At 43.1% G+C, this 72,089-nt stretch overlaps 2 protein-coding genes and 2 pseudogenes across 2 annotated transcripts; 2 read left to right on the forward strand and 2 right to left on the reverse strand.

Moving 5' to 3' along the window:
* Positions 1-6,060: 6,060 nt before the first annotated feature.
* NUP160 (nucleoporin 160) lies at positions 6,061-49,135 on the reverse strand. Its single transcript, XM_061153675.1, has 36 exons — positions 49,011-49,135; positions 48,624-48,735; positions 44,690-44,900; positions 43,929-44,151; positions 41,745-41,823; positions 41,323-41,437; positions 40,495-40,653; positions 32,847-32,924; positions 32,469-32,566; positions 29,981-30,065; positions 28,383-28,451; positions 26,668-26,751; positions 26,309-26,479; positions 25,280-25,379; positions 24,847-25,012; positions 24,260-24,387; positions 24,007-24,167; positions 22,309-22,442; positions 21,372-21,442; positions 20,334-20,493; positions 19,689-19,758; positions 19,001-19,099; positions 18,137-18,256; positions 17,573-17,668; positions 17,384-17,478; positions 17,190-17,286; positions 16,991-17,096; positions 13,973-14,133; positions 12,700-12,760; positions 11,773-11,883; positions 11,476-11,599; positions 10,465-10,566; positions 9,709-9,850; positions 8,434-8,559; positions 7,740-7,844; positions 6,061-7,060 (listed from the first exon to the last, which is right to left on the reverse strand). Exons 1-36 carry the CDS (start codon positions 49,108-49,110, stop codon positions 6,971-6,973), a joined length of 4,209 nt encoding a protein of 1,402 aa, XP_061009658.1. The 5' UTR covers positions 49,111-49,135; the 3' UTR covers positions 6,061-6,970.
* On the forward strand, positions 30,597-32,457 carry LOC133063826 (large ribosomal subunit protein eL30-like; annotated as a pseudogene).
* Positions 49,136-60,626: 11,491 nt separating the features above from the next.
* Positions 60,627-68,483, reverse strand: LOC133062121 (WW domain-binding protein 11-like). Its single transcript, XM_061150739.1, has 2 exons — positions 68,476-68,483; positions 60,627-61,579 (listed from the first exon to the last, which is right to left on the reverse strand). The coding sequence occupies exon 2, from the start codon at positions 61,545-61,547 to the stop codon at positions 60,627-60,629; it is 921 nt and encodes a 306-aa protein (XP_061006722.1). The 5' UTR covers positions 61,548-61,579; positions 68,476-68,483.
* LOC133064547 (protein enabled homolog) lies at positions 61,679-64,018 on the forward strand (annotated as a pseudogene).
* Positions 68,484-72,089: the final 3,606 nt, after the last annotated feature.

Consider the following 72,089-nt stretch of genomic DNA (forward strand, 5'->3'; position numbering starts at 1 on the left):
TTTTTCACTCTCCTCTTTCACCTTTTTTTTCCCCCTTTCCCTTTCATCAAGAGGCTCTTTAGCTCTTCACTTTCTGTCATAAGGGTGGTGTCATCTGCATATCTGAGGTTATTGATATTTCTCCCAGCAGTTTTGATTCCAGCTTGTGCTTCAGCCAGCCCAGCTTCAGAAGCATAGAATAAAGTTTTAGGGTTGTGTGTGTTTATTCATCTAAGTTTTATTATATAAAAAAATTTATAGGGACTTCCTTGGTGGCCCAGTGGTTAAGAATCTGCCTGCCAAGGCAGGGGACACAGGTTCGATCCCTGGTCCTGGAAGATCCCACATGCTGTGGAGCAACTAAGCCTGTTCGCCGCAGCTACTGAGCCCGAGTGCCCCAGAACCCGTGCTCCACAGCCAGAGAAGTCACCACACCCTGAGACTGCAGAGTGGCCCCCGCTTGCCTAACTCGAGAAGGCCCGTGCATAGCGAGCAAGACCCAGTGCAGTCGGAAGTAAATAAACAAACAAACAAACAAAAAATTTATAAACAGAAATGTCAATTAAGTAGAGACCAGGACAAGAAGCTATCACACCCTGTGATGATATCCCAGTAGGAAGAAGATTCCTCTTCTCTCCTGGTAAGGACTCAGCTAACGAAAAGCCCTGTGCTCTTTATTTACTATAGTTCTCCCAACTTCTTTAGAAAAGCAGCTACAGGGTCTTCCTGGTGGTCCAGTGATTGAAACTCTGCTCTCCCAATGCAGTGGGCATGGGTTCCATCCCTGGTCAGGGAACTAGATCCTACGTGGGACAACCTAAGATCCCCTGTGTTGCAACTAAGACCCAGCATAGCCCCACTCCCTCAAAAAAAGCAGCTACTTCCCTTGCCCTGAGGGAACTTGCATGTGGCTTGCCAAAGTTGCAAGATCCTGTATTGCCAATTCTCTGATGCTTCAGAATAAACTCATCTTTGATGGAAAAATAACGGGGCAGAATATTAGTTTTAGGTCAACAATCCATTCCAACTGAGCATGTCTTGAGCAATTCAATTCTGAGGATAACCCCTAGGACCTGGCATCAGACACCACAGGTTTAAGGGCTCAGTCTCCCAGAAAGCAGTGTTAGTCACTCAGTTGTGTCCGACTCTTTGCAACCCCATGGACTGTAGCCCACCAGGTTCCTCTGTCCATGGGATTCTCCAGGCAAGAATATTGGAGTGGGTTGCCTTGCCCTCCTCTAGGGGATCTTCCCGACCCAGGGAGCGAACCCAGGTCTCTTGCATTGCAGGCAGATTCTTTACCATCTGAGCCACCAGGGAAGCCTTGGTGTCCCCAGAGCTGCCCTTACATTAGAGGTCAGCTTCAAGGGAGACCCCCATGCCACCCACACTTCTGGTTGGTTACCTAATGAGGTTTCCACAACCCCCTCAAATTTTATAATTCTCTAGGACCATTCATGGAACTCAGGAAAGCACTCCACTTAGGATTTCCGTTTTGCTACAAAGGATACCAGGTGAGGTCTGAGAGGGAGCAGAGAGTTCCCATATTGCTGCTCTGTGAAGTCAGCACGTCTCCCTCCGAGCACATTTTGTTCTCAGCCCAGGACGTTCTGTTCAGTCCTGCTGTCTGGTTTTTACTTGATTACACAGTTGTGGTTGATTGGCTTACTGGCCACTGTGACTCAACTTAATCTCCAGTCCCCCTGGTCCAGTCTTTCCAGGAGGTTGTGAAAGTGACGTCACTCAGTCATGTCTGACTCTTTGTGACCCCATGGACTATACAGTCCATGGAATTCTCCAAGCCAGAATACTGGAGTGGGTAGCCATTCCCTTCTTTAGGGGATCTTCCCAACCCAGGTAACCCATATTGGAGGCAGAGTCTTTACCAGCTGAGCCACCAGGGAAGCCCTCATTTTATTTATAAGTGAGCAGTTAAGTGAAGAAAACCAAAGAGCCTCTTGATGAAGGTGAAAGAGGAGAGTGAAAAAGTTGGCTTAAAACTCAACATTCAGAAAATTAAGATCATGGCATCTGGTCCCATCACTTCATGGCAAATAGATGGGGAAACAATGGAAACAGTGAGAGACTTTTAATTTTGGGGCTCCAAAATCACTGCAGATGGTGACTGCAGCCATGAAATTAAAAGACGCTTGCTCCTTGAAAGAAAAGCTATGACCAACCTAGACAGTATGTTAAAAGGCATGGACATTACTTTGCTGACAAAGGTCCGTCTAGTCAAAGCTGTGACTACTATTTCTAGTAGTTGTGTATGGATGTGAGAGTTGGACTATAAAGAGAGCTGATCATCAAAGAATTGATGCTTTTGAACTGTGGTGCTGGAGAAGACTCTTGAGAGTCCCTTGGACAGCAAGGAGACCCAACAAGTCCATCCTAAAGGAAATGAGTCCTGAATATTCATTGAAAGGACTGATGTGGAAGCTGAAACTCCAATACTTTGGCCACCTGATGGGAAGAACTGACGCATTTGAAAAGAGCCGGATGCTGGGAAAGATTGAAGATGGGAGAAGGGGATGACAGAGGATGAGATGGTTGGATGGCATCACTGACTCAAAGGACAAGAGTTTGAGTAAGCTCCGGGGAGTTGGTGATGGATGGGGAAGCCTGGCGTGCTGTAGTCCATGGGGTTGCGAAGAGTCAGACACGATTGAGCGACTGAACTGAACTGAACTGAGCAGTTATGGATGATCAAGGGCTCAGACTCTCCTCTAGCAGCTTCCTTTGTTTAAGCAAAAGGGAAAAAGGGAAAGGAACACTCTCATACAGAGGTGGATGTCACCAGAGTGAACCCCGCCATTCTGGACTTGAGGCCACTGGGAAATATAAGCAAGCCCGAGGGGCTCAGAGACCTGTGTTGGTTGGGACAGGACACAGGCAGTCAACATCTAGGAGCAGTCAGGAAACCTGCGTTCAAGTCCTGTCTACACTGTGCACCGGCAGCAGAAGCCAGGGCAAGAGGCTTTACGCTGCTGACCTTTGCTTTGTTGATAAACATGGGATTGTGTCTCTCTCAAAGGATGCTGGCAAGATTAAGAGATATGTTTGCAAACGTCCTAAAACTGTACACACAGCACTCAGCAGGCTTTCAATAAATGGTACCTATCATATGCTTGCTTTAGAGTATATGAAACACAGCAGTGTTTTCAAGTTCGAAATAAACACGAAGCTAGTGGGGATAAGACAAAGCAAAATGAATGCAGAGCTGGCTAGAATCAGAGAAGGAGGGGATATGTAGGAATTTTAGAAACCACCCAAGCTACTCTTTGTGCCTAGCTTTGATGGAACCTCGTGTGTGGTAGTAGAAGGAAAACTAAAGAGATCCCTTTAATTTTATCTTGGTCAAAATATTTTCAAGAAAATTTTATTTTTTGTGCAAAATCATTGAAGGAAAAACTAGACTTTGTTGAAGGAAACGAGAAACAGATTGTTTTTAGGCTACCGAACATCATCAAACAAGCATCATCTTTCAAAAGCCCGTGGGAAGTGTTTGGCTTTCATTATGGCCTCACCTAGCAAAGGTGACTGCCCTCTACGGCAGGGCAACCTCAGAAATAGCGCACACTATTGAGATGCATTGAGCAACTCTGACGCTGGCTTTAAGTGTCTGTTTTGCTGGAAGGGAGGAGGTAGGGAAGGATGAAGAAACAGTATGGAGTCAGGGGTCACCTGGGCCATTTCCCATGCCTCTTCCCCAAACTCCAAAGCCCGTGATTACCTTGGAGCATCTGCTAAACATCAAAAGTGAGGAAAAGAGTTTTGAAGATTTTTCTGCTTCCAAAAAATACATTTTCCTCTCCTGAATGATCCCTATAATAACCTTAACTTTCTACTTTTCCTACTCTGTGGAAATTGTCTCCATGGCAAAACTAAATTGTGCAATTCCACTCATATATAAGACTTGTTTTTCTCTCTGCCTGGTTCCCCTGGAAACCTGAGTTGTATCTGCATGTCTGAATTTCACCCTACCCCCATCAACTAGCATTCAAATATGACTCCTCTCAAAAGTCACTAGCATGCACTGATGTTTCACGTATCTGAACTGGGCATTTTAACTGCATACACCTAGAAAGTAAATTATCTTACTGTCACTTGGATTCAGAGGATGAGGAGGAAACTGGTCTGTGTTTCCATTCAGGTAGCCAAAGAACATTCACATGAAGAGACAAAGCGAGGGGGACTGGCCAGAGTGAGGGCAGTATTTGTAGAGAAGATGCGTGGCTACCACACAGAATCCATGGGTCCGTAAATGACTGGGGACTCACTGTGACAGCTTCAGAAAATAATGTGTTCCATCACCACCTATGCTGAAAGGCTGGCTGTTGGGCAGAAAGGGGAAGGTTGGGCTGGCCCAAAGTTTTAACCCTCTGTTCACCATCACAGGATGGATCTCCCTAGGGACTATCCCCATCCTGAAGCTATCTAAGGCCCCATTCAGAGTCACCTTATTAGCATAACAAAGATTTCTTTCACTCAGGGTTTCACAAGGATTTATAAGCTATTTGCCAGGAATGGGGACAAAGACCAAATATATTTTTTGTTATATCACATTATTTGACCTTATGTGTTCCATGGAAGTTCATTTAAATCACGAAGACTCATTTACTGGAAGAAATACCTTTTAGTCTATAGAAACCGGCATAGGTCATGTGAGCAATAAATTGATCTTTTGATGATGGCGTTCTAAGCAGACACGTATATTCTTGTGGCTTAGGGTTAATGATGAGCTACTGATTATATTAAAAGTAATACAGGACTACCTTTGTTTTCAGGTACAAAGAGCTCTAAAGAGTAAAAGAAATTTTAGACCTTTCTATAATATATACTGTGTTCTAGCAGAAAAAAAGTATTAATCAGGTTGACGTAAATTAGGTTAATTGTTACCTAGAATGTGTTCACTGATGGACAGTTTTGTAGAACAAATCAGCTTTGTTAGATCACAAAAAGAACGGTTAGTATGAAACTGTGTGTTATATGTATTTTCTATTATTAATAGAAATGATGCTTGCTTTTATTGTCACAGGCTGGAAAAGTGTAACCTTATTTGTCACATTTTGTTAAATTTTTTAAGAACTAGGAAGTTTTCTTTCAAGAGTCGCATGTTTAATGGTGCATGCTATGCCAAGTGGCGTCAGTCCTGTCCGACTCTTTGAGACCCCGTGGACTGCAGCCCGCCAGGCTCCTCTGTCCATGGGATTCTCCAGGCAAGAACACTGGAGTGGGTTGCCTTGCCCTCCTCCACGGGCTCTTTCTGACTGAGGGATTGAACCCACGTCTCTTATGTCTCCTGCGTTGAAAGGTGGGTTCTTTACCCCTGGTATTTAATGGTGGTTAAGTACTAAAAGGGAAGGGAGTCCTTTTAATAAAAATTTATAATCAGAAACTTGTCAGAGCTGGAAGAAACAAGGAAAGATAATGCTATTAATACATCACATGGTCCAGAAAACAAAACTGCAGACTCAAAGTGATGTGAAAAGTGAAGTGAAAGACTGTGCGCACCTTCTTTCTGCTCTGCTTAGAAATCAAAGTGAGGAAGGTAGAAGAAAACGGACAGAAGAGGTGGTCAGTGTCTTATGAACTGATACCATGGAAACCACTGCTTTGACCCACTACACAGATGAGCAGCTTTCTGGAGCAGGGCCAGCCTTGAGCTACTCCTCCTCCAGAAATGGCTACAACAGGGTTTGATAGTTTTCAGACTGCAGCTTATCATCCACTAGTCACTCATGAAAATATAGTAAGTGAGAAAGCTTTCTCTCGGTTATATATGTATATACAGGTCAAAATGTATTTTGTGCTACAACCGCAAGTCACACATTTATGGAGTTGGGAGGGCAAGGCCACCTGCAGCCCGTAACTGCATCAAACACTTCACATTAATCATGGTAGAGATGAAGGGAAAAAAGAACCATATACCGCAATATCTACAATAACAGTACCACAGGGAAACTCACATTGTTATTTAAAATATATAATATAAATATGATATTGACAGTATAAAAATTAAATGCTTATGAGAAACTCAAGAAAGGTCAAAGGGCATACAAGCAAGTACTATACAGATAGTTTCCTTAAAAGATAAATTTTAATATACAGAATAAAATTCAACAGTTTATTTTTTCATGTTTCCCCAAATTTGTGGCCATGAATGCCTCTAAATCTGACCAGGAGAGTTTATATTTTGGTCCAATACATTATTAGACTACCTGTATGATCAAGTCCGGCTTGATTATCATAAATCATAGCAGTTAATGGAATTTACCTGGAAAATATTATTTTTATTGATGACAAATTTTCAATTTTTTCTTAGCTAAGAGTTTATTCCACTTTAGCCTCAGAACCAGATTCAAGATATCTTCCTTAACAGCTGGTCATCATGTTGGGGTTAATCTAGGAAAATTATTTACTACTTTATTGAAGGTCATAAAAAAAAAAAAAACTCCACAATAAATAATGAAAAGAGAAAAAAAAAAAAATAATGAAAAGAGTACGCAAAATCATTAGCCTCTGTCTGCAATACAGAAAATACATGTCAGTTCTGGACCAAAATAATTCCACTGATATACAAAAAGCAATCGGGAAGAATGGAAGGATTTGCACTGACTGCTTTTGGTGGTCAGCTACAACAAATCAACAGCCCTCAGCTATTTTGGAAAGTGAAGGTGGGGTTTAATTTGCAGATAAAGAATGTCTTCGGTAGTTTAAAAAAATATAACTCTAAAAAAGCTTGTGAATCATATAAAAAAGCAGCTGTCTGAGACCAAGGTTGAAACCCAGAAACTTGTGTGTTAGCACCACCAGCAAGCACAGGTCCTGTGACTCATCTGCCCTTCTCCCCTGTGCAGAATGCAGACTGGACGGTTGTACACATCATTTATAGGTATGAAAACCGGCCCGGAGTACAGGTTTCCCGTAGGGTAAAGTCTCAAGCCCGAAGAGGCACCAAGCGGTTACAAAGCCTGGGCAACTGTTTAGGTCACAAGTTCCGACGATACAGCAAATCCCGTGTTGCCTTATCAACTTTTTGCTGGTAGTCCTCCAATTTGTCAAGTATCTTCTGGGACAGCTGCAGGGGAAAAGGAGGGAACTGTTAGAGAATAGGTCAAGGACTGAAAAAGACTACAGTTATCACTTTGATGTCACCAACCAGATGTCCCCTGATAAAGCTGTTAGCCACTGTGTTTCATTTAATCACCGTTCAGTATAGGAGTCTGCTGTGTGGCTCCATTGCTAAAACTGGACTTTTCTATTATATACAATACTCCAAACTTGTTTTCTTCATGAATTTCTAAATATGCAAATCATACCAGTATTTTTAATAAAAGCTTCATTAGCTCTCGTCCCAGGACCAGAAAGCTTATATGTGATTTAACCATTTCATAAAGGGGTGGAATTCCCTGGTGGCTCAGACGGTGGAGAGTCTGCCTGCAATCTGGGAGACCCAGGTTCAATCCCTCGGTTGGGAAGATCCCCTGGAGAAGGAAATGGCAACCCACTCCAGTATTCTTGCCTGGGAAATCTCATGGATGGAGGAGCCTGGAAGGCTACGATCCATGGGGTCACAGAGTCAGGACATGACTGAGTGACTTCACTTTCACTTTTTCATAAAGGGACTGGGCAGCATGTGACGGTCCATGAATGGCTTCGGCCCCCTCATAATCCCTGAGAACCAAAAGAGCAGGCTTTGCAGCTGCTAGTGCAAAGACTTACATAATCTAAGGTGCCTCAGGAGAGGACTTACTCACCGCGATGTTGTGACTGTTGGCAGTGTTCTCTCCCAGAGCCTGGAGAAGCTGATCAATGGCAGAGTATGGGAGCCACACCATTGGAGCCGTGGCGGACAGTGGGAACTGAAAGGAAAAATATCTACTGTTTGAAGAAAATCTGAAAAGTGGACCCTTTCTTCCGGGCGGTTACTTCCACAGGATTCAGTAACATGAAATGCTTTTTCTTTTCACAAGAAATTGTGTGTACACGCATGCACACATACGTGTGCACGTAGGTACATGATTGGACCCCTCCCCCCAACTCTTTTCAACTGGGGAACTAGGCCTTTTCTTAGCTAAATCAAATGCATATTTTATTTATTTTTAAAAATATTTATTCATTTATTTGGCTGCACCAGGTCTTAGTTGCAGCATGTGGGATCTAGTTCCCTGACCAGGAATCGAACCTGGGCCCCCTGCATTGGGAGCTCAGAGTCTTAATCACTGGGCCAGCAGGGAAGTCCCTCAAATGCATATTTTAAAATTCATGTCATCTTTTATCTTAAAGCAGGCCTAAGGCCAATTAAGGATAAACAACAAAACTCTTCTCTAAATTGTTAATGAATGACACTGTTTCCAGTCTGAAATTTAAATTCAAGTTATCTGGAAAAACCTTTGGAAAAAGAAAGTGTGATATAATACAGAATTCAAAGAAATGTGGAGACAAGCCTACCTCAATTCCAAAGTACTGATGTCCTTTTCCCAGTACAGCGTCCACATATTCTGAAACCAACTCCACAGCTTCTTCTAAAAGGTCATAGTTTAAGTACAGACGGAGCAACTCAGCTGCATCAACTTTCTGTAAAAAGTCAGTGGTCAAAAACCTTTACGTGTTTCCATCTAACCCGGGCACTGACCAAAGGATGTTGAGTGTCTGATTCCCTGGCATTTATACTTCTCTTTATAAACAGACAAACACCATGGTTTGCTTATCTTGGGATGAGGGTTGGATTCCCAAGAGCCTAGTTACCTCTGGGCACCTTGCGAGGCCCTTTCTGTTAAGTGGCCTTCTTCACCTGTTCTATAATTCTAAGACACATTTTCATTCTTTCCTACTTTGTTTTGACAGCAGTAAAAGTCAACAAAGCTTCCCAGAAATGCTGAGTACCAGAGACAATATAGTCACATTAATTCCAAGAAGAATCACCAGCTTTCAATGCTTGAATTATATTTGCATTAAACTCATGGTGACAGAGAAATGAACACAGCCTCAGTTAGGACGGTTCTCCTAACTGCCCCAATTATGCTTTCTATATTCTGATTTGATCACAATCTTAGCCATTACCAACTTAGCTGCCTTCTCTACTTTCTAACTTAAGGAAACAGATTAACTTTCTTGATTTTAAGCTTTGTATTCTTTTTTTCCTATTCTTCCCAATGTATATCAGAAACAGTAGTCCTCAAATTTAGGCATGCATCAAAACAAATTAGTACCTTGTTAAAAATGCATAGCCTGGATGTTAACTCCAGGTAATTTGATTCTGGAAGTCTTGGATGGAGCCCAAGAATCAAATATTTCAAAGAAGCCTGCCATTCAAATAATTTAATGCAGGTGGCCCAAGAACCCAATTTTGATAAAACCTGAAAGAAACACTGTTGCAGTATTTGAAAACTATTCCACCCACTCCTGTGATTTCTTGAGTAATGAATAGTAAATGCAGTGTTCCACATAAACTCTTTGTTCTAAAATAGATACTCATTGTTCACTGGGCACACCAGCACATATTAACTTAGTCACCAACCCAGGGAACTTTAAATCTCACACCCAGTACTTCATAGGGACTGAAGCAAACTGTTCTTAATGTTTTTAGCTAAGATTAAGAAGCTATAAGTATCTGTCAATATATTTCCATAAATTATCACTCTTTTTCTTTTTAATCATCTCATAAAGTTATTCAGGATGATAAAGACCAGGCTCCTACTCTCTACAAGCTAAGGTACCACTCACCTTGTAACTGTTTATTAGCCAGTTAGGCAGAGGAACTCCATGCGATAAGAGCTTGTTGATTACACAGTGATGATATAAGTTATTCTGGACTTTGTACCTTTCCAGGTAAGTTGATAATAGCCGCCAAGCTTCATCTGTAGCACTTGATAAAAAGAGAGGACTTGTGAGTTCTAGGAGACTCTTAATAGATAATTACAGTACCATTCAAAACATGTATTTACAAGGAAAACAATCTTTAGACATAACAAACTGACAATACAGCTAAATGATAACTAACATTAGCAGGGCCAATGTGACTTAGGGGTGGCATTAGAAACTAGATGACTTGGATTTTCCTATTTCCCAACAACCACATATGAACTCAACAATTCACTTTACTTATTTGTTCCAGATTTCTAAAACAAGGTAATTGGCTCAGACCCCTGTTCCCAAACCTGACCAAGCATTAGAATCATGTAGGAGTTCTGATTTAGAAGATTAGGGTGATATTTTGTAATTTGTATCTTGATAGTAATTCTGGTGTGAAATTACGGGCTGAAAAATAATGTCCAAGGACTTCATAACTGTAAAATGCTGTAATTCTAAAGTGCTAATACAAATTAAAGTGCATAATACAAATTACAGATGCAATTTAGGGAAGGGAAATGTACTGAGGGTTGTTAGAGCAGGACTCCGAAGACACTGCAGTGCGTTCGGGCAGACGTTATTGGGTGCGCTGGGGAAGGGCGTGGAGGGTAAGCCCTTGCAGGGCTGTACCTAGACTCCTTAGTGGTGATGACTGACGAGAGCTGGTTGGCTGCCAGCCAGGCCCAGGCTTCGGCTTGTGCCGCCTCTCCTCCAAACTGCAGCTTGATGCATCTGAAATGAGAATGGTTCCACCGACAGCAAATCAACTTGCTGAAATGCACACTGTTTTGCTACTAAACCTGGAGATGAGACGACAACTTTAGGTCCAATCTACTGCTGAGCTCCCTGCCGCGATACTGGCTTTCCTTCTCCTCACAGTCAGATAACTGGACGACCCACCAGGCCATTAGGAAGGGTTGAGAGATCATTTACTTACAAGAGAAAACTGATGATGAAAAAGTCTGAAAGTTTATTTCTAACTCACAACTTGACCAATATTTAGGTATGATGTAACATCAATAAGAAGTACTTTTAAACAACGTTTGTGTGGGCCAAGAGATGTCCTAAAGGAGTGAAGAGAACATACATCTCGTCTAAGTGGACACACAGGTTATCTACTGTCATGTGGGCATGTGGGCTTGGCAATGCCAGATTTAACTTCTCAAAATATGCTATAAACCAAGATGAACACCCCCCCCACCCCCTGCCACACACAAATCTAACAGTCAACTTAAAAAAAAAAAAAAAATCCAGACTACACAAAAACTTCTTTGAAGTTGGCTTATAAGATACTGGCTTAGGACTTCCCTGGTGGCCCAGTGGCTAAGACTCTGCACTCATAATGCAGGGGGCCCCAGCTCAAGCCCTGGTCAGGGAAACAGATCCCACATGCTGCAACTAAAAAATCCTGTATGCTGCAATGAAGACTGAAGATCCCACATGCTACAATTAAGACCTAGTGCAGCCAAATAAATACATGACTATTAAAAAAAAAAAAAAAGATACTGGCTTGTGTGATGACTGCTTCATACTAAGCAGCAGTGAAGTAAATAGAAAATTAAGAATATTTCAGAAATTTAAGACTAGAAAATTAGACTGTGTTAGGAAATTAAGACTATAGAAAAGCAATTTTATACATACTTGAAAGCAAGTCCTTCAAAGACTGGCGTTAAGGGAAGCTTAAAAGTCTGACACAGTGATATGGCAGTGTCAAAAAGGCCAGCCTGAACCAAGAGAGTGACCATCTCCTCTGCAGATGAACTTCCTGTGGAAGCAGAGAAAGCTATTCAGTGTGACCAATGCGACACGCAAATGAACGGAACCCAAAGACCACGCCCTTGGTGAATGCCCAGGATAGCGACGGCACGCTCCACACCCGCGTGGCACACTACGTCTGCGGCCCGGTCCCAGCACCTGCTGCGGGTGCCCAATGCCCACCTGCGACCGCGACCGCCGCGGGGTCGTGCTGAGCCAGGGTGAGGCGAATGCGGGCCAAGGAACACTCTTTCTCCAGATCTTCCAGTTCCAGGATTTCAATCTGTCTATTTGCTGTAAGCCAAAGGAAAACACTGTCAATTCCCAAAGCACAAAGGAAGTGCCTGTTGGACAAACGCAACCGGCCAGTTTCCACTAAACACCAAGTCACTTTCAGTTTAATTTTAAGAAGATGGGGTGAAAACAAGGGGCTCAATAAAACAAATAACCCTGCTTCACTCTAGAGCCGAGTCAAGTCAAAGTACTCTTAATAACAGCTTCAAGGAGGCACTTGCAAGGCATTTTACATATAATTTCAATTAACTCTTACAACTGTGAAATACTGTCATCTTTATCAGTAAGGAAAATGCCCAAAGTGAGAGGCAGAATTAAAACCAAGTGTGTCCAACTCTAGAGCCCAGGCTCTTTAAGGAAGGAAATCATGATCCAAGACTGCGCTCCCACTGCAGGGGATGGGGGTTCAACCCCTGGTTGGGTAACTCAGAGACTACATGCCTCGAGGCACCGTCACGAAAAAAAGGAAAAAAAGAGAAAGGAAATCATGCCTGTACAGAGACACTAAAGGAACCTAATTTAAAAAAAGTATACTAAGCTGACTTGAACACAACAAGCAACAAACATACACACACTCTTTTTTAAGGATTTTCATTTCACACACAGGCATACAAAGTTTTCGAAGGTCAACCAGACAGAATACTGATAAGAAACTTTACCATATTTTAACAAAGTAACTACCATACATATATAATATACTATAATATGATTGTTCATACTATAATAAGTACTGTATAAAAAACAAGTAAATATAAATACAACTAGTGTAACAGTTAAGTGCCACTCAGCCAAGGTCGGCCTGGATCCCCGACTCACTCGGGGCAGCTGTGCATTCTCCATCATGGTTCCTCTTAGGGGATGCTCCAGGGCGATCATACTGAAAGGACCAAACAAGAGATTTAACTGTGAAAAATCAGTATTTATTTTAACATCATTAGCTATGACCCAGGGCTTTCCTGCTTAAATTCTCTCAGTGTAAACTATGTCTATTTCAACTAGCACAGCTCTTCCCACGAAGTTACAGGAACTTCCAGACAAAGAAACTCGGCTCACTTAGCTAAAATTTTACTGAGTCCAAAGACACTGATTTGATGTCCATATAAACTACCTGACTTTCCTTGGTTTACAAAATTACATTCTCCACTCATAACCCTGGAAAACAGAACAGTATATGCAGGAACTATACAAATAGCTGGGAGTACCCCATCAGCATGACAAGAGAAACTCAAGGTTCACCACCTTTAAAACAGTAACAATACATTCAATTAACAAAAACGAATGAACTAAAAACAGCTAGCATTTACTGAGCACTTTTCTGCAGGCCAGGCACTGTCAGTATTCTATGCAATCTTATGCGGGTTACCTCATTTAATACCCAAATAATCCTATAAGGTAGATATTATTATCATCATCATTCCCATTTTATGCAAGAGGCTAACTGGACAATAAAAGATATAGTAATTTGCCTGAAGTTTGGTTGTCTAATTCCAAAACCACTCTGTAATACTTATTCAGAGAACTGATGATTTTGAACTGTGGTGCTGGAGAAGACTCTCGAGAGTCCCTTGGACGGCAGGGAGAGCAAACCAGTCAATCCTAAAGGAAAGCGACCCTGAATATTCATTGGAAGGACTGATGCTGAAGTTGAAGCTCCAATACTTTGGCCACCTGATACAAAGAGCTGACTCATTGGAAAAGACCCTGATGCTGGGAGAGAGAGAAGGCGGGAGGAGAAGAGGACAACAGAGGATGAGATGGTTGGATGGCATCACCGACTCAGTGGACATGAATTTGAGCAAACTCTGGGAGATAGTAAAGGACAGAGGAGCCTGGCAGTCCGCAGTCCATGGGATTGCAAAAAGTCCGACATGACTTAGCAACTAAACAATACTTATTCCTATAGTAATTCTGAACTTGGAAACCAAAGCGGGTAGTAACATAAAACAAACGAATCGCTGCAAAAATAGATTAAGTTCACAAATATCCCAGTGGAAGTTTCAAATGAAATGAAGCAAAATGAGGTATTTTCAAAGGACCAAACAAAATAAGTTAAATGATTCCCAAATTCCAGGATACAAAGTTTTCATACCACTGCACCAGATGCTGGCTGAACAATCCACGCGTATTCTGGGCGAATAAGTCGTAAGCAATTAATAGCAGCCAGGTAACAGTTGCCTTGCTTCTCAAGTCCCCGGATAGTTCGAACCTCTCTGCCAAGACGCATTCCATACTCAAACATCACTGTGCCAGCTATGAGGCAATAACAGATATGAGGATTTCAAAAATGCGTCTCTTTAGAGATACAGAGAAAATCTGTCACACTTACCAAATGTTAAAATTAAAAAAAAAAAAAATCAAGTTTAACTTAAAACAACAAAAAAATCACGTGTTGCTAAGAATGTGGAAAAATTGGAACCCTTGTATTGTGCTGGAAGGAATATAAATTGGTATAGCCACTAAGGAAAACAGTTCTTCAAAAAATCAGAATTACTTTATAATTCACCAATTCTACTTTTGGGTGTATAAACCACCCCCTCCCCCCCCAAAAAATAAACTGAAAGCAGAGTCTTAAAGAATTATCTGTACATCCCTGTTCATTGCAGTGTTATTCATAACAAACAAAAGATGGAAACATCCTAGGTTCCATCAAAATTGTTATCAATACATCCATACAATAGAGTATCATAAATTCTGATGGATGCTACAACATGGATGAACCGTGAAGACATTATGCTAAGTGAAATACGCCAGTCATAAAAAGTCAGATGCTAGAGGATTCTGGTAGCCAAATCTGTTGACAGAGTGGAATGGTGGCTGCCAGGAGATGGGGAAGGAGGGAATGAGAAGCTGGTGTTTAAGGAGTATGGCTTCCGTTTGGCAAGGTGAGAAGAATTCTGGACATTGGCTACACAGTCATGTGAGGGTGCTTACACTACTAAACCTGTAAAATGGTTCAGACAGTAGTTTATGTTACATGTACTTCACAACCCCCAAGAAAGGCAGGGAAAAAAAACGTTCTGCAAACATCTAAAATGTTTGAAGTTTAGATACTACATACCCGGGTAGCACAGAACACCAGCTCGGAGAAACAGTTTCAGTTCTGTGGCCACCTGTGCCCACCCAGGATCTGAGTGTCTGTTCAAGGTCATAAACTCTTCTTTTTTTTCGGTTGAGTCGCATGGCATGTGGGATCTTTGCTCCCTGACCAGGGACTGAACATGCGTCCCCTGTGTTGGAAGCTCGGAGTCTTAACCCCTGGATTGCCAGGGAAGACCCCCAAGATCATACTCTCATCGCTATTCTGAGACAGCATGGGGCGCCAGAAACTAAACAGATTTTAAAATTCTCTTTCAGTTTTCACACCAAATCAAACTCTTTTTTCATCCCAATAAATACTTTTGACGTTTTTGTCAGAAAGACAGCCTTGCTCCAGAAAGATCTGAACGTTAATCCAGCTAAACTGGTCTTAATCAGGTCGATGGATGCTGTCATTGTGAAAGCAGTGAGACATCTTGAATTGTCTATTCTGCCTTCCTTGTATTATTCAAAGAACACGCAAAAACATTTTACCATTAGTAATATTAAGAGCATGCCTATGAACTATCTCCATCTATTCTTTCCAATGAAAATCAATAAGAAATCTAAAAAAAATTCCTGAGTGAAAACAGTATTAAAAAGGTTAGTGGTTCCAAAGTGTAACCACAATGATTATCTTGTAAAATATGATCTTAAAACAGACATGTAATCCCTTAATTTTAGCCAACCTGATAAAAGATCTCATTGTCGTCAAATAAATCCAAATTCAGAAACATTCTACAGAAATGATTGGCCCGTTCTCTTTGAACATATCAGTGTCATCAAAGGCAAAGTAGGGCTGAAAGAATGCTCCAGATTAAAGGCGACTAAACCGACAGGACAATTAAATTCAAGACATGATCCCAGATCAGGGGGTGAGGACAGTAAGAGGGAAATGTACTATTAAAAAAAATCACCATGTTTGGCAATATTTAAATATGAATAGCACGTCAGATAAGAGCACTACATCTACATTTAGTTCACAAAATTAATTATTTTCTCAATTTGCGGTTATATAAGAAAATGTCCTGGAAATGCATATGAGGTGTTTATGCATTGAGTCATAATGTCCATAACTTAGTCTCTAAAGGATCAGCAAAAGTAAGAGAAAAGAAAGGTCAAAGGCTTCCTTGGTGGCTCATTGCTAGAGAATCTGCCTGCCAATGAAGGAGACATGGGTTCGATCCCCGGTCTGGGAAGATCCCACAAGCCATAGAGCAATTCGAAGCCCAACCACTGAGCCCGTGTGCCCAAAAGCCTGTGCTCCTCAACAGTGAGACGCACTGAGAAGCCCAAACCCTGCGGTCGGAGCGTGTCCGCTGCTCACCATGACTACAGAAAATCGGAAGGCTCAGCACAACCAAAAATCAATCAACCAGCAAATCAACAACAGCAACAACAAAGCAGAAAGAAAGGCCAAAGGCAAAGCTGCACCGGAACTGAAAACCAGCCCTAAGACTCAAGGCGCCTTTAGCGAAACAAAGCTTCTTTGAAAATCAGATGAGGGGACTCTTTACCCCTTCTCAGTGCCTATGTTGAGAGTTTGTACTTTCTTTCTCTTTAATAAATCCTATTCACTTGCTGCTAAAAAAAAAAAAGAAAAAAAAAAAGAAAATCAGATGAAAGATACGCACAGAATGCCATCTCAATGGCAATGTTTTAAGAATGTTCTAAGATAGGAGAAATATCTTTTTTTTTTTGCTGCACCGACCAGCTTACGGGGATCTTGGTTCCCTGACCAGGGATTGAACCCGGGCCCTTTGCAGTGAAAGTATGGAGTCCTAATGCCCACTGGACTGCCAGGGAATTCTGGCAGCGAAGTGTCTGTCTCTAAGGCCAACAGGTAATCTACAAAGAGGTGAAGCAAATCTTGAATTTAAACATAAGTTCCCCAAATGCTTATAGAGAACACTTGTCCAGTGGTAAAAATAAGGTAAAAATTACATAAGTCAAACAGATAATCTTTTTTTGTAATGCATGAAACAACTGATTAGGTTGCCTCCCACAAAGATGACATGCTTCAAGTGCTCACCCTTCCGGTAATTGTGACGATAAATGTGAAAGGCATACAGAAGCTCATAGTAATTGTGAGTCATGAGGTCCACAGCTCTTGCCCGTGATTCAATTATTCCCACCACCTAGAGGAGGGGAAGCAGTCAGATATCAACGTTAACAGCCATCATGACAACCACCAGAATTGTGTCCAGCCATCAGTGGATAAATAAGATGACCTCATTATGCAGATTCACATAGGGAAACTCCACGAGATCCTGAAGTTGGGAGCGTTCACAGAGAACTACCACCAGCTGCCGCAGACAATCCAACTGCCTAGAAGGAAAGAAAGGGATACGCATGTACATTTTCCTTGTGGATTACACAGGGCTGGTAAACTGCCTCCTCTAAATAAGATCATGGGTTTGCTTACCTGCTGGAGTCAGGGATTTGGGTTAAGGCTTCATAGGCTTGGCTATTGTGACCTAGATCCAAATGATGTTTGAAAATGCATGTCCTTAATGTGGCCTGAGCGTCAAATACGGGGAAACAAGAACAGAAGTTAAGATACCACACCCATGATAAAGCTCAGGGTAACAAACAGAATACAGTTAGTCCTCACCTGACTTTTCCAGTCATCACCTGCTTCAGTTATTGCTGATGTGGCCAACTGAATAACCAGTTCAGGCAAACCTACGACATCCAGCAGACGCAAAACCTAGGGAGAAATGTAAGAGCACTTCAGATGGAAATGTAATTTATTTCATTTCATGTTTTGGCTTCAGTGCTTAAGAGTCCACCTGCCAATGCAGAAGACAGATTGGATCCCTGGCCCAGGAAGACCCCACATGCAACTAAGCTCGTGAGGCACAACCATTGAGCCTGCGCCCCAGGGCCTGTGCTCTGAACGAGAGAAGCCGCTGCAGTGAGAAGTCCGAGCCCGACAAGTAGAGCAGCCACTGCTCGATGCAGCTGCAGAAAGCCTGTGAGCAGCTACGAGGCCCCAGGGGCGTCAAAAGTAAACGATGCTGCGTATAGTTCTTGAGCTATATGGTAGGTCCTTGCTGTTCACCCATTTTATATGTAATGTGTATATGTTAATCCCAAACTCTCCTGTGTCTGCCTCCCCGCCCCTATTACTTTTTTTACCCAGGGTGCTGTAAGAAGGACCAAACCACGCCAGCACCTTATCATAATACTGCAGCCGGGGGGCGGCCACAGTCTCTCCATCCTCTGAACGGACCAAGCGGTCTAAGAACTCCTCTTTGCCCACTTCGGACGCTGCCTGGCAGAAACATTCCAGAGCCTGGAGGAACAGAAGGAGATAAAGTGACTATAATAGACTGCTCCACTTCCAGATACTATGAGCCAAGAGTTCTTGTACCGAGGAAAGCAAAAAAAAAAAAAAGGAAAGAAAATTATTTAAGTAAGTAATTATTAAGGAAGTAAATGACTGCATTTACTGTTTGTTTTATCTAAACTCTCTCTGATGCACTATTTAATATTTTCTTTAATTTATCTACTTTTTAACTTAAATGCTGCTAATTAGAAAGCAAACTTTAAGAAGATATTTGGTGGATACCTATGATACAGCAACTATAGCACCATGTTAATTTTTGTAGAATCTGAGTGGGGGATTTAGTATGAAAGTCTTTGGACTTTTCTTTATCTCTGAAAGTTTACATAATAGGATGTCAGGAAAAAAATCAGAAATGTAAACTACCATAATGGGAAAAAAACCAGCATAAAAAAACATGCTATAAAAACAATGTAACTGAGAAATAGTTTAGTCACAAAAACACATCCCTAAAAGCTCTACACAGGGGCAGGAGGGTTTTAAAGTATTCTTCTTCATATTTTCCTGTGTCCTAAATAACCTGTAAAGCACATGAAGCTAAACGGTCCCTACAGGCAGATCACGCCCCTTACTGGCACTATCAGTCTTCTTCATCCTTCTCTGGACGATTCTACGCCTCCAATCCCCTCCCTGAGATGGAAACTGAGTGTCCTCCTTGCACTAAAGTTTGCTCATCTTTCAAGTGCAGTTTACCTTCTGTCCCTCTCCCGTGACCAGGTAACACCGTGCCAGCATAAATCGGCAGGAACCAACGTTGACTTGACACCAGGGGTGCAGCAACTGAATATAATCCTTAAAGGCAAAAGAGATGGTTTCCGATTAGAGAATAAATATCCCTTAAGGAGATATTCATTTCCATGTTCTTCAGAGGGAGAGAAGATAGTGGTCATTCAACACAAAAGCAGTATTTTCAGAAAGCATCTGAAGGTTAAAACCAAATCCTGTTAACCCCGTTCTTAAACTATTAATACGTTATTAGACACTTTAAGAAAACAAACAGGACCCTAATAACACTATCACATGAAAACAAACACAAACTTTCCATCTTTGGCAATTTTCCAACTTTTGGTATTTACTGGCTCAATGGACTAGATTCCAGTGAAGGATTTATACGAAGACAATTATATGTTTTCTTTCTATGAAGAGAAGCCAATAGAGAGAATTAACAAAAAAGTACTTTATAAAACACTGTGTTAGGAATGATACTGCCAAGAATGAAGTAAAGAAAATCTCTCTGGTGTATGTTTCCGTGTAATCCAGTGTAAATTACTGTGGGTCTTATCAGCCTAATTAAAATGCAGGAAACATTTACAAAAAAAAAAGTTCTAGAAATCCCATTCTTTACAAGAATAACTGTCCTGAAATGGTCAACGGTACTCACCTGCAATTGTACATACTGACAATTTCCCATCAAACATTCTAGAAAGAGACAGCCAGGATTGCTAGGCCATCTAATCATTGGTTAAGGAGATTCTTTACTGGGCATCTAAGCTCAATGAAATGGCTTACTGTTTAAAAAGAAGGTAAAGAGGAGGTGGCACAGCAGATGCTCTTCCTGCGTAACTGTGCAGCTTTAACACCAGACACACACGGTGGGGAGGCTGCGTACTGGGGGCCTGGTCACCTAGGTTAGCATGCAGCTACCAACGAACCGAAGCATGGGCTTCACGCCTCGGTGGTCACTTCTAATTTTAGCTAGTGTATTGCCCAAGCATACTAGCCAATGATACTCAGTACCCAACACAGGGCTTGGGATACAAAACCATTCAATATCTGATAAACGCATGTTTTAAAAGCGATCTAGGTATTAACTGTGTGTGCACCAATAAAATCTGGCTCAACCCCTGAGCAAAAAAACAAATTAAAAAAAAGGGGATACCTGAAAATAACTATCATTTCTTATTGGGATGGGGGGGTAAACATCCAACCTCATTAAAATTTTTCATTACACCGGCAGACTATTCCTGAATCTTAGACTATTTGGATAGGAAAAAACCTTCCAATTAGCTTTTAAATGAAAGGATACAAGAGCTGCAATAAATAATTGGTAACTGCGGTGATCATCTCTGGCCAGTTCAATCCAGTTTGGCTTAGAGGTGCCTTTGGTTGAGAGAACAGATGAGATATAATGTGTTTTCTTGCAACTTCTTGGAAGAATAATTCCACAATTGTCTGAGGGCTAGACACTTAAAAATAAAAAGTTTTAACAGTCACCAACTTGTGACAGATGTATAAATTTTCAATTAAGACAGCCTACCAATTCATTTTACACCTGTAACAAAGGACATTTGTTATTTAAAAACATAAAATGCATCACTGGTATAATCAATGGCAATATAAATAAAAGCAATCTATAAACTATGAAGTACTATATAAATGCAATAAAAAACCCACCAAATAAACATGACAGTCATGCTATTTCTCTAGAAGTGCTTCCAATATAGTCCTAAGATTCTAAATTTTATACCAAAACACAAAATAAATTCTCCAGAATGGTTCTCAAGCATGAGAGAGGATTCCTTTTGCATATTTGTTGATGAAGACAAGATTATAAAAGTCATATGATTAATCACTGGAGTGTCAGTATAGAATGGAAAAGCGCTTGTACATATGTATATGCGTGTGTGTGTGTACATATATATATGGCTTCCCAGGTGGCTCAGTGGTAGAGAATCCACCTGCCAATACCAGAGAGATGGGTTCAATCCCTGGGTTGGGAAGATCCCCTGGAGAAGGGAATGACAACCTACTCTTAATAGTCTTGCCCGGGAAATCCCAGGGACAGAGGAGCCTGGGGGGCTACAGCCCATGGGGTCACAAAGAGTCGGACACGACCGAGCACACACACATGCGAATATGTTCAGGCAACACCCTTCATTTATGTCTGACCCGATACTACTTGTCACAACCGGAGAGGTCTCAGGACACAGCGTGCTTACACCCTCTCAGACGGAAAGCACAGGCGAGGCACCTTTTCTGAAGCAAAGGTGGCAAAAGACCACTTTAATGAACACGCAATAAAGGCCAAACTTAAAGTCAAATGCATGCACAGTCCAATCCTTACCGAACTTATTTGCCGTTAAAGCACCAGAGTCAGTCAGTTCCAGTACTGATAAATGTTGAAGATTAGACTCCCTGTGAGGAAAGGGGAAAAAAACAAAAAAGTTCAATATATTTTCCTATGCAAACATTACTTCAACAAGTTAGCCGATTAAAACACTGTCAATTTCACTAAGAAATTACACGTGAGAGCTGCACTGAAAGCACAAAATGCCTGGAAAACGAGCTGCGGCTTAGACTGCGGCCCATCGTGTGACCCAGTGATCCTCCAAGGAGAAGCCAGCAGGAGTTCCTCAGGCCTCCACGCCACGAAAAGCCTTCCCTCGCCAGAAAACAAAGTGGCTTATCTAACTGAAACGTGAGTCTTTTAGGTACACATTAAATCTTCTTTCTTATTTTGGTTGTAAAGAATCTCAGTCTACTCTTAATAATTAGCATATTTTTGTGTGTGGCCTAACTTTCTCTGTGACCTCATCTTTAAAAAAATAAATTTGTTTTTAACTGAAGGATAATTGCTTTACAATATTGTGCTGGTCTCTGCCACATGTCAACGTGAATCAGCCACAGGTATACAAACATCCCCTCCCTCCCACTTCTCACCCCACCCCACCCCCGAGGTCGTCACCGAGCAGCGGGCTGGGCCCCCTGAGTCATATGGCAAATTGACCTCATCTTCTTACTTTGCTTTCCACAGGGTTTGTCTTTACATTATTCATACACACATATGATAATACATATTTATTGCTTTCATTCTTTTTTATATTATTTTCATTCTTATAACTTGCCTTTAACCTTTAGAAAATGGAGTTATCTAAAAGCTCTGAATTTTAAAAGCATATAATGCTACAGCATAATATTTAATTTGCTTTTCTATCAGACAATGGAAAAAAATCATTAAACTCACAATTTATTTTTAAAATAATCAGAACACTGAAACTCACAACGTGTCAACTGGAACATCAGTTGCCAAGCACTGACTTCCCCACTTAATGAGGTAATAAGACAAGAGTAGGGGAGCTGTTCGATGCAGTAGGTCTTGCTGGGCTTGAAAGAGCTGGCCAGCTCCCAAGATCACCTATATGTCATGGGTGGGTGGGTGAGACAGTAAATAGCATTTAGTAATGATAACCCTTAGGTTCAGGTGGCGGTAAAATAACAAACACAGTTACAAAGGGCATACATAAAGGCAACACACCTATTACATTTTGGGGTAGCAGGCAGCAAAAGGATCTACCCACTTAACAGTACAAAATAATAAAAAAGAGCTCACCAGGTCACAGGAGCTGATGGTGAAACAGAAAACAGTAACAGAGAGCTTAACTTTCACCAAATTTGTAGGTTCAGGACTCAAGAAGAGGAACAGGGAAATCTAAGACATTTCTTAATCTTCTGGTTTTGGGTAAAAATAAGTATGAGCATTAGAGGAAAACCTGACAAGAATATCAGTAGCCTTAAAAATGTGTGTCACTTTGGGACTCCCTGTTGGGCTGGTGGTTAAGACTCCACGCTTCTACTCTAGGGGCATGGGTTCAATTCCTGGTCAGGAAACAGACCCCACAGGTACCTGCTATGACTGGATGCAGCCAAATAAATAAATATTAAAATACAATACAAACTCAAAAAACGAAACAAAACAAAAAACAGAACCACAAGGGGAATTCCGTGGGGGTCCAGTGGCTGGGACTTGGGCTTCTACTGCCAAAGCCTGGCTTCAATCCCTGCTCAAGTAACTAAGATCCCACGAGCTGTGAGGCTAACAGACAACTTTCAGGAAAGGGTCCTGCTTCTCCTTGGTGGTCCTGAACCGATCATCTTCTGGAATGTTTTCTCCTTATCTTCTCCTTATCTCCTTACCTTCTCCTTATCTCCTTATCTTTACCTGAAACTTCGCCATTAGCCATGTACTTGAGTTAATAAATTCAAATTTAAAAAGTATAAATACCCCCAGGAGCTCCAAAGGGCATTCAGTTATTTATATGTTAATATGAATTAGTTTAATCAGATTGCTTCCTTGTCAGGCTCAGATGAGTGAGATAAACAGGCCTTCTGATGGTGGGCAGAAAGGTCAACTTTGGAATGTGAAACATTCAAGGTGGGGAGGAGGGGGAGAGACAAGGACAGCAGTCTGGCAACAAGAGCCTGGTGGCTTCAAAGACTAGGATGGAAACGGAGGCACAGAATGGAGCTGGGAGGACCCCAAAACACACTCTGCAACTTCAAAACTGCTTAGGGTAAATCCTGTACAGTAGAAGTAGAGAAGGTCTTTTTCTCTTTCTTCCTCTCTCTTCCATCCTAAATGGTACCCTGGGATCACAGCCAGAGGTGTACTAATAATACGACATTTTGGTAGAACCATCCTGGAAAATTATCCCACCATTATATACACAAAGGTTAAGAGTAAAACACCCTGCTTCATATACATTCTTTTTTTTTTCATATACATTCTTAATCTGCAATTTTAGGCTCACTCATTCTTAAATCAACACGTATTCGCAGAGGACCTTCGAAGGGCCGAGCACGTGGGACAGAGGAGTAGACAAAGACAGGCGTCCCTGTGCTCTCAGAGCTGATGTTCTGATGTGCCTGCAGGTCAAGACGAGGTTTCAGATTTTACAAGCTTTCCCTCAAGTGTTACTTACAGCATCTCCTAGCCTCATTAGCAGCTGCTGTAAGATCAAAAGGTCTCGGCAGATGAGGAAGCGCGTGCTGGCGATTTTACACACACTTCTGCACACGATATGCCCCGCTGTGCTACTACCGTAGAGCTGAGAAAGATTCATTCGAATATTCAAAGGCTGAGCTGTGAATTAAAAAATAATAATAATTAAAAAAATTTAACTGTATTATTGTTTTCTCTAAATCAAAAGGTGTATTTGTTGCTTTGTCATTTACCTGGATTGAATCCCTTTTCCATTTCTACTTCTGTTTCATAATCCATTTCCCGTATTAGAAGTCCAATGGCATGGATCGGGTTCCTAATCTCCTGTAGTTTACTACAAATATCCTCCATCACATTGTCTCTATAAGGAAGTTAGAAAACTATTACTTCTGAGAATGTATATGATAGATTCTTTACGCCCTATAAAGTAAATGCCCTATGAAACAGGAAAACCAGCCATATAATACAGGAGTGAAGTAATCACTCTGGTATACAAGATACTTTCATGCCATGTAGCAAATTTCCCTTCATTTTTTCCAGAAATGACAGGCAAAATGTATCAGAGAAAATAAGTTTACATTTTAGAATTTACAGCTCAGTTCATAGCTAATAGCTAGACCATAATTCATGAGTCTGTTTCCAGGCTTGAATTCATGTGTTAGCTTTTCTGTTTAAAAGCTGAAATAGCTACTTAGAATCATGGCAACTCACTTTAAGTCACTACTTTGTACATATCTGAATGTACATTTAAACCTGATATTGACACTAAGAATTGCTAAATTTCCATTAGGAAATGGACTTTACCCTAAATTCTCCTTACACATCAATAGTGATCAAATCTTCCAGAATCTGTTCCGCAGCCTTTTCTGGAGACTGTAGGTTGTAACAGCTCATTTCCATCATTACTGACATATCCATAGTTACTGACTCTCCAATCAGCCGAAGGCATTTTATGAGACACATGACATCCCGAGCAACATCCACGTCTGTAAGAGAAAGGTGACGTTCATGTCTCAGGTCAATGAAGAGCTGCTAGTTAATACTATACTAAAAAAATTATTAATAATAAATGACAGGTAGCTATCTGAAGTCTTGGAGATGCTTAGGCCTCTTCAGCTTTTTAAAAAATGTAGAATGAGGTACACTGACCAGGAAAGGTCACAGTGGCAGTTGATGTTTTTTGTATCTGTTTGAATGAAAGCATAGGGCTTAAGGAGAAAGGAGCTTGAATGGGACATAATAATCACTCTTACCATCAGATATGGTTGTCTCATCCTCTGTCAAAAGATTCTCATCAGGGAGGAGATACAAATGATCCACTAAGGAGGAAGGCACAAGGAAAGACAGGTACCCCTGCAAGTACAAATCTTCCAGTTATATTATTTTTTCAGTGAGTGTTTAAAGGTATAAAGTAGTTGAGACCTGAATCTTATCATGAGGAGACCCCAGACAAATCCAAACTGAAGGACACCCTACCAAGGAACAGGTGTAGCCTTCAAAGACGGTCAATGTTGGGACTTCCCTTAAGAATCCGCCTTGTGATGCGGGGCACAAGAGCTGGATTCCTGGCCGGGGAGCTAAGATCCCACGGGGCCTGGAGCAACTAAGCTCTCGTACCACAACGAGGGAGCAGGCATGCGGCCACGAAAGATCCCATAGGACGCACCTAAGACCAGATGCAGCCAAATAAATAAACATTTTAAAAAGTCAGTGTCATGAAAGACAGAGAAAGGCTGACAACAGTTGCAGATTAAGTAAAGATACATGACAACTCAATATATGCAAGATCTTGAATTGGATCCTAGATCAAGGAAGAAAAATTCTAAGCACAACTAGTAAAATCTGAATATATACAAATATAAAAATGCCCGATATTGAAATTGTGCTGCAGTTATGAAAGAATGTCGCTGTGCTTAGATACATGCTAAAATATGTCAGGGTCAAGGGGCATGATATTTACAACTAACTCTCAAGTGGCTCAAGAAAAGCAAATGAAAGTTAATAAATGGTGAATCTGGGTGTAGGGGATATAGAAGTGCTTCGTGCTATTCTCGTAACTTTCAAATTAGGAATCACTTCAATGTAAAAGGTGAACAAGATGCAAAAAAGTATAAATACTGCAGAAGACTATTTAAACACAAATTAACTATAATTTTGAGGATCCCCTGCCAAGAGAAAACCCACCAAAGTCCTAAAAGCTAACTACAATATACAACAGACACTACATTCTGAAAGACCCATTAAACAGCCTACAGGAGTTCTGTGTGTTTCTGCTGTCTTACTTTCTTCAACAGGCACACCATGTTTGTGTGTGGATTCAAATGCAGGGCAAGAGGATGAGAAAGGGCTTCTTGATACTGAAGACAGCAGGCATAGAACTTGCACCAGAATTCCTGCTGTAAACTTCGGAACTCTTCCTGGGAAAATTCATACTCTGTTACACTTCCCTGGAGCTGGCAAAGGAAAAAAAGAAAAAGAAACTCTTGATACCATTTGGGATATTTTCTTCCACTAAACATAAATGTTTAATATCATTTTATTAAACTATAGGGAGGTGAATATTCCTTATGTATGTATGCCACAGACTCTGTAACACAGTGAGATGAAAGAAATTGTCTTTCTTTCTTTAATCAAACCTCACCTCACTTTCAACAGCTAAAGTAACTTCTTTCTTTAGTTCTGTCCAGGAAAGATCTAAATTCCTCTCAGTTCCTCGACAGAAAATCTGAAAAGAGACACAAAGAGACACTTTAGAGTACCACATAATACTAAAAACTAAATGAAAAATGCTCCAGAAGACACTGAGGCAATATATAACAATACAATAAACACTGGACATGCCTGAAATAACATATTTACTCTTAACATTGTGCAAATAATTTCTCATTGTGAGATCACAGCAAGTTAAAATAGTTTCTATAGTCCAGGATAAACTATAAAAACTCATGAACCTGCAAGAATTATAATAGGGTACATTTTGGTCAAGAGAAAAAACAAAAGGAAACATAACGTCTACTGCTCAGCTGGGAGGAAGATGTGACATGATGCCAAATAACATCCTGACAGGCACAAAGGTGAGCGAGAGAAGTGATGGAGGTAGGCCACTCTGCTGGGAAAGGTTCTCCTAAAGTAAAGCTTGTGATCGGTGCCTTACTGATTAGTCAGCGTCTCAGCCTGCAAGAGACACCATGAGAAACTGTACATTTGATTACTGTTAACAAGAAGGGCTGATGTGGTGAGAGAAATAATGCCCTAGAAGTGATTGTGTTATGGTGGAGTTTTATTAAAGAGAAAACAGAAAACACAGAACAGCCAGATATTCAAGAATGCACCCAGAAGAAAAGTCAAGGATCTGGAAGCCACATCACCTGGGAGAAAGTTAAGGGACGGGGTGCATGGAGCCTGGAGAAAGATAACACGGAAAATGCTTAAAAGACTTGAAGAGCTGCCTTATAGAAAAGAGCCACGTTCTATGAAGTTCCCAAAGAGAGATGCCACCTAAATGATGGAGGCTTAAATCTGATATAATACTTGGATGAACTTTTCTCTGGCTGCACCACGCGGCTTGTGGGATTCCCCAAACAGGGATTGACCCTGGGCCCCAGGAGTGAAGGTGCCGGGTCCTAACCACAGGACTGCCGGGGAGGACCCTGGGACAAACTTTCAGGTGACACAGTTCTGAATGAAAAGTCACAGAGGAGGAGCTGAGATGCCTGTCACTGGAGGCAGAGACAACTAGAAGCTGGCTAGCTGGCTGTCAGAGAAGCCTCGGAAGGTTATTTCTGCTCTGTGTGGGAGGTCAGATCAGAAGAGCCTGAGGGGTTTTTTAATTCTGAGTGATCATTTCAAATTCATGAAGCTAAGTGGCAATTTAACGAAGTCTAAGTGACTTGCATCTCTTATACCCTGTAACTCTGAAGCTTAGATTTTTTTAAGAGTTTTCTTGAACCTGAACCAAATCAGACCTTTGCTGTACTAACAAAAGTGTAAAAACAGTACCAGCAAACCTATCCAAGAAGACATTTAAAATTTCTTTCTAGTATAGAGAGTATATGCCGTGTAGTAAGGTATGTTTTTATAACGGTGTAGGTACAAGTTTCTTCTTTACTATTATTATGCTTCACTGGTCATTGGGAAAGTGCCCTTAATCCTCTCTCCCCATTGGGACTCTTGGTATTCTTATGGAAAGAACATTTAAAAAAAATTACAACAGTATTTATAAACACCTGTATATATAATTGTAAAACTATGCTGGGGTTAGTATGTGCAAAACAACAAAAATTAATAATAATTATTAACTATATAATGATAGCTATAGGAGAGTCTTAGATCAACATGAAATATTTTTTCACTGACCTGTAAAGCTTTACATAAAGCTGCATTAATGAATCGCCCTGGTGTAAAAAGACTCTGCAAATACATCTCCTGTTAGAACATTGAAGCAAGAGTTAGCATCATTCTAAAAAAAGATAAAATTTGGAATAATTTGAATGAAGAATCCAACACATTAAAACTGAAGTCTGCATTTCTATTACATGAACATGGAAATTTCGCCCTCTGCATAGAGCAGAGTGGCGGAGCAGTCACGTATTTTCACACTGAGAGTGAAGCCTGTAGCATCTCTGAATCCACGGGATGTACTGCACCGAGACCGCTGTGTTCCTCAAGGAGCACTTCAGTGGGTCAGCTTATCAAACGCCAATCTTAAAGGTGAAGAGTTCTTACCTAGGTTATCAGTCATAAACACCAGCAAGAGAACAATTAAACTAAGCTGGTTTCTACACCATTCACAAAAGGCCTCATTTTATGGTTCACATATAAAAGGAAAGGAACCAATCATTAGAACAGGCATTATATATATAAAAAACAAACAAACGAAACTGCAATAAGCTCTAACAAGTGGGGAAATGAAGTAGGGAGAACAAAATGGAAAGTCTCATATTGTCTAACTATTTTGATCAAATTTTATAAACCAGATTTGCCAATAAGTAGCAAATTTGGTTGACCTTCATTCAAGTTTTTTTCCTTCCACTCAGGTTCTGGGTGATATTTATAAAATGACCAAATGGAGAAAAACAAGAATTTCAAAAAATTAGCACGTGATTTTGACTTTTAGACAAAAGTTAAGTGCCAAAAAACTCTTAGGATTAAAAATATAGCAATATTCAATTTCAGGTACTCAAAATGGGTTTTCCAATCCTACAAACAGTTAATGTCTCAGATCCAGAGCCCATAATCTTTAAGTTCATTTTAACAGAAATGCATCAAGTTTTTCTTCCGTTTACCTTGAGGATGTCCCTGAAAAACAGGGAGCCTGGCCTGTTTTGCTCCCTATTGCATTACCTTTTAAACTTGTGTTCTTCATAGTATATACCTCTATGAGAACTTATCTTGTTTCTAGTTTTTGTTTCTATGCATCTATTCACATGGTTAGTATAGTGGACAGAATCCATTTCCCTTTCTTTTACTAACAAACCCCTTACCTTTCTCTGAAGAATCACTCCTCCTATACCCACACCCAACTGAACTTCACCCTCCACAATAAGAGGGTCCAGGCTGGACATGTTACTCATGCCAAGCCAGAATATTCTATTCCTTCCGATCAGGGTGACCATGTCAGGAATAAGCACATAACTCCAGTCAGCCCAGGGTCAACTCCATGACCCGGAACAGAAGCGCTCTCTTTTCTCTGGAGTTGCTAAGTTCACAGAGGTAAGCTTGCTTAGAAAACCTGCCCAATGATAAACCCCAAAAGGAGGAAAGCAGAATAGAGACAAAGGAGAGATGAAGCCCTAAAGGCATTATTCCAGCCATGCCAGTATGTTCAGCTTAAAGCAGTTTGAGGTGGGTTTCTTTCATGTGCAGCTCAAAGAGCTCTGCTAATACAAATGGTTCTTCTCAAACTGATGATCAGGGTAAATCATCTCCTTATATAAAACTTTAGCGTTGCTTACTCTGGGGTCTTGATCATCCCGGATGACGATTTCTTCCTCTGGCAGAGGCTGCATAAAAACCGGACTCCACTGACCTGCAACATTACTACAGAGCGAAAAAAGCCCATCAGTCCACGTGAAGGTGACGAATAAAAACGAAGCTTACGCGGTGAGCAGTATCTGGGCAGGGAGGATCCCATTGCTGACCTCTGCAACTACTGCTTGACCAATTCTATTTTTTTCTGGCTGCACCAGGCAACATGTGGAATTTCTCTGACCAGGGATGGAACCCATGCACCCTGCAGTGACAGCACGAAATCTTAACCGCTGGACCACCATGATCGATTCTCTTTAAAATAGTTTCCAAAAAAAGAAACTCATTCATAGCACAGTCTGGATCATAGAAGTGCTCTTACTTCTTTTAATAGGCATCTTCCTGAATTAAAACTGTAAACACAAATCTACAAATAATAGCTAACTTTCATTCTATATTTACCACATGCTACACCTTCTGCAGGTATAATTCTAGATATACTTCATGTATCTGCTGAGATGCTCAGTTGTGTCCAATTCTTTGTGACCCCATGGACTGTAGCCTGCCAGGCTCCCCTGCCCACAGGGACTCTTTAGGCCAGGATACTGGAGTGGGTAGCCTTTCCCTTCTGCAGGGGATTTTCCCAACCCAGGAATCGAACCCAGGTCTCCCACATTGCAGGTGGATTTTTTACAATCTGAGCCACCAGGGAAGTCCAAGAATACTGGAGTGGGTAGCCTGTCCCTTCTCCAGGGGACGTTCCCAACTCAGGAATCAAACCTGGGTCTCCTGCATTGAAGGCGAGTTCTTTACCAGCTGAGCTGCCAGGGAAGCCCACACTCCATGTATGGGATTGATACCTTATTGTGATTCTTTGAAGGATACACGGCCCTCATTTTAAGATGTCAAAAGTGAGGTTGAGGGTATCTCACAGCTAGCAAGTTGGAGAACCAGGTTTCAAACCCACCCAACACTGGATTCTTTGCTTTTTTAACCCACTTTGCCTGAATGCCATCTATAAGGAGTACTCTCTATTTTCTGAGGTGTGGTTCAGGGTCAACCTGGGGGCAACCATTCTTAGAATTCTATTCTAGAATATGGGTCATGAGGGACCCCTTGGGTACAATTACTTTATAGTGGACTCTTGAGCAACATGGGGGGTTTACAGGTGCCGACCCTCAAAAACCCAGGTACAGCTTATTCAAGCAACTGTAGATTGAACAGTACTAGTGTAACTACTATGAAAAAATCAATGTATTAAGTGGACTCCCAAAATTCAAAATCCATGCTGTTCAAGGGTCAACTGTAGTTCCAGGAGCATCAAAATATGATCCAGGGACCCTTCACACATTTCAGGAATTATACAAGTGTCTGATTCAAAACCGGTTCTTAAATGTATTTTGTAAGTGTTAAAAATCTTAAAATGAATATCATGTAAATAAAAATAACAGACATACCAAACATACCTAATATTAGAAATTATCAACATGTTAAATTGTGTTGTAATTTTATACTCATAAATACTGGTTTTGTTATATATTGGAGTTCATTATCTTTGGAGGAAAAAAAAAGGGTTTCCTGTTTAAAAAACAAAGTTTGAGAAGCACTGTATTTGTAGAATCTACTGCTCATCTTAGGGTGAGGACAGTGAGACCTCAAAGGGGCTGCAGTGACTTTTGGAAGATGTGGGTATCAGAAACAGCCTTTGCTGAAAAGCAAAGGAAATGTGCAGATTACAAGTATTTGAGAGCTTTCTCGCTCCCCGGCCATCCTGGAGGCTGCCCTTGGCTGGGGGCATCCCGCACCTAAGGCAGGAAGACGGTGAACATGAAAAAGTCGTGGGAGTTGCTCAACTCTAGGCTCCAACCCGTCATGAAACGTGGAAAGTAGGTGCTGGGGTACGAGCAAACACTGAAAATGATCAGACAAGGCAAAGTGAAACTGGCCATCCTTGCCAAGTACCCAGCCTTGGGGAAATCTGAAGTACAGTACTATGCCACATTAGCCAAAACAGGCCTCCATCGCTATAGCGGCATTAACACAGAACTGGCAGAGCATGTGGAAAGTACTAGAGTATGCACATTGGCTATCATGGGTGCAGGTGACCCAGGTCATGCCAGGACAGACTGGTGAAAAGTAAATCATGTACAACTTTTCTTTAATAAAACCAGCCAGAGCTTGTTTGAAAAACAAACAAAAAAAGAAGTATTTTTGGATATGTGCTATCTCTCCCAATAAAGATGGTATATATACATATTTTTTTGTGTCATTCCAACTCTAAGAATCTCTTTTCTGCCCTAAAACCATAAGGTAAGAACACAAAATGAAATAGAAGTTATGTCAGAAAATAGGCAAGCCCAGGGCTGAATCCTTTAAATGCAAACATCTGACTTTTGTCCAACACAATGAGCTCCCTTCTTTTCTCAGTATGACTCTGCCTGGGGTAGGTAGGATGACAGAGGAGAGGGACCGTACTGTTCAAAGTTGATGTATTTCACAACTGTCTGGTTCTCAGCGTCGTGCCACAGGGCCCAGATGTCCGTAGAGGTTAAGGCAAAGTCAATCAGTGTCTCCTGGAACAATTCAATATAGGGAGAAAACAAACAAAAACAGGTTAAAATAAGACAGAAAAGGTACTCCTTTATGGTGAATTAAACTTGTATAAGCAGAAGAGATAAAAACATGAAAACAAAAGATGGTACCATGTGAACCTGGTAAAATCCAAATAAAATTTTGTTTGGATGAAGTTTCATTAAATATTCCACTTTAAGATTATAATCCCATTACAACAGTTAAATTAGCCAATACTTTTTTCCTGTACTTGTGTGATAAGCAAAGAATAATTTAACCTACCTGAGAAGTGAACAGTGAGGAGATGTGATCTAGGCTATAGCGGTTATTCTCAGCGCTCACCAACTGGAAAACGCAGAACTGTTAAAACACAAGTTGCTAAATTAATACTTGAAATAACCATCAAGCCATTTTTCTAAGCAAGCAAGACTTATAAGCATTCAAAAACCAACTTTTAAAAAAATGTGTGGTAAAATATATGTAGCACTTTACCATCTCAACTATTTTTAACTGTACAGTTTAGTAGTATTAAGTACATTTATACTTGTGCAATCAATCTCCAAAACTTTTTTTCGTTTTTCAAAACAAACCCTGTATTCATTAAATCCCCCATTCCCCCTCCCCCCAGCCCTGGCAACCAGCATTCTGTTGTCTGTCTCTTTGATCTTGACCACTCTACCTAATGGCATCTGTCTTCTAGCAGCTGTATTTTTACTTAGGACAATATCCTCAAGGTTCATCCATGTTGCAGCATGTGTCAGAATTTCTTTCCTTTTAAAGTTGAGTAATATTCTGTTTTACATAGATACCACATCTTGTTTATCCATTCAGTCATCGATGGAGACTTAGGTTGCTTCCATTTTGTGGCTATCGGGAATATTGTTGCTAAGAACGTAGCTGTACAAATATCTTTTCAAGACCCTACTTTGAATTATTTTGGGTATATATCCAGAAGAGGAATTGCTTGATCATATGGAAATTAAGGAATTGCCAAGCTGTTTCCCATAGTGGCTGTAGCATTTTACATCCCCACCGGTAATGTACAAGGGTTCCAATGTCTTCACATCCTCCCTAACACTTGATATTTACTTTTCCCCCCACCATGGTAGCTATCCTTGGGTACGAGGTGAAATCTATGGTCAGAAACCTATTTTTATGCTTTTACCAAAAATAATTTAAAACATACACATGATAAAAATCAACTCAAGTCAATCTTCACTACAAACAAAAACCTATAAAACAATTCATGTTTCGTATTTAACTCTACTGCCAAAACAAAAAAGATCTCAAACTCAAAAATATTCAATGAACACTATTTTAAATAATTTTTTGACAAAGAAAATATACTATAAACTAGTAAGAGTGATGAAGATTCTATCCTGGTAACAAGCAACTGTTCACGAAAAGCTTTAAAAAAATATATACAGTGATTCCCTTTGAGAGAAAAATAGAGTGTATGAAGTATGAGAAAAATATGTAGTGGTCACATTCATTCCAGCCTACAGCTATATTTTACAAGCTACATATCTCAAATCACTAGTGAGACATGAATCAACTTAGTAGGTCTCAACCAGCATTTAAGAAAAAAAAAAGATTAAGAGTTTATCAGTTCATCATCCATGGTGAATATGTTTCATGAAGACTAATTTTCTGTTTTATGTCCATCACCACATAAGGGTACCCAGATAGCAATGTAAAACATTTGTTGTATATTCCAGCCAAAAAGTTAAAAAATGCTGGTTTAGTGCAGTGCCACTTGTGGTAAAGGAACGAAGGAATGTTTTTTTTAATTTTTTTTTAATTTTTTAGTCTGCTCCAGACTAATATTCTTTTTTTTTGGGGGGGGGGGGGGGCAGGGGCTCCACTGGGTGGCATGTGGGAATCTTAATCCCCCAAGCGGGGACTGAACCTGCGCACTCCGCAGTGGAACTGTGGAGTCTTAAATCACTGGACCGCTAGAGAAGTCTCTCAGACTGATACTTGACATACGGAAACCATGCGTGTCTGTGGCAACGTCAAATCACTTATAAAAGCTTCTATTCTCTCAGTTTCTCCATTTATTTTATGGCAAACTAGTAACAAACAATTTGTGGCCCAGGACCATTCCACAGACCACACCACAGGTCTATGGCACTTCTGTTTGAGATTTTTATTAGTGTCCTAGATGGAAACTATTATTGTTATTGTTTAGTGCCTAAGCCCTGTCCGACTCTTTTTCAACCCCATGGACTATAGTCCACCAGGCTCCTCTGTCCATGGGATTTCCCAGGCAAGAATACTGGAGTGGGGTGCCATTTTTTCCTCCAGGGGATCTTCCAAACCCAAGGATCAAACCCATGTCTCCTGCATTGCAGGTGGATTCTTAAGCATTGAGCCCAAGGAAGCCCAGATGGAAATACATATGGCATAATATAACACTGAGGACATGATGCTGAGAATGATTAAATTAATGCACTTAACAGAATTAGTCTCCAAAGAACCAAAAGAAAACCAAGAAGAAACAAATGAAACGAACAGGAATGGATGTAAACTACTACAGAGATTAAAACACCAAACAGGGCTTCCTTGGTGGTCCAGTGGTTAAGAATCTGCTTTGCAATGCAAGGGACACCAGTTCGATCCCTGGTCCAGGAAGATCCTACAGGCCTCAGAGCAATGGAGACCGTGTTCCACAACAAGAGATGCCATCACAACGAAGAAGCCCACGCATCGCAGCCAAGAATGGCCCCAACTCACCCCAACTAAAAGAAAGCGGTGGGCAGCAACAAAGACCCACCATAACCAATAAAATCCGTAAAAAACAAAACCAAACTTCAAATGTGCAGGTTAGGGAGAAAAAAACATTCTGAAGAGCAGTTTTTGTTTAGAAAAAGAAAACAAACAAAAAAAGACCTCAACATCATTATACTCTGAATAGGCACACCAGCATTACATGGCTGCTAAAGATAAAGTGTATCTGATTTTAGGCTTCATTAACAGAACCTTAATGCTTAAGCCAAGGAGGTAATAGCGCTGCTCAATTTGACCCCAACCCTAGAATAACACATTCAATCTCAGTCTAATCTTTAGAGCAGAGGTTCTCAAAATGTGGTCCACAGACACCTAAAGGTCCCTGAGACTAATTTCAGGGGGTCAGTGAGGCCAAAACCCTTCACAGTAATTCTACATTATTTGCCCTTTTCACTATGTTAATATGTGCACTGATAATGCAAAAAAGCAACAGTGGGTGAAATTACTGATGGCTTAATGCGATAGTGGCACCAACCTGAATACTCTTTCACGATAAAAATTCAACAAGCTGGGAACAGACAGGAGCTTCCTCAGCACAAAAATCCACAGCTAACATCATCCTCAGTGGTGAAACACCCAAAGCTTTCTCTCTTAAACTGGGAATGAGACAAGGGTGTCAACTCTTGTCACTTCTATTCAACACTATACTGGAGGATCTATCCAAGGAAATTAAGACCAAAAAAGAAAAGGCACATAAATTGGAAAGGAAGTAATAAAACTATCTTTATATGTTGCTGTCCTATAAATAGGAAGTCCCAAGGATTCCACTATAACACTACTAGAACTAAAAAGAGTTCAATATATATAAAATCAATATAAAAAAGTGAGTTATATTTCTATAAACCTGCAGTGAGGAACCTGAAATGAAATTAAAATAATTTCACTTACAATACTATCAAAAGGAATAAAATATATAGGAATAAGTTGATTTAAAAAAACCCTGCAAAACTTGTATCATGAAAACTATAAAACATTATTTAAAAAATTAAAGACAATCTAAATAAATGGAAAAGCATCCCGTGTTCATGAAGCAGAAACCTTAATATTGCTAAGATGGCAACGCTCTCCAATATGATCTACAGAGTCAACAAATCTCTATCAGAGTCTGTGAAGTGGCAATAAACACACATGTCGGTCTCTGGCTCCTGACCCTGCCTCCTAAAACACCTGCGGCCTTCTGAGTGGTGACAGAGGTGTCAGGAGCATCTTCTGTTATAACAGCTGGTCTCTGACCCTGGTTCCCGGCAGACTCCTAAATCCCTGTGCATTTCCTGAGTGACAGGAATGCCTTTTGTTCTAAGAGCTGACTCCTGAATAGCTTCAGGATGGCAACTGGTCACCAGAAAGAGGAAGCCTGAATAGAATCTTGAAACTTTCAGCCCTGACCCGTTTTCTAGAAGAGAAGAAAGGCCACTGGGTTAATAATCCATCATGCCTATGTGATGAAGCCTCTGTAAAAACCCCTATCCCTATGGGATGTGGGGAGCTCCCAGGCTGGGGAACACATCCATGTGCTGGGATGGTGGTGTGCCTCAATGCCTTGAGACCCTTCTGGACCTTGCCTACCTACATCTTCAGCATTTATTGTATAATAAACTAGTAAACGTGAGTGTTTCCCTGAGTTCTGTGGGCCATTCTAACAAATTACTGAGCCCGAGCAGGGGGTGGCATGAATTAAAAACCCAAGGACAAGTGACTTCTCTTGTGGTCCAGTGGTTGAGATTCTGTGCTTCCAATGCGGGGGCACGGGTTTGATCCCTGGTCAGGGAACTAAGATTCCACACACGTGGCAGCTTGGCCAAAAAGGTAAAAAATGAAACAAAACAAAAAAAGAACCCAAGGAGGTAAGAAGAAGAGTCTCCATACTGAGCAGTAGCCTGGCTTCGGGCGATGAGCACGAGCCAGGCGAGGGGGTGTCCACCTATGTGGAAGGCCTGGGGCGGGGTGAAAACTCACGCAGGACGAGGAGAGTGTCCACACGGAGTGCCGGCCTGCACTGGGGTCTAGAGTCCAAGGAGGTGAGCAGGGTGTCCACCGCATGGGGGTGGACTAGCGCAGTGTCAGCGCCCGAGGAGGTGAGGAGGGCATCCACGTGAAAGGGCAGCTGGACTGGGACTGCTATGGTTTAGTCGCTCAGCCGTGCCTGACTCACGGACTGCAGCACGCTGGGCTCCTCTGTCCTTCACTGTCTCCCGCAGTTAGCTGATGGAGAGGGACACCAGAGCCCAACAGGAGTGAGGAGGGGACCCAGACAGATCAGCACCCAGCATGGGGAATCAGAGCTCCAGTGGAGGGAGGAGGACAAACCCGATCTTGCTGGAATGTCACTAGGATTAAACGGATGGTATGTGTAGTGCATGAGCCCAGAGGAAGCACAGTCCAAGCATTTGCTGTTAATGTACATAAAGGGCCCGGCACCGTGCCAAACACACAATATCCAACAGTTTATTTATTTGGCTAGGCCACAGGGCTTGTGGGATTAGCTCCCCAACCAGGGATCAAAACCTCAAACCCAGGCCCTTTGCACTGGAAGCTCAGAGTCCCAACATTGGACTACTAGGGAATTCCTGTGGTTGTTTATTGTATGATTATACCACTGTTCAGTCGCTCAGTCGTGTCCAACTCTTTGTGACCCCATGGACTGCAGCATGCCAGGCTTCTCTGTCCATCACCAATTCTTGGAGCCAGCTCAGACTCATGTCTGTTGAGTCAATGATGCCATCCAACCATCTCATCCTCTGTCGTCCCCTTCTCCTCCCACCTTCAATCTTTCCCAGCGTCAGGGTCTTTTCCAATGAGTCAGTACTGCGCATCAGGTGGCCAAAGTATTTAAGCTTTAGCTTCAGCATCAGTCCTTCCAATGAATATTCAGGACTGATTTCCTTTAGGATTGATTGGTTTGATCTCTGTGCAGTCCAAGAGACTCTCAAGAGTCTTTTCCAACACCACAGTTGAAAAGCATCAATTCTTTGGTGCTCAGCTTTCTCTCTAGTCCAACTCTCATATCCATACGTGACTACTGGAAAAACCATAGCTTTGACTAGACAGACTTTTGTGGGCAAAGTAATGTCTCTGTTTTTTAATATGTTGTCTACGTTGGTCACAGCTTTTCTTCCAAGGAGCAAGTATCTTTTAATTTCATGGCTGCAGTCACCATCTGCAGTGATTTTGGAGCCCCCCCCAAATAAAGTCTCTGATTGTTTCCATTGTTTCCCCATCAATTTGACATGAAGTGATGGGACCGGATGCCACGATCTTAGTTTTCTGAATGTTGAGCTTTAAGCCAACTTTTTCACTCTCCTCTTTCACTTTCATCAAGAGGCTCTCTAGTTCTTCTTCGCTTTTGCCAAAAGGGTAGTGTCATCTGCATATCTGAGGTTATTGATATTTCTCCCAGCAATCCTGATTCCAGCTTGTGCTTCATCCAGCCCAGTGTTTCTCCTGATGTACTCTGCATGTAAGTTAAATAAGCAGGGTGACAATATACAGCCTTGACATACTCCTTTCCTGATTTGGTTCATTTGGACTGGTTCCAAATGAACACAGAACTGTTGTTCCATGTCCAGTTATAACTGTTGCTTCTTGACCTGCATACAGATCTCTCAGGAGGCAGGTAAGGTGGTCTGGTATTCCCATCTTTTTAAGAATTTTCAACAGTCTGTTGTGATCCACACAGTCAAAGGCTTTGGCGTAGTCAATAAAGCAGAAGTAGATTTTTTTCTGGAACTCTCTTGCTTTTTCCATGATCCAATGGATGCTGGCAATTTGACTCTGGTTCTTCTGCCTTTTCTAAATCCAGCTTAAACATCTGGAAGTTCATGGTTCATGTACTGTTGAAGCCTGGCTTGGAGAATTTTGAGCATTACTTTACTAGCATGTGAGATGAGTGCAACTGTGTGGTAGTTCGAGCATTTTTTGTCATTGCCTTTCTTTGGGATTGGAATGAAAACGGACCTTTTCCAGTCCTGTGGCCACTGCTGAGTCTTCCAAATTTGCTGGCATATTGAGTGTAGCACTTCCACAGCATCATCTTTTAGGAATTGAAATAGCTCAGCTATTCCAACACCTCCACTAGCTTTGTTCGTAACGATGCTTCCTAAGGCCCACTTGACTTCACATTCCAGGATGTCTGGCTCTAGGTGAGTGAGCACACCATCGTGATTATCTGGGTCATGAAGATCTTTTTGTACAGTCCTTCTGTGTATTCTTGCACCTTTTCTTAATATCTTCTGCTTCTGTTAGGTCCATACTATTTCTGTCCTTTATTGAGCCCATCTTTGCATGAAATGCTCCCTTGATATATCTATATTCTTGAAGAGATCTCTAATCTTTCCCATTCTATTGTTTTCCTCTCTTTCTTTGCACTGATCACTGAAGATGACTTTCTTATCTCTCCCTGCTATTCTTTGGAACTCTGCATTCAAATGGGTATATCTTTCCTTTTTCTCCTATGCATTTAGCTTCTCTTCTTTTCTCAGCTATTTGTAAGGCCTCCTCAGACAACTGTTATACCATTGTATTGTATCCTAAATACCTCATCAACATACAACAGCTAATGTTTGAATGGTGAGCAAAATTATTTTGGAAAATTAACTTCCCTTGCACTACTTAATAACACCTGCATCCTGTTCACAACTCCATGTTTTTCACTCAGACTTTCAAATTAGCTCTTTCTTGTTTAGTTTTGGTTAACCTATCCTTCCATGGACTTCCCTTGTGGCTCAGCTGGTAAAGAATGTGCCTGCAATGTGGGAGACCCTGGGTTCGATCCCTGCGTTGGGAAGATCCCTTGGAGAAGGGAAAGGCTACCCACTCTAGTATTCTGGCCTAGAGAATTCCCTGGACTGTATAGTCCATGGGGTTGCAAAGAGTCAGACACGACTGAGCGACTTTCACTTCACTTTCCTTCCACGTTCCTTTAAATTCTCTGCTCCCTTTCATCCTGAATTTTCCTTTAAGATCTTTTAATTCACATATTAGCACAAAAAGTGGAAGCTTTTTTTTTTTTTTTTGCAGAAACAATGCAAGATACATCTAGAGGCTGATGAGAAGAACTGAAAAGAGACTCAGTGAGTCTGTAGCTATTGCTCCAGGTCAGTACACACAGAATAACTCGACATGTGTCTAATCTGTTTCATACCTGTCCTCGCTTTGGGGCATGCAGGTACACTCCCAGGTAGAGCCCCATGGAAGGGGAATAAGCAAGTCGCAGTTTGTGTCCAGTCCCAGCAGTGAGCCGGAGATCTTTATTTACGGGGACAAATTCCAGCATGTCAGCCACCATCAGGCACATTTGGTCCTGCCAAGAAAAGATTTAGTAAGTGGTATTAAAGAACATTCAAGATGGAAAAAAAAATGCTTCCCTTTTAAAAGAACGCAATTCCATCATATCATATCTAGCACTGTATGTAATTTATCTGCTGAAAGGCCCTACAGGTTTTTTTTTTAAAGGGCTGAGATGGAAACATTTCTTTGGTCTGATAGATAAAATCATTAGCTGTTTTGTATTCAAAAGTTGAACATTATTTTACCAACGTGCATTTTATTTTTTAAAGTTTTTATTAAAAAAAAAAAATTTCTGGCCACACTGTGTGGCATGCAGGATCTCAGTTCCCCAAGCAGGGATCAAACGTGCACCCCCTGCATTGGGAGCACAGAGCCTTGAACAGTGGACCACCAGCGGAAGCCTCTCAACTTGCATTTTAAATCCACATTTGTCCTGAAGTGTATACTTTGTACTACTTCAAGGTTTCTGTAGGACTTAATTTTCCAAAAGAAAAATACAAAAATTTAGGGGAGAAATGTATGAAAAATAAAGTTAAATGAAACTGTCTGAATCTGGAAATGGCCCATCATTTCCAAAGTAAGAGATCTGCTCATCTTTACGAGAGGAAACAAGATTTACTTCACTTTCTCTACAACTCGCAATCCTATCTTGACTTGCAGCAAGTACAAAGGCAGCACCTACCTTGTAAGACCACATTCGCAGCTTGTGATCCTGACACAGAGCAAAGATGAAGGCGTCGTGCTCCACGCAGTGCACAGCAAGGCTGAGGGGACGGGCCGAAGGCCCCTGGTCACCTCTGCAAATGGGAGGCGCGCGTTAGAGGTCTACCAGTGCCAACCACCTGATCATCAGAGCTCGCAAGTTAACAGATAACTTAGTGAAGGAGCGGAAGGAGCAAGAGTTTATAGGCTGGCATGAGATGACCACATTTTCTGTCTGACTCATGTCCAGTTACTAGGATAGACGGAATGCAACATTGTGTAGACCCTTCTGTCCAGTAGTTTTATTTGTCTTGGAGTCAGGCTGGAAGGACTAATCGCTGCTGGCCGGGGCAAAAGATCAGACTCTTGGGCCCTCTGACTCGCCGGCTGGAGACCACTCACCTGATGGCTGTGGGCATCCAGCCTATGAGCAGGCGCTGCATCACCGAGCTCTGTCTCAGCTCCACGACTGACACCACCCCTGCAAGAAGGAAAACAGGCCAGTGGGCCCCAGGGCACCCGCGACCACACTCGGCGAAACCCAAAGACAAGAGCAGGCAACCGTGAACAGGGCATTTATGACGGGCGTGCTTTCTATACCAAGGAAGTCTTAGGCTGTATCTTATCCATAGACATTTCATAACTAAAATATTCTGAATAGTTACTGGATCAATAGCAACAGCACTTTTACATTCTAGGGGGGAATTTTTGCCATTTACAAATGGTAACCCATGTTGCTGCTCAGAAGCAGCACTTCATTCTTTCCAAAGCAACACTCGGCACCTGTCCTGTGCTGGGCGCAGCTCTAGATGCGAGAGACACAGGAGTAAGTACAACAAATGAAAAGTCTTTTCCTCCTGGACTGAACATTCCATTGAGAGGAAGTGAGAAGCAGAGACAGTTAAAGTAAACAGAATGCAGTAAGTAGAGAAAAATAAAACACAGAAAGCGTATAGTGAATGGGCGGAGGGGGTGGCGTGCATTACAGCTTTAAAAAGTGGTCAGATCACCCACTGAGAAAGGACCTGAAGGAGTTAAGAATGAGCCACAGTGGTAGCTGGGGAGAGACTATCCCCACCAAAGCCTTGGAATCAAGATTGCCGGGAGAAATATCAACAACCTCAGATATGCAGATGACACCACCCTTATGGCAGAAAGCAAACAAGAACTAAAAAGCCTCTTGATGAAGGTGAAAGAAGAAGAGTGAAAAAGCTGGCTTAAAATTCAACATTCAAAAAACTAAGATCATGGCATCCGGTCCCATTCACTTCATGGCAAACAGATGGGGAAACAGTAGAAAACAGTGACAGACTTTATTTTCTTGGGCTCCAAAATCACTGAGGACAGTGACTGCAGCCATGAAGTTAAAAGACGTTTGCTCCTTGGGAGAAAAGCTATGACCAACCTAGACAGCATATTAAAAAGCAGAGACGTTACTTTGCCAACAAAGGTCTGTATGGTCAGAGCTGTAGTTCTTCCAGTAGTCACGCATGGATTTGTGAATGGAACATAAAGAAGGCAGAGCACTGAAGAATTGATGCTTTTGAACTGTGGTGTTGGAGAAGACTCCTGAGAGCCCCTTGGATGATCAAAGGAGATCACACCAGTCAATCCTAAAGAAAATCAATCCTGAATATTCATTGGAAGGATTGATGCTGAAGCTCCAATCCTTTGGCCACCAGATGTGAAGAGCTGACTCACTGGAAAACACCCTGATGCTGGGAAAGACTGAAGGCAGGAGGAGAAGGGGACAACAGAGGATGAGATGGTTGGAGGGCATCACTGACTCAATTGTAAGCAAGCTCTGGGAGATGGTGAAGAACCGGGAAGCCTGGTGTGCTTCAATCCATGGGGTCGCAAAGAGTCGGACACAACTGAGCAATTGAACACCATCAAAGCCCTTAGGCAGATGTGCCTGGTACGTTCAAGGAACTGCCAGAAGACATGCGGCTGGATTGGAGAAGGAGGGGAGAAAGAATGAGAAAATGAAGTTAGAGAGGCAGCAGGGCGTCACCATAAGGACGCTGCGTTTATTGGAGCGAGATGAAGAACAGCCCTAACCTGAGGGTTTCGAGCAGTGGAATGGCATGACTCAACTTAGGTTTTAAATGTACTGGTCTGCCTGAGAAGTTTCTGCAGAGGACTAAGGACAGATCTGGGACGATAATTAGGAAGCAAATGCAACAGTTCAGGTAAGAGAAGGTGATAACTTGGAGCATGGTAGCAGCACTGAGCTTCCTTGTTTCAGTTAAACTTATTTTAGGTGTTTAGTTACAGCACTTCAAACTGACGATAGACATCAGTCAACTCATCTCTACTAAAGGCCTTAGAATAGGCCACTTCACAGTTATCTGTTTTCCCATATTCCAGTAAGCTGCAGTTCCTCACTCACTGTATAAAATCCCACCGTCTTGAGAAAAACTGTAAAGTGTCAGGGACTCATTAGGCAAGCAATAATGAATAAATATTTCAGGGTGGTTTGGTGGCAGTCCCTGCACTGGATAATGGCCTTGGACTTCTAACGTCTGTCTTAACGCCAGCATTTCTTTGTTTAAAATTAAATCCGTGCTGCATTCCCGTTCTTACCAGGTATGTCGTAAGGAGGTAGTTTAAGAACAAAGATTCCCCCAGAGGCAGACGGGAGAGCAAACAGAGCCCCCCCATCACTGCTCAGCCAGGCTGCTGAGGTGGCAGAACCGGGCGAGAGGCCAGGGACTGCCGGGACTGACTGACAGTTGCAAGGATCCCTGAAATCAACTTTTCCGATGTCAGTGAATATTGACTGCATCTGACTTTCGATTGCCAACTCCTGTGGAGAAATGAAAAAGAAAAATCTGTTAAAAACAAAATAAACTAGATTTTTCTCAGTTCCTCCCAATTGCTATCAATGTTTTTAAAGTAAAAAACTGTTGAGCTGAAAAAGGAAGCTGTTCTTTTTAATGCAACTATTTTTGCAACTTAAAATGTATTTGATCATTTGAAATAGTAACCAGGAAAGTATGAGGCTTCCCCAGTGGCTCCTCAGGAAAGAATCTGCCTGCAATGCAGGAGATGTGGGGTCGATCCCTGGGTTGAGAAGATCCCCTGGAGGTGGAAATGGCATCCTGCCCCAGTATTCTTGCCTGGGCAATTCCATGGACATAGGAGCCTGGCAGGCTATATTCCATAGGGTCGCAAAAGAGTCAACTGTGACTTAGTGACTAAACAACAATAACAACATGAAAGTATGCTTGGTTAGAGCTAGCAAGGAATCCATCCTTTCTTCAATTCCAAAGGACATTGCTTTAATATTAAATTTGTGACCGAGTAACCTGAGAAATAAAGGACATTATACTTAACCAACTTACACTCCTATACATCCGGGAAGGGTGTGGTAAAAGCAACCTATGCACTGTCTGATTGGTTAATATCAAGATTATCACATGATTCTGAGTCTCAGAGACATGAACTCCTCCGGGTAGAAGGACGCAGTTTTGGAATTTGAGGCGAACTGCATTATTCAACAGATTTATGTCCAATGACTCTTCCACCAGCTCCAATGTATCTCCAGAGATTTTCCTATTAAAAAGAAGAGACATTTGTAAAAAACAACAAAAAAAAGTTTACGCTTTTCTTTCTGATTGTTGCATGGAAATGTATGACAACAGTTTTCAGGTGAACTCTCCTAATTCAAAAATTTTGGATAAGCAAACTCAAATCAATTCTGACATTCCAAACCACATTTGTATAATCTACAAAACACAGTATTATAGACAATTCAACTATTATTATATGATTCTCTGTTAAACGGAGACATTTCCAAACTTGATAGTACGTTTAGAACAAAGTGTTAAGTCGCCTCAGTTCAGACTCTTTGCAACCCTATGGACTGCAGCCCTCCAGGCTCCTCTGTCCACAGGATTCTCCAGGCAAGAATACTGGAGTGGGTTGCCATGTCCTCCTCCGGGGGGATCTTCCCTACCCAGGGATTGAACACAGGTCTATTTTGTCTCCCCTATTGGCAGATGGGTTTTTTACCACTAGCGCCACCTGGGAAACCTTTAGAACAATAGTCAAGTCAAGTCAATTAAACTCCACTAGGATTAACATTCACACCACACACTCACACCTTATAGTGTAATGTGGCCTCTACATATAGTTACTATAGCATCAAACTACAGTGATCTTATAAATGTGGGTGTTTCCCTTCTAAAGCTTCCTCCTGCTAGGAAGCAGGGTAGACTCTGCCTCACGTACATCTCTGCTATGTGGTAGCTTCAGAACCATAGAAAGCACCGCTGGGAATGTCCTAACTAGTGTCATCTCATCTACCGCACTACCCGAATCTACTCTCTGTCAGCCGTCTTCTACCTCCGGGATCTAAGGCCTCATGATCTGAGGTGGAGCTGATGTCGTAATAACCAAGGGCACAACAGATGTAATGTGCCAGAATCGTTCTGAAACCAGTCCCCCCACCCCAGGTCTGTGGAAAAATTGTCTTCCGTGAAACTGGTCCTTGGTGCCAAGAAGGTTGCAGACTGCTGCTATAGGTGATGACCTTTGGTTTAACAGCTTGACTGACAATAATTTCTAAATCTGTATCTTATTCAGCCCACACTCTCCACTCATCTCCTGACTACTGCCTCAAACTTGCACTTGTATAGCAGGGATCTCAAACTACACCTGTCCAAAACAGAATTCCTGGACCCAGAAAACCAGAAAAAACATCCGCGTCCCCTGTACTTTTTTTCCAACTCATGGATGGCGTCTCTATAACTTCCAGTTGCTCAAGCCAGAAATCTGGGGTTCACCCTTGAATTTTTTCTTTCTATATACCCTACATCTGATCCGATACTAAACTCTAACGAAACCCCCTTTAAGACCTATCCACGATTAGAACATTTCTCCCAGCCTTGACCACCACCAAACGCATTCTAAGCCACTACAGGCTTTGGTGTGGATTGTGGCACCAACCGCTACCTGGCCTCCCTGCTCCCACCCCTTCCTACTGCGCTCTCTACTCAACACAGCAGACAAGCCATCTTTTAAAAACATTGTTATTCATAGTATTTCTTCACTTAAAACCCTCCCCTCACTCAAAGTAAAAGTCACAGCCTTAAAATAACTGACAAAGCCCTAATCTGCTCCTTGGCTACCTTATTCCTCTATCCTTCATTCTCCCAAGAGGCAGACTTCTGGCCCTTTGCCAGTCTTTGAAAACAACACACAAGCTCCTGTCTCAGGATTTTTGCCCTTTTTCTTCGAAGGCTCTACCTGAAATTTCACCCCTGGGGTACCCTTATTTCCTCTGCTCAAATGTTAACTTATCACTGGGTCTTGCCCAATTACCTCACATGAAATATTAAAAATAATAATTCCCCTCTCCCCTCCCAGTTCTCCATTCCACATATCACCTGATGAACTATTGTTTTTTGGGATTACTGTTGCTGATCAGCTCCTGCCGAGAGTAAGGACTGTCTGCTTTGTTCCCAGTCCCTAAACATTCACTGGAACACACTGCGTGTGTGCAAAGTCACTTCAGTCTGACTCTTTGCAACTCAAAGCCCTCCAGAGCTTGCCAGGACCCTCTGTTCATAGGATTCTCCAGGCAAGAACATTGCAGTGGGTTGCCGTGCCCTCCTTCAGGGGATTTTCCTGACCCAGGGATCGAACTCACATCTCTCGTGTCCCCTGTACTGGCAGGTGGATTCTTTAGCACTAGCGCCAGAACATGTTAGGCACTCAAAAATATTTCTGAAATCAATGAGATTTGCACCTCTAACATGGGTCTTTCTTCTGAGCCTATAAATTTCAACGCCTACTTGACATTGTCAAAGAGCAACTACACAGACACTTTAATAGCATGTCTAAAAGAATTACTTAACAACTCTCCAAAACCCATTTTCTATATCTCAGAAGATGGCAATCCTGCAGGATATCTGGTCAGTCACACCGAAAGCCAGGAACTTGTCCTTGCTTCCTCCTTTTCCCTTACCATCCTGTATCCCATATTCAATCTATCACCAGGTCCGAATGAAGCTACCCTCTAAGTGTATCTTGAATCCATCAATTTCTATTTTTCTAGCCACTCCCACAGCTGAGTCACCAACATGTCTTACTTGGTCCATCATAAAAGCAAACTGTTCTTTTGTATTTTACCCATCCTCCCCAAATCTACTTTACACAAAGTAGACTGATTATTTTAAAATGATTTTGATCAGGTTAGTAATCCTTTATAGACTTTCAGTGACTGCTCAACATACTCAGGATAAAATTTACCATCTTGGGGCCTCCCTGGTAGTCTAGTGGTTAAGAATCTGCTTGCCAACTCTTGGGACACCAGTTCGATCCCTGGCCTAGGAAGACTCCACACGCTACGGAGTAACTAAGCCTGTGCTCTAGACGCTGTGCTCTGGAACAAGAGAAGCCACTGGAAGGAGAAGCCCGTGCACTGGAACAAAGACCAAGCACAGCCTGAGGTCCTTTAAGATGAGCCCAGCCCAGCTACCTACTCTCAGCATCTCTCACGTCCTTATCCATTTTGCCCATTTGCAGTGAAGCCGCACACATCTTCAGTCAGTTCCTCAAACCTGTCAAATTCTTTTCACCTCGTGGATTTTGGAGACAGTGATCCCACTTGGTCAACTGCCCTCTCCTGCGACACCTTGCCTGGCTAACCTTTCACACTTCCTATCTCAGGTTAAATGTGACTTACGTTAGGCCTTTCCAGCCCCACCAATAATACTTGGTCTTCCCATTAGCCTCTCAAAGCCCTATTCTTCTCCTCTGAGGCAAGTATGAAAAATCTGTATTGATATACCTACATATGAACATTAGCTTAACGCCTTTTTCTTTCTCAAAACTGCCCCATGAAAGGTACATCCACTTCTATCCTTACAGTGCCACACCTCGCATGATGAAAATGGCGATTGTTTTTGTTAGTCACTTTGTCCCCAGGACACCTAGCAATGCCTGATAAGTAAAGGCTCAAACACATTCATAGAATGAAAGAAGCAGTAAAGCACTACAAATACATAAAGGGTTCATGTTTAAAAAACTGGTCTTTGGGGCTTTAGCCCCTATGCTACATTTCTTCTGCTTTTAGTGTTGCCTGGGAGGGTACCTCTTCCAGAACTCTGGGTCTCCTTAATTCTCCACTGATTAAGACATAAATAGAAAACAGTCTTTATTTCTTTTCCTGTCCACAACCACTTTGGAAAAAGAATGACACCTTAGGGCCAGCCACGAAAATTCAGCCGCCCGACCCGACCTTCCAGAGGGTTTGCCAAAGAGAGCACTTACCAATGAATGAATCTGTTTCTGGTGACGGAGAACAACTTGCCACTTTCCACATAGTAGAAGCCTCCCGCACTCTCACCGTATTTCACGGCTCCGGCCGCTGCATTTGCAGTTCCTGCAAAAGGTGAGTGGTCAGCCTGCACACATGGTTCTCTGGGGATGACAGGGACTGAGGTCGCTGAGAAAGCAGAGGGGGACGGACTGACAGCGCATACAGAATGAAAGGGAAGGAAAGAGGAGGAAGCAGGACACTAAGGTCGCTCTGATTCCTGTGCTAATAGGCATGTGGGCTCAGAAGGGTAACGGGGGGGGGGGGTTAGAGATTGAGGAATCCATAGGAGAGGCCCGAGGGGAAGGTTCGGATCGCGCTCTACTGGGATGCTGCCGTACCAATGCCGCAAACGGTGAACTCCCGAAAGTGCCTCGGCCTTTCGCGCTCAGCTCCGCTGAGCTCCACGAAGCTCCGTTCCACGGCTCCCGCCGCCGCCATCTTCCCGCGCCGCCGCGAGGCCCGACGGGACACCAGCAGGGCCGGGCGGGTGTCGTCACTTCCGGGGGGCGGAGCGGGCGGGCAGGTGGGGAAGCCCCGAGAGGTCGAGGGCTGCCGGATCCTGCGTTGTGAGGCGTCCACCGAGTTAGCTGGAGACCAGATGCGCAGGGAGGGAGCCGAGGGAGAAGAGGCTAGGGGAAGCCTGCCGACTCTGAGGAAACCTTTGCGTGGCCCGCTAGGACGCCCTAAGGGGCAGTGCCATTTTTCCCGGCGGCCTCGGGGCAGGGGGCGGGGCCGGGTTTGTTTCCATTTTAAAAACGCTGGCGCGGGCTGCGGGTCCCAGCCTGCCGCGAGGGGCGAGGACCTGGGAGGCCCGACAGATGGGCGACCTCTACTGGGTTTCGAGCGTGCGGTCACCTCTCCGTGCGTCGTCGTGTCTGTCAGTGAATCTCCGCTGTCTCCTTTTATTCACCCTTAAGCAACCCTTGGGATGGGGTGGCGGGTGATGCGGGCGGGGGCGGTGAAGGGCAGAGTGCCCTTTTGTGTTGGAATTTTTCCGAGAGACTGTATACGTGTATTTTTGTATAGTGAACCGTAATGTATTCAGGTAAACATTGATGTTGCTCCCTGCTGGAATTACCTAAATGCTGCTCACTTGCATAGGTGAAAGGAATTTGCCGTTTCTTCCATTTGTGATTTGGGTGTTTGGAAGATACTCCGACTTCAGTCATATGTAGGGTAGAGTAGGGGGCTTACCCAGTGGCTCAGCGGTAAAGAATCCACCTGCAATGCAAGGAGGGAAGGGTTCCATCCCTGGGTTGGGAAGATCCCCTGGAGGAGGTCATGGCAACCCGCTTCAGTATTCTTGCCTGGAGAATTCTATGGACAGAAGATCTGATTTGCTGCAGTCCATGGGGTCACAATGGGATTAAGTTGTTCATGGGGTCACAATGGGGTAAGTCCATGGGGTAAGGTCCACCTTACCTGCTTCCTGACAAGTCTGTACGCAGGTCAAGAAGCAGCAGTTAGAACTGGACATGGAACAACAGACTGGTTCCAAATTGGGAAAGGAATAGGTCAGGGCTGTGTATTGTCATCCGGCTTATTTAACTTACATGCAAAGTACATCATGCGAAATTCCTGGCTGGATGAAGCACAAGCTAGAATCAAGATCGCTGGGAGAAATATCAATAACCTCAGATATGCAGATGACACCACCCTTATGGCAGAAAGCGAAGAAGAACTAAAGAGCCTTTTGATGAAAATGAAAGAGGAGAGTGAAAAAGTTGGCTTAAAACTCAGCATTCAGAAAATGAAGCTCATGGCATCTGGTCCCATCCCTTCGTGGCAAATAGATAGGGAAACAACGGAAACAGTGACAGACTTTATTTTTTGGGGCTCCAAAATCACTGCAGATGGTGACTGCAGCCATGAAATTAAAAGACGCTTGCTCCTTGGAAGAAAAGCTATGACCTACCTAGACAGCATATTAAAAAGCAGAGACATTTCTTTGTCTAGTCAAGGCTATGGTTTTTCCAGTAGTCATGTATGGATGTGAGATTTGGACTATAAAGAAAGCTGAGTGTTGAAGAATAGATGCTTTTGAATAGTGTTGGGGAAGACTCTTGAGAGTCCCTTGGACAGCAAGGAGATCAGCCAGTCCATCCTAAAGGAAATGAGTCCTGAATATTCATTGGAAGGACTGATGCTGAAACTGAAATACCAATACTTTGGCCACCCAATGTGCAGAACTGACTCGTTGGATAAGACCCTGATGCTGGGAAAGATTGAAGGAAGGAGGAGAAGGGGACGACAGAGGATAAGATGGTTGGATGGCATGACTGAATCAGTGGACATGAGTTTTAGCAAGCTCCAGGAGTTGGTGATGGTCAGGGAAGCCTGGCATGCTGCAGCCCATGGTGTCCCAAAGAGTCAGACATGACAACTGAGCTGAACTGGTGGGGTCACAAGAGTCACACACAACTGAACACAGCACAGGGTAGGGTAGATGTTTGATTTGGGGGGAAGATAGTCCTTTGCAGGGGGGAAAGGTGTTTTTTTCCCCTACTAGTTAACATTTGTTAAGCACTTCTGTTGTTTCTCGTTATTACCAGTGACTGCAACCCTTCACTGGCATTCTGTGTTTCATTCCTCTAACTACTCTTCACTGTTTTTCCAGCTCACTCCTGCTAGTGAAATGGAGCAGGACCCTATGCTCCTTACCATATCCTCCGACTCTGTCCTCTGCCTGCCTGCCTTTTGACTGTGGAAAACTTTAGTCATAGAATAAGTTTAATCAGAGAAGTGAGAAATGCAGAAACAAAGGAAAACAGTCAAAGGAGACTAAATAATAATGTAGTCGTTAAGCATAGTCAAGGACCTTTAGTTCTTTCTCAAGGGCCATAGATACTATTCTGAGCCATATCCTGTGAGCTGTCTTACAGATACTAAAGCACCAGGTGGAGACGTTAACGACATGATGACAGACTGTACCCAGGACATAAGTTGTCACAATTCCAAGACTTGGCCACAAAGAAATGAGAACAAAGGGACCCTGGAACTGAAGATTAACTGTACCGAAAACAATCAAGGTGATGCTGGTCAGACCACTGATGACCAATCTGCAGATGACTGTTAGAGATGACTGTGCTGCTGCTGCATATAGACACCGCCCCCCGCCCTCTGTCTATGAAAGCTCTCACCCTGTTTCCTGTGGAGGGGCTGGGGGGAGTCAGCCTTTGGACAGATGTCCGCCACCCTCCCCCACAGTTGCCAGCATCTGAAATAAAGCAAACTTTCCTTGCCGCCAACCTGGCCTGTTTGTTGGCTTTTGAGCAGTGAGCAGCCGGACCCCACAAACTCCTTTCAGTAACACCAGGACACCTACTCTAGCAGTGCAATCCCTCCATCCCACCTGCAGTTCTTTAACCTTCTTGGTGCCCTTCACTTTTTGCTCTTCAAACCTGTTTGCCAGGGGACTGAAAAGAGTCTTGGGAAACGAATTTGCTTTGGGGGAGAAGGAACCTGTTACAGTCTAATGCCATGGGACCTACCTGTAGTGGCAGGGGGAGCATTCTGGGTGCGGTGTGATTTATCTCCCTCCCCACTCCCACTGGACTTAACTCAGGCCTGTGGAGGCAGAATGGGGGGCTAGAATGGAAAAGGGACCAAGTTCCTTACCAATTCTATGAACCATTAGGGGCTCACAGGTGTTGCACTGAGACTGCTGTCATGGAGAGAGCCACCAGTTCCCCCTGCCCCCCCACCTCCTTTCCCAGACAAATGAATGAACCCAGAGCAGTTTTGCCCATTTAAAGGCTTTCCAGAAATCTGGTGATCAAAGGGGTGGAATGAGTACCTGGCAAGGGCTGGGGTCTAGTGTAGCACGGGTGGTCCCCAAAGGAGACTGGAGCCTATCCAGTACAGCATCTCTTTCTCTGGAGGAAGAGAGTATTTTAATCCCTTAAAAAAAAAAATTCAAGTATAGTTGATTTATAATGTGTTAATTTCTCATATGCAGCAAAGTGATTCAGTTATACATAGGAAAAGTGAAAATGTCAGTTGCTCAGTCGTGTCCAGCTCTGCAACCCCATGGACTGTAACCTGCCAGGCTTCTCTGTCCTTGGAATTCTCCAGGCAGAAATACGGGAGTGGGTAGCCATAGCTTTCTCCAGAGGATCTTCCTGACCCAGGAACTGAACCAGGTCTCTGGCATTGCAGGCAGATCCTTTACCATCTGAACCAGCAGGGAAGCCCATTTTATATATATAATATATATATATATATATATATATATATATATATATAAAATTATTCTTTTCTGCTATGGTTTATCACAGGATACCGAATATAGTTCCCTGTGCTATACAGTAGGACATTGTTGTTAATTAGCAATTTTAAACAGTTGATAGAGTACTTGTACAATTTACAAATGGATTATTTCAGAAGCAGATTATTTCATGAATATAGAAATCCCCTGAGAACCCTCAGAAATATTTGAGGGACTCTTCAGCAGGGACTGAGAATCTGCCTGAGTAGGTGGGGGCAGAAGTCAGTAGAATTTGTTCACTTTTTTAATGTAACTGTGCTCTTACCCATGGGATGGGGAAACCTGAGTTTTGTGCTGTATGGTAAGAATTTTCTATTGCTGATTAACAGATTAGCACAGATTTAGTGGCTGAAACAATACTCTCATCTCACAGTTCTATAGAAGTCCAACAAGGGTCTCATGAAGCTAATACCATGATGTCTGTAGGGCTGTATTCTTTCTGGAGACAAAAAAGAGAATCTCTTTTCTTGTCTTTTCCAGCTTCTAGAGGTCAGCACATTCCTTGGCTGTCGATAGTCTTCTTTCATCTTCAAAGCCAGCAATGCCATCTCTGTCTCTGATCTCCAGGAAAGGTTCTCTGCATTTAAGGACTCATGTGGTTAGGTTGAACTCACTCAGATAATCCAAAGTAATCTCTGCATCTCTAAATACATAAACTTAATCGCATCTGCAAGATTCCTTTTGCCACGTCAGGTAGCATAATCACAGGTTCCAGGGGTTAAGGTGTGGACATCTTTCTTGGGAGGGGACATTATTTATGATTTATATCATAAATTATATCATGTTCTAATTTCGTTCTCATCACATCCCTTGTGAAGTAGTTTATCCCTGTAAGGTAGATGACTTTTCTGAGGCACCTGTTAAAAATACAGTTTCCGTCTATTGGCATTACTTTAAGCCAGAATTCAGTCTTAGCATTGCTCACTAATAAGGACAACCAGATATAAAGTGCCTTCTCCTGAGATGTTATATGGGAGACCTTTTGTTTATGTCAGTGATCTCTTTCTCGATCCAGAGACTCAAAGCCTTTGATCTTACACTATGGCCATTGGGCACTTCCAACAAGAAATGCGCTTGGGGGGTGTCAACCAGGACCCAGAAAGACTCTGAGGGACTGCCACTATCGCCCCAGGGATTCAGGTACTAACTGAGGTTTGGAAAGGTGGGTCCTTATAGGCTCAACTCCAGCCCGCATGGACGGCCCCTACCCTGTAATACTTTCTACACCTAAAGAAGTTGTCCTACCCATCCCTCTTGGTTCCCCCTTTTTATCCTTCCTGTCTCCTCCTCTTGATTGTGCCCTGTGCAAAACAGGGCTTGTACCCACCACCAGTCAAGAAAAGAAATGGGCATATGCTCAGGGCCAGTTGACAGTTGCAAGTTATGTGACTATAGGCTCTGTTGTGCATGTCTTCCCATAATTCAGTCAGATGTATGTATGTACAGAATATCAGTGAACCCTTAGTGGGCTCCTAGCTGCCTGAGTTTACTTGAGGAAGCCCTGTGGTTAGATTGTATCCACTGTTTATCCAGGGTGCATATGCAGGAGTTGGAAAAGTCTCTGTGGTTATTTTTGTAGCATATCTATGAGCTCTCCTGGGTGTGTCTGGGATGGGGTTTAGAGATCAGCTTGCATCCTGTTGGCTAGGCTAGCCACCCCTGTTGCTCATGCCTAACTATCTGATATAAAATGAAGGACACATTACCTCTAAAGCATCTTTTGTTCTTTTGGCCACACTCCCGGGCTGGCAGGATCTTAGCCCCCCAACCAGGGACTGAACCTGGTCCCTCGGCAGTGAAAGCATGGAGTCCTAACCACTGGACCACCAGGGAATCCCCTGTAAGGCAGTTTTAAACAACTTTCTCTTTTTTTTATGATTTTTTTTAAAATTTATTTTTTGGCTGTGCTGAGTCTTTCTTCCTGTGTGGGCTTTCTCTAAGTTGTGGTGCTCGGGCTTCTCATTGCAGTGGCTTCTCTTGTTTCAGAGCATGGGCTCCAGGGCGCACCGGCTTCAGTAGTTGTGGTTCTTGGCTGTAGAGCGCAGGCTTAGTAGTTGTGGCACATGGGCTTAGTTGTTCTGAGGCACATGGGATCGTCCCAGACCGGGGATCGAATCGGTGTCCCCTGCCCTTCAAGGCAGACTCTTAACCACTGGACCACCACGGAAGCCCCTCAACTTTCTTAAGATAGTCTTCACATACCGTAAAATCCCTGCCTCAAAATTGTGCCATTCAGTGATTTTGGTATATTCATATAGTCGTGTAATAGTCACCACAGCCTCATTTGGGAACATTTTTATCACCCCTAAAAGTCATTGACCATTTCTGCCTCCTCAGCCCTTGGAAACTACTAATATACTGATGATTTTATAGATTTAGCTATACTACATTTATGTATTTCCCCTGGCAATCTTGATTCTAGCTTGTAACTCATCCAACCTGGCATTTCACATGATGTGCTCTGCATGTAAGTTAAACAAACAGGATCACGATAAACAGCCTTGACGTACTCCTTTCTCAATTCTGAATCAGTCAGTTGTTCCATACAAGGTTCTAACTGTTGCTTCTAAAGAACCTCTGGGTAAGGGTGAAGAATGAGAGGAAAAAGCTGGCTTAAACTCAGTATTAAAAATACTAAGATCATGGCATCAGGTCTCATCACTTCATGACACATAGAAGGGAAAAGGTGGAAGCAGTGACAGATTTCCTCTTCTTGGGCTCTAAAATCACTGTGGATGGTGACTGCAGCCATGAATTAGAAGACAGTTGCTTCTTGGCAGGAAAGCTATGACAAACCTAGATAATGTATTGAAAAGCAAAGACATCACTTTGCTGACCAAGGTCCATGTAGTTGAAAGGTTGTTGCTAAAACCAGGAAAGATGCCGGGATTCTTGGCTTCCGGAGGAGAAGAATTCAATCCAGGGCCAGAGATGACGCTTGATCGCTCAGAGCTTTTGTGTAGTAAAGTTTTATTAAAGTATATTCTGACATAGACAGCAGAAGAGGGCAGAAAGAGTGCTCCCCCCCCCCCCCCCCCCGCTAGTCTTTAGCTGGATGGTATACAGCTACTAACAGTCTGCTAATTAAAGAAAGGAAGTGTCTCAAAACTCAGAGAATGGCACCAGGCCCCTCACCCACAAGATGCATTTTGAAATAACCTTGTCACCTGGTGAGTTATCCTGGGCCATAAAACCATTGACATGAATCTTGAAGAAAGGCAGATTTCCATACAAATACATCATTTCATTAGCATAGATTAGGAGAACAATGTATGAGTGTAACATACTGGTTTGTCAAGTCAATTCTGAGCCTTTAGGCAGAACCAGAACGAACTTGAAGACAGATTCTGGGGTAAATACATAGCACATTAACATAGCTCAAGACAAACATTTCCATAAGAAAAACCGCATTGGTTAGCTCAGGGTTTGAGAAAAGTTAAGTTCAGGTGGAACCAGGTATCATTATGGCCACACAGAATTTTAAGAGAACCCTCTTTTTATTTATTTATTTATTTTTATTTTTTTTTCCTTTATTTATTTTTTCAGTGGGTTTTGTCATACATTGATATGAATCAGCCATAGATTTACATGTATTCCCCATCCCGATCCCCCCTCCCACCTCCCTCTCCACCCAATTCCTCTGGGTCTTCCCAGTGCACCAGGCCCGAGCACTTGTCTCATGCATCCAACCTGGGCTGGTGATCTGTTTCACCATAGATAATATACATGCTGGAGAACCCTCTTTTTAAATTTGTATAGAGAAGGGGGAAAAAAAGTAACACTAGTTTGTTTCCTCATGCTGCTTAAGAGAGAGAGAAAAAATGTCTGATCCTTGCAGCCTACTTCCTCCATTTGGAGACCCCTGGCCTTCCTGCCTGTTACCCTCTCATAGTCAAGGCTACGGTCTCTCCAGCAGTAATGTACGGATGTGAGAAATGGATTGTAAAGAAGGCTGAGCACCGAAGAATTGATGCTTTTGAACTGAGGTTCTGGAGAAGACTCTTGAGTCCTCAGGACAGGAAGAAGATCAAACGAGTCAATCTTAAAGGAAATCAACCCTGAATACTCCTTGGAAGGACTGATACTGAAGCTGAAGCTTCAATCCTTTTGTCACCTGATGTGAAGAGCTGACTCATTGGAAAAGACCCTAAAGGTGGGAAAGATTGAAGGCTGGAGAAGAATGCGACAGAGGATGAGATGGTTGGATAGCATCAGTGATTCAATGGGCAGGAACTTGGGCAAACTCCAGGAGATGGTAAGGGACAGGGAGGCCTGGTGTGCTGCAGCCCATGGGGTCTTGAAAAGTCAGACTTGGCAACTGAACAACATTATTTATGTATACACATACATACACACACATCAGTTGCTGGACATTTGGGTTATTTGCACTTTTTGGCTCTTATGAATAATGCTGCTACGAACATATGAAGTATTCTTATAAATATATTTAATTCATATTGTGGCAGGCAGAATAATGCCCCCCCCCGCCACCAATATGTCTACTTCCTTATCCCTGGTACCTATGACCTTACATGGCAGGACTTTGTACTATATATGAGTACAGTACAGATCTAGAGATGGAAAGGTGAGCCTGGATCATGCAGGTGGGCCCTGTCTAATCACATAGTCCTTAAAAAGAGAGAACGCTTCCCTGCTGAGGTCAGAAAGAGACGAGAGGATCAAAGAAATGTCAGTTATATGAAATGACTGGCATGTAAAGGTGGAGAAAGGGGGTCATGGGCAATGAGTGTGGTCAGTCTCCAGAGGCTACAAAAAGCAGACACAGATTTTCCCCTCGAGTCTCCAAAAAGGAATGAAACCCTGCACACCCTGATGTTAGCTCACTGAGTTTTGCTCTTAGCTAAAGGGAGCTGCCTGGCCTATGGTTATGCCCCCTGCTTCCAATGAGTGGTCAGTGTGGGGAGTGTGAAGGTGTCACCCCCTGGGTTGGATCTGGAATGACCCTGAAGGACCATCTCCATTCCAGAGCAGTGAGTGGAAATATCTGAGGCTTCAGCTTCTCTTCCTGCCCAGTTCCGCCTCTCTCTGTCCCTTCAAGGTGCTCATTCTGAGAGCACTCTCCAGCAAACATCCTGCATGCAGATCTCTGCCTCCGAGTGTCTCCTCGGGGAATCCTGCAGGAGACGTTCACTCACACATCAGCTCTTGTCTGAGGATGTGCAGCCAGCTGGGAACCAGCAGGGAAAAAGTAGTTGCAAAGGGAGAATCTTTCCTAAATTCCAAAATTGATGATGCAGTACTGGAAAGAACCTCAGCTGGGCGGTAGAAGGCTGGGGTTCAAGGTCTAGCTCTGTCCCAGCTCACCTCTTGTCACTTGGGAAGTCCCCCCAAGTCACTTAAGTCCCCCAAGATCAGACAGAGATCTTGGTTACTTAGGAGAGGGTCTTGTACTCATTGATCAAGCTCTTTCCTGGCACTGAAGCTCTAGCGTCTGTGGTCTGAAAGTCAGAGGCTGGATCTTCAGCTTCATCTCTCCTTAATTTCAAAGCTCAGAACTGAGCCCCACCCCAGGCGCTCCCAGGGTCTGAGGACTGGCGCAACCTGTGACCTTTGTACCACTTAGCACAGACAATGATAATTTCTTAGGTACTTGTCTATCACAATGCTTTCCATACACTGCATTTTCTCACTCCTATGATGTATACTTAAAATTTTTTATGCATAAAAAAACAATGAAAAAGATTAAAAATTTTGTTACATAGTAAATGGCTTAACAGAAAAATTAATAAAATACTTTAAAAAATAATGTGTCACACAATCCACATGCCTATTTAATGTAGTCATGTTTCTTTTTTTTTTTTTTCCCCAAAAAAAGTAGTTGTTCTTTCAATATGGCGAAGTGGAAAGGCCTTGAGCTTGCCTCTTCTCATGGACACACCAAAATCACAACTAACTGCTGGATAGCCATCGATAAAAAAGGCCGGAACCTGTCAAAACAGATCGTCTGCATTTAAAGGCATAAAGAAGAAGCCACAGTGAGAGGGTAGGAGGGGTGTACCTGCAAGATAATCAACCCCTTGTCACCCCCGTGGGTGGCCCACCCACTGAAAAATAATTATATTACAGAGGCTCTCCCACAGGAGTGAGCGTCCTGAGGCCCACGTCAGGCTTCCTGACCCGGGGTTCTGGCATCGGGAAGAGGAGCTCCCCAGAGCATTAGGATTTGAAGGCCAGCAGGGCTTAATTGCAGAAGTGCCACAGGGCCGGGGGAGACAAAGACTTAACTGTTAAAGGGATTGCACAAAATCTCCTGTGCGCCAGGATCGAGGACAGTGATTCCACAGGAGCCTGGAGCAGACCTGCCTGCTGGTCTTGGAAGGTTTCCTGGGGTGGTGGGGTGCCGCTGTGGCTCCTGCTGGGGTCCAAAAGCCGGTGGCAGATATTTGGGGATGATTCTTCTGCATGAACGCTCCTTGAGGCCAGCATCTTGCCTGGGTCCTTAGCAGCAACACCTGGCCCCACTCAGCAGCCTGTAGGCTTCAGAGCCGGATGCCTCAGGCTAGACGACTAACTGGGCAGGGACATGGCTCCGCCTGTTAGCAGACAAGTTGCCAAAAGACTTCCTGATCCCAGCCACCTCTGGACACGCCCCCAGACACCATCCTGCCCACCGCAGGGCCAGGACCCAGCTCCACCCACCCATCAGCGGGCATCAGCTCTTTCCACCAGGAAGCCTACAGAAGCTTCTAGACCTGCCTCTCATCCACCAGGGGGCAGAAACCAGAAGGGAGAAAACTGCAGTCCGGCAGCCTATAATCTACAAATGCAGGCTAGACTCTGCCCTGGGACTGCTGGCCCCTGGCCCTTGGGTGATGAGAGAGGAGGGCACTGCTGCGACCCATAGGACGTCTCCTACTGAAGGCTGCTTCTCCAAAGTTGAGAAACACAATTAACCCAAAGTGAGGTGGCAGGGGAATCTCTTTCAGATAAAGGATCAAGATAAAACTGCAGAAAAACCAAGTGCTGTGGAGATAGTCTACCAGAGAAAGTTCAGAGTAACAGTTGTAAAGGTGATCGGAGAACTAGGGAGAAAAATGGATGCACAGATCCATAAGTTAGAAGGACTTTTTATTTATTTATTTATTTATTTGGTGTAGAACATTTATTTATTTATTCCATGGAACACTCAAAGTTTAGATCAGTGGGAATTTTAATCAATCAAAGAATTGTACATTTTCTTCCCACATATATCGCTTTGTATTAGGAAATGACATTGTGATCCATTTCACTACAATATTACAAAATATTTACAAGAAAATATTAAAAATAACTCAAACATGAAAGGCAAGATGGGGGTGAAATAAACTGGTTTTTCCAGAAATCTCTACTCCAGTGCCCACAGCACACAAGAGAGCCAAAACAAAGTTCCCCTTGATCACAAGTTTCCAAGGAATTGGAGTAGGGGAAGAAACCGGATGAAAATGGTGGTGTGAAGGGGGATGGATGTTATTAGCAGCACTGCTTCAATAACCAATTTATTTTGCATGAAATACCCTCTCTTTTATATGCAGTAAATTCTGAACAAGGCTAAACTTTAGGATATTCCTTGAACTGAAATTAAAAATACCCTGACAGTGAAAGCAACTCTTTCACCTAAGCTGAGTAAGAGCCTCTTTCTCCATGAACCACTGATGTGAACAGAAGCCTGATCTAGCATCCAAAGCTGTCACAGCAGCCCTTCCATCTCTTTCATGAAAGCCTCATAAACATCGTCCTTAGTCTGCACCGACATGGGAACAGATGGGCCAGATTTGGGCGCTGTTTTGGCAAGAGGCACAGCAGAATCATCCTCTGACTTTCTCTGGGGAGCAGCAGCAGCCCCTTTATTCTCCCGACTCACCCGCAGTGCGGTGGGCACGAATCGTGTGATCTCTGCCTTGGGATTAGTGATCTGTGGCTTGGCACTGATGGTTGCCGTAGCTTTCTTCTCGATGGTGGCTGCGCTTGTGTCATCCGCCTTGGGTCGTTGGATCAAGTTGGGGGGAGCACTTAGAACCCCCGGGTTGGGTAAGGGAGCTGGTGGGAAGAGCCCAGGTGGGGCAGGTCCAAGAGGAGGCACCAGAGGTGGGCGCATCATGCCAGGACGGGGTGGAGGGATACCTGCAGGTGCTGGGGGAGGTAGCTGTGGTGGGGGTCCCCGAGGAGGAGGGCCAGGAGGCAGACCCGGAGGTGGGCCTGGAGGAGGGCCAGGGGGCCGACCTGGTGGCAGGCCTGGAGGTAAAAGTTGGGGTAGAGGCCCTCGGAGCCCTGGCATTCCAGGTGGTCTCAGGAACGGAGGAGCTCCTGGAGGTGGTCCAGGAGGAAGGCCTGTAGGTGGTCCAGGTGGCCGTAAAGGTGGAGCAGGTGGCGGTCCAAGCGGAGGTGGTCCTGGCATGGGGGGTGCTTGTATCTGAGATGGAGGAACAGACTGTGGAGGGGCTTGCTGCTGGGAAGCTGCAGATGTGCCATCAGAGAGAGACTCCTCTTTGTGCTGCTTCTGTGACTGCTTCTCTGCTTCGGAATCATCTGACTCTTCATCGTCGTCCTCTGAAAACTCCTCGACTTCTCGGCCCTCCTCGGGGATTTCCTGCCCTGCCATTCGAAGCATCAGGGCTTGGAGAGGAGTCAGCTCTAGAAGGACTTTTTAAACAAACAGAAAGTATAGAGAACAAACAAAACAATGGAACAATACAATAAATGGAATGAAAAACACACTGGAAGGAATCAATAGTAGAGTAAATGAAGCAGAGCAGATTAGTGAGCTGGGAGACAAGAGTAGGGGAAATCACTATTGAGAAGCAGAAAACAGAAAGGAATGAGGACAGTTTAGGGAACCTCTGGACTGACATTAAGCACCCTAAGATTCACATTATAGGGGTCTCAGAATGAGAAGAGAGCGAAAGGGCCTGAGAAAATATATGAAGAGATAATAGCTGACAACTTCCCTAACTTGGGAAAGGAAACAGTCACCCAAGTCCAGGAAACAAAGAGAGTTCCAAACAGGATAAACCCACAGAATACACCATGACACACTAATCTAAATGACCATAATTAAAACTAGAAGATACTAAAAGCAACGGGAAAAGCAACCAGTAACATACAAGGGGACTCCCATAAGGTTATCAGCTGGCTTTTCAGCAAAAACTGCAGAGGAGAAGGGAGTGACATATGTTTAAAACAAAAACTAAACAGTATCTGTCAGGCAAGAGCTGCTGTAAAGACTTAAGATGGTGCCAGTAAAAAGTGGGTTCCAGCTGGTGGTTCCGCTGGGGTCAGCAGAGTTCAGATATATCATCATGTAGGCAACAACACATTCGGAGTGGTGGGCAGGAAGATTCCGGACCAGCATCAGGTCGTAATAAATTGTATTGTCCCTAAAGGGTTGAAGTACAATTGAGCTACAGAGATCTTCCATCCAGGGCAGGACACTAGGCAGGTGTACAGTCTCAACTTTGGCAGCAAAGAGGAGGCCAGTGTCTTTGCAAGTGCCCTGATGCATGTCTTGCTGCTGCTGCTGCTGCTGCTAAGTCGCTTCAGTCGTGTCTAACTCTTTGCCACCCCATAGACGGCAGCCCACCAGGCTCCCCCATCCCTGAGATTCTCCAGGCAAGAACACTGGAGTGGGTTGCCATTTCCTTCTCCAATGCATGAAAGTGAAGTCGCTCAGTTTTGTCCAACTCTTAGCAACCCCATGGACTGCAGCCTACCAGGCTCCTCCATCCACGTGATTTTCCAGGCAAGAGTACTGGAGAAGGGTGCCACTGCCTTCTCCAGATGCATGCCTTAGAAGTGTTGAATTCATAGAAACAGGGCCAACGTTGCTTCGGCTGAATTCTCAACTACCTGCCCAAGTTCACAATGGCCCATCATAATTTGGAAATTCAAAGAAGGCAGCTACAAGCCCAGCAACCGTAATAGGAGCTGGCGTGGGAAAGGCTGGAGAGAGGAAGAAGGAAAAGGGCGAGATTGAAGAGGGAGAGGCTGGGGAGGGAGCGACTGAAACAGGAGCAGCTGGAGAGAGAGAAGAGGGAACGTGGGGATCACCGGGAGCAGGAGAGAGAGCGGGAGAGGCTGGAGAGACTGGACCTGGAGAGGGGAGGGCAACAGCGGCAGGAGCAGCTAGAGAGGGTGCGCGAGCAGAGAATATCAAATGCCGCCGCCTCTGCCTCTGTGGAGAGTCCTCTGCTTCAGAGCCAGGCTTGCAGGCAGCCACTCAGGGCGTTGCCATGGGGCCGCCTGCACCCCCAACCACCCCTCCACGCCCCCCACCAGGTCCTGCCCAGCCATCAGCCGCACCCCCTCCTCCCCCGGGGTCCCCTCCACCCACTCCTCTTCCGTGCTCAGGGCCTCCACCTCCCCCACCACCCCTTCCTAATCAAGTACCCCCTCCTCCTCCACTCCCTCTTCCTGCTCCTCCCCTCCCTGCATCTCGATTTTTTTTTTTTCTTTCTGGGATTCACGTCTGAAGACAATCGCCCTTCAACTGGACTTGCAGCTGCAGTTGCTGGCGCAAAACTTAGCAAAGTGTCATGGATGGAGAATGCTTCTTTCCAAGCAGAGGAAGTTTGGTGTGAATTCGGCCTCATCTAAAGGAGATAACGGGTTGTGGAAATAGACCCCTTCCTCTAGAGGCTACTGATTTAGTAAAAGAAATGAGTGCCCTGCTGGCCAGGAGGAAAAGAAATGCTGAAAAGGGATCCACAGTAGAAAGAGAACAAAGAGAGGACAAAACCGAAGATTCAGAACCTGTGACTCCTAAGGCCTCTTCAATAAGTATGCCTGAGCCGACAAGAAAACCTTGGGAAAGAACAAATACAACAAATGGCAGCACACCACCTGTTGTTTGCAGATATGATTCTCCAAAGAAAAATCAGATCTTTTTGACCACAGGCCCTATGATTCATTCCACAGACCAAACTGCACCCTGGTCACAGGGCAATGCCAGCAGAGTCCAGATGGATCGCCCGGACTAGGACAGAGGAAGCAGGACAGTTTAGATGAAATGAGAAAAGAATTCAGCCAAAAGAAAAGCTCACTGATGCAATCAAGCCAGAAGTGAGCAAGTCAAATGCTGCCTAGGGAAACAAACTAAGGAGAGATAGGACTTTAGTCTGGAGAGAAACAAAAAACACCCTGCAATGAAACCTTTACATTTTGTGAGCTGTAAGATGATGGAGACAATCAGTTGGAAAGGAGGGAAAAACCAACCTACTTACATACTTTGAAAGCCTTCAGATGTTACTACTCTGGATGTTTCTCTCCCAGTTTGCTGCTTTTTTTTTTCCTGACCTTTATAGCAAGATGGCGGAGAAGGCAATGGCACCCCACTCTAGTGCTCTTGCCTGGAAAATCCCGTGGACGGAGGAGCCTGGTGGGCTGCAGTCCATGGGGTCGCTAAGAGTCGGACATGACTGAGTGACTTCACTTTCACTTTTCACTTTCTTGCATTGGAGAAGGAAATGGCAATCCACTCCAGTGTTCCTGCCTGGAGAATCCCAGGGACGCGGGAGCCTGGTGGGCTGCCGTCTCTGGGGTCGCACAGAGGCGGCCACGACTGAAGCGACTTAGTAGCAGCAGCAGCAGCAGCATAGCAAGATGGAAGACAATCGTATAGGAGTTCCTGTATCAGTTATGCAGAAAATTCAAAGCCCATCAGGTGAGATCACCGTGCAGTGAAATATTTTCATGTCAAGACAAAATCGCACATTTTCCATAATCCATTGCTAAAATAAAGAAGAGAGGGCTTCCCTGCCGGCTCAGTGGTTAAGAATCCGCCTGCCAATGCAGGAGATGGGTTTGATCCCTGATCCGGGAAGATCCCACCTGCTGTGGAGCAACTAAGCCCATGTGCCACAACTACTGAAGCCCGCGTACCCTAGAGCCCTTGCTCCGTAACAAGAGAAACCACTGCAGCGAGAAGCCCCAGCACTGCAACTCGAGTTAAACCCTGCCTGCTGCAACTAGAGAAAAGCTTGAGCAGCAACAGAGACCCAGCACAGTAAAAAATAATAAATAAAATTATTTTTTTTAAAAGAGAAAGACTTGAGAAGTTTTTTTCAGAGAATGTTGGTGAAGAATTTAGCAAGTTCCAACCACAACAAACAGTAGCCCCCACCTGCTGCAACTGGAAAAAGCCCACACACGGCAGCGAATACCCAGCACAGTCAGAAATAAATAACTAAATAAATTAAAAAATTTTTAGCAAATTATGCTATTGTAAGTGTTTCAGGTTTGTCTTCCTATCATATTTGATGTTGCAATAATAATTAAGATCAGCCCTATGTAGGTTAAGATCATAAAATATAGAATAAGTGGAACTGTATATGCTTTCAGAGGGTGATATTTATAAGAAAGTGTCCTAAAAATGATTTGTCCAGAGTGAGGAATTTTAGAATGATAGGCAGTCTCTCAAGTTTAGTCCTCATGCAATTTCATAGATTCAGGCATAAAATTCATCCAGAATTAAAAGATTTAGATGCCTTCCTACATTATTGCAGTGCTTTATCAAATGTATGACTCCTACAAATATGAACCAGTGGTCAAATGTAAAACAGTATATTGTAGGTTTGGGACTTCCCTGCTGGTCCAGTGGTTAACAATCGCCTTGCGATGCAGGAGACGAGGGTTCAGTCCCTGGTCTGGGAGCTAAGATTCCCATCTAAGCCTGTGAGTCGCAACTATTGAACCCGAGCACCTCAACTAGGAAGTCTACCACTGCAACTAAAGATCCTGCCTGATGCAATGGAGACCTGATGCAGCAAAACAAATAAATAAAAATAAAGTGTTTAAAAAGTATGTTGTAGATTCATTGTAAGTTTTCAACCTTTTTTAGATTTATGCACGTGGACATGTTTATAATGTAATTACAACCACCACAAAATTAGCTTTTTAAATTGCACACCGTACTGCATGTCATACTAATATGTAGTGACCTTTTCAAGGCCTCGTCATTGTTTAGTTGCTTAAGTCACGTCTGACTCTTTGTGTCCCCATGGACGGCAGCACGCCAGGCTCCTCTGTCCTCCACTAACTCCCGGAGTTTGCTCAAATTCACGTCCATTGAGTCGGTGATGCTGTCTTACCACCTCATCCTCTGCCACCCCTTTCTCCTTTCTCCTTTTCCCTTCAGTTTTTCCCAGGATCAGAGTCTTTTCCAATGAATCAGCTCTTCTGATTTTAGACTATAGAGTGGTTGCAAAAATAGTATTATACAAAGAGTTTCTGTACACTATTAATCCCTAATGTTAACATTTAACATAACCATAGTACAGTTACAAAAAATAGAATTAAAAATGGTACAAAACTATAAACCAGGTGTTTGCAAGCTTTTACTGTAAAAGGCAAGATAGTAACTATTTTAGATATTTGCCACTACTTTGTAACTCCAGCATTATAGCACAAAAATAGCCATAGACAATATGTAGCAAATGGGAGTATATCCAATCAAACTTCATTTCAAGGACAGGTGGCAGACCAGATGAGATCCATGGGCTGCGTAGGGGCTAACACCTGCAGAGCTGCTTTTAGATTTTAAGTTGAAATACTAGTAACAATGATGACAGCAATTAAGTTCACAGAAATCACTAGATAAAGGGAAAACAGTGAGGGGCTGTGCATACTTTTCTTTTAATAAATAAAATGAGACTTAGATGGTAAGAGAAGGAACTAGCTACTCTCCTTACCACCATGTGTGTGCCTGTATGTGTGCAAGCATGATAGTGTGGGCACTCAGGTGTGTGTGTATAATCCATTCTCTTTTCTTTGAAGCTTCTGAGATTAAAACAGGAGAAATCCTGTATGCTGCAATGATAGAGTTATTTTGAAAATTTAGGAAGTCAGAAATTTTCCAGGCCCTTCATCTTGATTTATGCTTGAGTTGTTTTGTGCCTTATTTGCAGGCAGCAAGTGTCAATCAAAACTGAAGATTGAACACGAATGTTCTTTTGCTTTGGGTGCACTTCCTTTTTAGAGTTTTTGGCTCTCTGCTATCTTTACCATACTGTTTCATTTAAATTTCCTACATACCACCTTCATTTGTGCAGTTGAAGTAAAATTGCAATAAGAAAATGTGGTTGTTAAATTGATGGGACATCCTCATTTCCCAGGAATCCAGGAATTATTGGGTTTTTCCCTATTTTTATCCATATTTTATTTTTACCTGTTCCCATCACATCTGTAGTTACCCAAACCAGTCAACTGTGTAAGATCAATTTAGTGGGAAACAGACTCTCATTTATGAAAGAATGTGCTGAGTCTTAGAAGAAAACATTGGTCTTACGTGGATCTCAATCTGGAATCCACAAATGCTAGTAAGTCAACTTTTAAATGTTTTAAAGTTAAACCCACACTGACATCATAGGAAATCCACTGAGAAATGTTTCTCTAGGCTGAACACCTGTTTCCCCTTAGTCTCCCCCAACAGAGCGTGTACATGTTATGACCTTGCATGCTCAGTCGTGTCCAACTCTTTGTGACACCCTGGACTGTAGCCCACTAGGCTACTCTGTCCACATGGGATTCTCCAGGCAAGAATACTGGGGCAAGGATGCCATTTCCTTCTCCAGGGATTCTTCCCAACCTGGAGATCAAACCCAAGTCTCTTGCGCCTTCTGCATTGGCAGGTGGGTCCTTCACACACTGAGCCACCTGGGAATCCCAGTGTATATGTTAATTAACTTCATTTTACAGTCACTGCTCTCCCACTAGTGTATGAAGATCACCTAAACTGTGTGTGTTGCATTCTGAATGTTCCTAGTTATGTATTAACTGCAAAAGATTTTCTGGGTTAACCTGTCACTTGAATTCTTTGGCTACTATTGAAGATGAAGTCCAAAGAACTCTTTTTTGCCCCCAAAGAACTCTTAAATGACATTCCTCTGGGGGCGGTTATTTTATAGAAATTAGCAACCAGCACCTGTATCTGTGCTGATCCCATCTGGGAGACAACTTGTAAAACTAAAGAATCATTTGATGCAACAGCCAACTCAGTGACTCAAAACCGAAGGTTAAGTTTAAAGAAAAACTAGAGGATGAAAGGCAATCCCGAGGGAACTCATTCTAAGCAATCAATCATTGTGCCTCTGTGTGTGCGTTGTGTGTGTGGAAGGCACTAGGCGATTGATTTGGGACAGGCTGGCAGGTCCCAGACAGCTCTCCTTTTTGGGAGACAGTGATCTGAGGGAGCAGAATCTGGCAAGAGGCCAGTAAAAAGCAGCAGTAAAGAGCTGGGGGCATTTATATTCCACCCCCTCTGGAGTCAAGGCTTCCCCGGTGGCTCAGCAATGAAGAATCCACCTGCAATGCAGGAGCTGCAGGAGACCTGAGTTTGATCCCTGGGTTGGGAAGATCCCCTGGAGGAGGGCACGGCAACCCACTCCAGTACTCTTGCTGGAGGATCCCGTGGGCAGAGGGGCCTGGGGGGCTACAGTCCATGGGGGTCGCAAAGTGCAGGACACAGCTGAAGCGACTGAGCACGCACAGTGGAGTCAAACCTGCAACTTGGGGAATTCCCTGGCTGACCAGTGGTTAGGACTCACCTCTCTCACTGCCAAGGGCTGGGGTTCACGTACCAGCATCATAGGCTTGTGGGACTTCTTCAGGACACGTAAGATGGAAACAGAAAGCTTACACACAACAGGAAAGGGGTCGTCTCACTTGATTCCGGTGAAGCAGTTCAGCTGTCTCTCACACTGCAGGCACACAAGGAAAATTCCGCCTTGGGTCCAGGGCAGCTGATCAGGCAATGCTTCTGTTGTCTCCTACTGGAGCATCCTTTCTGGCCTCAAACTGAGCCTGGGACTGTACCGGTTATGTAAATTTCATCACGAAGATTCTTACATCTTTGGATGATGGTTTTCATGTAACTTTTCGAAGTCCACATCTAACATCTTTAACCCGTTTCCAAGCTGCGTTTGCTCCTTTTATTTTATTTTATTATTATTATTATTTTTTTTGCATTTGCTCCTTTTAAACTTCAACCTGCAGCTTTCTTCTCACATCTCCGTAGATGCTGAAGAAAGACCTGGTATCTCAGCGAGTCCTCTGAATTATAGTTTTTGACAGTGAGCTGTCTCATTTTTCCTCTTATTTTCAACATTCATCAGAGCTCTCAGAACTTAAAAGTTCCTAAGAAGTGTTTGAAAGAATGACTAAAAGTGAATAAATGCACATGTACATTCTTAGAAAACTGAAATATTCTTTTTGGTGTGGTTGTAACATAAATGGGGCTTCCCTGGTGGCTCAGCTGGTAAAGAACCTGCCTGCCAACGCAGGAAACGTGAGACACGGATTCAATCCCTGGGTCAGGAAGATCCCCCAGAGGAGCAAATGGCAACCCGCTCCAGTATTCTTGTCTGGAAAATTCTATGAGCAGGGGAGCCTGGCAGGCCACAGTCCCTGGGGTTGCAAAGAGTGAGACACAAAGGAACACACACACAGACACACAGACACACAGACACACAGACACAGACACAGACACACAGACACACACAGACACACACACACACACACACACACACACACACACTTAAATGGAATTATGTTGCCATCTAGTGGTGAGGTGATGACTTCATTTAGAAGTAAAATGCAGAGTGTTACTAAGATTGTTGTTTGTACAGCATGTTTTATTTACAAATACTTTCATAGGAAAAATAGTTTTATTGCTTGACACTGTTATCTTGGTTTACCTTGGGAATGTCTTGATTTGCCAGATCACCACTAAGTAGAAGAGTATTATGAATTGAACTTCAAAGCAGATTTTCCTACACTAACTGAATAGCTATTCCTTCAAAGAAGAATTCAGTGGTTGAAATAAGCATGGGAAATGATGACAAAGTACAACATATTTCTTTCTTTCAAGAACTTTTCAGAGACATTAATAGGATAGTGTGCTTTGTAAAACTCCAAGAGGGCCTTACAAATGATGCGTTTCCCAGACTCTGTGCTCTTTTCATTGGAAGGACTGATGCTGAAACTGAAGCTCCAATCCTTTGGCCACCTGATGTGAAGAGCCAACTCATTGGAAAAGATGCTGAACCTGGGAAAGATTGAGGGCAGGAGGAGAAGAGGGTGACAATGGACGAGATGGTTGGATGGCATCACCGACTCAATGGACATGAATTTGAGCAAACTTCGGGAGATAGTGAAGGCCAGGGAAGCCTGGAGTGCTGCAGCCTGTGGGGTTGCAAATACTCGGACATGACTTAGTGACTGAACAACAACAAATACCCTTTAGAGGGAAAAACTCATTGGACCATTGTTCTGTGGGGAAAAAATTGGGGGAAATGCTGTATTTTCATTTTCCTCATATGTTAAAATATCCAGACTTTTCATTTTGTCGTGGTGGGTATGGGGACTTCTTGTTTGTATGGAAGCATCTTTGGGCTTACTGAGGTATGGGAAAATTCACTAAGATTAATTTACTACGTTTTATCAAAAACAGAAAGATTCTAAAATTTAAAAAAAACCTATTACTGCATAGTGTCTTCCTGACTACAAAGCCTGTTTTGGCCTTCATGTCCATGTTCTAGACACAGTGAATTCAAGGCACATTGTAAGGAGTCAGTAGTCATGCCTTACATTTATACGGATCCTAGCTAATTTTTCGGTAATAGTTTCTTTTTTAAAAAAAACAAACAAAAAACAGTTAATCCATTTTCAGCTGTGTTGGGTGTTTGTTGCTGCTCCGGCATGTCTCCTCTGGCTGTGGTGAGTGGGCTTCTCTCGGTGGGGTCTTCTCTTGTGGAGCTCGGACTCTGGGGCTTGTGGGCTCCCAGATTCTAGAGCACAGTCTCAATGGTTGTGGCCCATGGACTTAGTTACTCTGTGGCGCGTGTGCTCTTCCCAGATAAGGGATGGAACCTCTGTCTCCTGGGTTGATAGGCAGATTCTTTACCACCAATTGATAGGCAGATTCTTCCCACCAGGGAAGCCTGGTCATCATTTAATTGAAATTAGCATCATTTCACATTGACTACTTTTTACAAAATCTACTTGGGTTCTAGGAATGTGGTTTCCTGCCATGCGGACAGTTACTTTCATTAATAGCTGTTAGTGATAGCAGAATGACTTGGGATATAACCACATTGCAAATGACTTGAGATTTTCTATTTCTGCTCTTTTTTTTTTTTTAAATTATCTTTCACATATGTGTTGCCACATTAATCATAGCAGCTAAATTTCAAATTCCTGGCAGTAGCTTCACTTACCCTTTGTTTATTTAAACTTGCAGTCTTGACTGTATGCCTACATGTGCGGGTCACTGGGCTTAGACAGATTCCTGAGGGTATAGGCTCTTGCAGTCAGGGGTCTTGTCTGCCTCATTTTCTGTTGTATCACTGGTGCCTGGCACGGTGACCAGCACTTCCTCAGTGTTCATGAAGTATTTGTGGACAGAATAAAGCTTTCACACACTCAGGTTTTGAGACTCTCCTGACTGCAGCCACGAAATTAAAAGACGCTTACTCCTTGGAAGAAAAGCTATGACAAACCTAGACATCGTATTAACTAGACAGTATATTAAAAAGCAGAGGCGTCACTTTGCTGACAAAGGTCTGTATAGTCAAAGCTATGGTTTTTCCAGTAGTCATGTACAAATGTGAGAGTTGGACCATAGAGAAGGCTGAGTGCCAAAGGACTGATTCTTTCAGATCGTATTGCTGGAGAAGACTCTTGAGAGTCCCTTGGACTGCAATGAGATCCAACCAGTCCATCTTGAAGGAAATCATCCTGAATATTCATTGGAAGGACGGATGCTGAAGCTTCAATCCTTTGGCCACCTGATACAAAGAGCTGACTCATTGGAAAAGACCCTGATGCTGGGAAAGATCGAATGCAATAGGAGAAGAAAGTGGCAGAGGATGAAATGGTTAGATAGCATCAGTGACTCAATGGACTTGAGTTTGAGCACAGTCCTGGAGATAGTGAAGATCAGGGAAGTTAGGCGTGCTGCAGTCCATGGGGATCACAAAACGTTGGATATGACTTAGCAACTGGACAACAACAGCAGTTTAATAGAGAGACAAAGGAGAAATAACAGTAAAATATGCTAATTAATATAAAAGAGATATGTATCAAAAGGAGAAAGAGCATTCTAGGCAAAAAGTCTTAAAAAGCATGGAGAGACCTGGAGTAAGAAGGCTGGGCACCTTTT

This window comes from Dama dama, chromosome 1 (genome assembly GCF_033118175.1).
Source record: "Dama dama isolate Ldn47 chromosome 1, ASM3311817v1, whole genome shotgun sequence".
NCBI classification, from domain to species: domain Eukaryota; kingdom Metazoa; phylum Chordata; class Mammalia; order Artiodactyla; family Cervidae; genus Dama; species Dama dama.

What these genes read in the sequence shown, in the direction of transcription:
- NUP160 (XM_061153675.1), bottom strand. Translation starts at nt 49,110, where the DNA reads ATGGCGGCGGCGGGAGCCGTGGAACGGAGCTTCGTGGAGCTCAGCGGA. An exon ending in GATTTGATCACTATTGATGT is followed by an intron (nt 24,388 to 24,846) that starts GTAAGGAGAATT and finishes ACTTCCTTATAG; the next exon opens with AGACAATGTGATGGAGGATA. An exon ending in TCACGGGAGAGGGACAGAAG is followed by an intron (nt 18,257 to 19,000) that starts GTAAACTGCACT and finishes CTGTTCCTCCAG; the next exon opens with GCTCTGGAATGTTTCTGCCA.
- LOC133062121 (XM_061150739.1), bottom strand. Translation starts at nt 61,547, where the DNA reads ATGCTTCGAATGGCAGGGCAGGAAATCCCCGAGGAGGGCCGAGAAGTC.